This window comes from Triticum urartu, chromosome 3 (assembly GCF_003073215.2).
Source record: "Triticum urartu cultivar G1812 chromosome 3, Tu2.1, whole genome shotgun sequence".
Lineage (NCBI taxonomy): Eukaryota > Viridiplantae > Streptophyta > Magnoliopsida > Poales > Poaceae > Triticum > Triticum urartu.
In genome coordinates, this window is record NC_053024.1 from 142853895 (window position 1) to 142925983 (window position 72089).

The window sequence follows — 72089 nt, forward strand, 5'->3', positions numbered from 1 at the left end:
TAGTTGCACTTTCACGGCGGGCGACCTTTTCGGCCTCCACATCCGCAACCGCTTTGTTTGCAGCCGCTTTGCTTGTCCTCACCTCCTCCTAGGCTCCGGCAAGGGCATTCTTGAGGGCCTCGACCTCGGTCACGTTGCCTATAAACATATACATAGCAGCGCATGAGCTTGAACTCTGAGTTCGTATTATAATTTAGGCTTATAACGGGTCTTTTAAAAGCACACCTTGGGCCTCATTGAACCGCTTGTTAATATGGTCGATCTCATCATCAGCCAGCTTCAGTTTTCGCCGGAGTTCAGAAACTTCAGCATCCTTGGCTGAAGCCGCCAACAGTGAAGCCTATGTATCACAACAGATAAACACGTTATCCCCGGCGAATATTTGATCCTCTGTCCGGCTCCTCCTTCCAAAGAGCCGAACAGAGTCTCAGGGGCTGCTATCTATATATAGTCATATTCTTCCAATAAGAAAAATGGCTAATTATATTATATCACATACCTCAAAGCCTATTAACAGGCTAGTGAAAGCTTCATCCAGTCCGCTTTTGGCAGACTGAACCTTCTCAACTACCGTACCCATCAAGGTACGGTGCTCTTCCACAACAGAAGCACATTGAAGTGCTTCCCTCAATGTATCCGGCGCCTCCGGATTGTTAGAGGTCGCCGGTGGAGTCCGCACTACCCCTCTCTTAAAGGGGGCTGCTCGCTCGACTTCGGAGCCCCGAGGGTCTCTGGAGTTAGATTCGGCTGGGGGGCGGACAGATCTAGGCTCCCGTCATTAGTTTCCATGGGGGCTGCGCCCCCATGTTTTCAGCAACCGAGGCATTACCCTCTAGCGTCGTTTCAGCGGTCTCCCACACATCTCCCTGGCCTGGGGAGGTCCTTTGGGACAACACCTCGGTGTCATCTGCGGCATGTGGTGGAGAGGCCCGCGGAGGCGTTTCTCTCTCCATCATCTCCGGCGCCAACGAGTTCCCCGAAGACGACGATTGTTGGGGGAGATCACGGGCTGGACTGAAATACGTAAATGATATGTTATCCTACAATTTGTAAAAAGCCAGATATATGTAAAGTATCTTTGAATACTTATGATCCGGATGGGGGCTTCGGCCTGAGGCGCCGCTCGGGGATGACTTCGGTGTCCGAATCTGAATCGTCCGAAAGGGGGATCTTCCCCTTCTTGGACGCCTCCGCCTCTAGGTCCACTGGCGCCGCCCTTTTCTTCTCTCCTCCCTTAAGGGGAGAACTGCCCTCCTCCTCCTCCTCTTCATCTTCATCTCCCTCATGGGAGGAGAGAGCTTCGATATCTTCGGACGCCATGTCCGAAGTACCTTTACGGCGAAGGTCACTTCTGGCCTCCTCGCCCTTCTTCTTGGCCTTCTTCTGTGGCGCCTGGTATGGCACCGGAACCAGCATCTTCGTTAGTAGAGGAATAGCTAGGTCTTCGGGCAGCGGAGCCGGACACTGGATTCGCTCCGCCTTCTTCGTCCAGCCCTAAAGAATGAGGGGAAGGCTTAGCATACTCCTTGGATCTACAAGTTGGGGTTATGTTTGGAAATCTGAAAACTTACGGGAGTAGCTAGATGAGCGTAGTCGAGGCCGAGGTCTTCAGTCGTTCCCGATCATGACTTCTGGGCCTTGAAAAGCAGCTTCTAGATCTCTTCGTGCGTCGTGCCAAAGAATTGCTGCAGGGTCCGAGGGCGAGCCAGATTGAACTCCCACATATGGCCAGTCCGGCGCTGGCAGGGGAGAATCCGGCGAAAAAGCATCACCTAGATCACATCGGCAAGACTGGTGTCCTTATTTATCATACTCTTGACTCGCTTCTGCAGCGTCATCACCTCGTCAGACGTCACTCAGTCCAGGCCCTTTTTGATCCACGATGTGAGCCGCATTGGAGGCCCGAATTTGAACTTAGGGGTGGAGGTCTGAGGGAGTCCTGGATTAGGGGGTCTCCGGACAGCCGGACTATCTCCATTGGCCGGACTGTTAGACTATGAAGATACAAGATTGAAGACTTCGTCTCGTGTCCAGATGGGACTCTACTTGGCGTGGAAGGTAAGCTAGGCAATACGGATATGTGTATCTCCTCCTTTGTAACCGACCTTGTGTAACCCTAACCCTCTCCGGTGTCTATATAAACCGGAGGGTTTTAGTCCGTAGGACACAACAACTACAACATACAATCATACCATAGGCTAGCTTCTAGGGTTTAGCCTCTCTGATCTCGTGGTAGATCTACTCTTGTACTACCCATATCATCAATATTAATCAAGCAGGACGCAGGGTTTTACCTCCATCAAGAGGGCCCGAACCTGGGTAAAACATCGTGTTCCCTGCCTCCTGTTACCATCCGCCTTAGACGCACAGTTCAGGACCCCCTACCCGAGATCCGCCGGTTTTGACACCGACATTGGTGCTTTCATTGAGAGTTCCTGTGTGTCGTCACCGTCAGGCTTGATGGCTCCTACTATCATCGACAGCGATACAGTCCAGGGTGAGACTTTTCTCCCCGGACAGATCTTCGTGTTTGGCGGCTTTGCACTGCGGGCCAATTCGCTTGGCCATCTGGAGCAGATTGGGTTACGCCCCTGGCCACCAGGTCAGGTTTGGAAGCTTAAACTACACGACCGATATCCGTGGAGACTTGATCTTCGACGGATTCGAGCCTCTGCCTTGTGCGTCACGCGGTCACGATGAGTACGATTTAGCTCTACCTTCGGACAGTGTTCAGGAGATCGCACAGGCAGCCGCTCTGACCCTCAATTCGGAGCCAGTTGCGCCTTCCATGGACGGGTGGATGGACCCCGCCACGGAGGCCTTACCCTCAGCGGCGATCGAGCCAAACATCGACCTTACCTTGCACAAGAGCCATGTTGTTAAACTGTCAGGTCCTTCTCCGGCCACAGACTCCGAGCCGCCTGCGCCCGTTCCTATCGAATCCGATTGGGCGCCGATCATGGAGTTTACCTCCGCGGATATTTTTCAGCACTCCTCCTTCGGCGACATACTGAACTCATTAAGGCCTCTCTCCTTGTCAGAAGGATCCTGGCCGAACTATGTCCGGCAGGACTGGGATGCGGACGACGAAGAAATTCGCGGCCCACCCACCACCCACTTAGTAGCCACTATCGATGAATTAACCGACATGCTCGACTTCGACTCCGAAGACATCGATGGTATGGACGACGATGCGGGAGACGAAGAGGAACCACTACCCACGGGGCACTGGACAGCCACCTCATCATACGATATATACATGGTGGACACACCCAAAGAAGGCAAGGGCGACGAGATAGCGGAGGATGACCCCTCCAAGAAGCAACCCAAGCGCCGACGTCAGCGGCGCCGCTCTAAGTCCCGCCAATGCAAAAGTGGTGATACCGGCACAGGAGATAATAACACTCCGGATAGTGCCGAAGACAACAACAATCCCCTCCAGCAAGATTTAGAGCAGGAGGATGGAGGAGCCAGCCCTCCTGAGAGAGCGGCAGATGGAGAGGAGGAGGATAATAATTACATGCCCCCCTCCGAAGACGAGGCAAGCCTCAGTGATGACGAATTCGCCGTACCAGAGGATCCCGTCGAACAAGAGCGCTTCAAACGCCGGCTTATAGCCACGACAAATAGCCTTAAGAAAAAGCAGCAGCAGCTTCAAGCTCATCAAGATCTGCTAGCTGACAGATGAACTGAAGTCCTCGCGGCCGAGGAATATAAACTCGAGCGCCCCTCCAAGAGTTACCCAAAAAGCAGGTTGCTACCCCGGTGGGAGGAAGAAGCGTATGACGCGGCTGATCGGCCACCTCGTGGCCGCGATAGAGAGGCATTCCAGCCAAAAACTCAGCCTGCACCCCGACGCCATTCAAATAAAAAGGCATGGGGAGATGCGCCAGACCTGCGAGACATATTGGAGGACAAAGCAAAGCATGAAGATCGATCTACGGATCACGAGGGCGCGCCACTATGCGAGACGATAAATGTCACGCCGGATACAGTAAAAGTAAATCTGGCCGGGCCGAACACAGCGGTCAAGACCCATTCGAGTTGCGTCGCGATATAGCCCAATACAGAGGCGCCGCACATCCCTTATGCTTCACAGACGAAGTAATGGATCATCAAATCCCAGAAGGTTTCAAACCTGTAAATATTAAATCATACGACGGCACAACAGATCCCGTGGTATGGATCGAGGATTTCCTCCTCCATATCCACATGGCCCGCGGTGATGACTTACATGCCATCAAATACCTCCCACTAAAGCTCAAGGGACCAGCGCGGCATTGGCTTAATAGCTTGCCAGCAGAGTCCATCAGCTGTTGGGAAGATCTGGAAGCCGCATTCCTCGACAACTTTCAGGGCACTTATGTGCGGCCACCAGATGCCGATGACTTGAGCCACATAATTCAGCAGCCAGAAGAATCGGCCAGGCAATTCTGGACTCGGTTCCTAACAAAGAAAAATCAAATCGTCGACTGTTCGGATGCAGAGGCCCTAGCGGCTTTCAAACAAAACATCCATGACGAATGGCTAGCCCATCACCTTGGTCAGGAAAAGTCGAAATCTATGGCAGCCCTCACAACACTCATGACCCGCTTTTGTGCGGGAGAAGACAGCTGGTTGGCTCGCAGTAATAACATATCAAAGGACCACGGTACTTTGGATACCAAGGACGGCAATAGCAGGTCATGTCGCAACAAACATAAGCGCCGCATTAACAGCAATAATATCGAGGATACGACAGTCAATGCCGGATTCAAAGGCTCTAAACCCGGTCAGCGGAAAAAGTCATTCAAACAAAGTACGCCGGGCCCGTCCAGCTTGGACCGTATACTCGATCGCTCGTGTCAAATACACGACACCCCAGATAAGTCAGCCAATCACACCAACAGGGATTGTTGGGTGTTCAAGCAGGCCGACAAGTTAATTGCCGAAAACAAGGACAAGGGGCCACATAACGATGACGAGGAGGAGCCCCGGCAGCCACACACCGGAGGACAGAAGAGGTTTCCCCCACAAGTGCGGACGGTGAACATGATATACGCAACCCACATTCCCAAAAGGGAGCGGAAGCGTGCGCTCAGGGACGTATATGCGTTGGAGCCAGTCGCCCCAAAGTTCAACCCATGGTCCTCCTATCCGATCACTTTCGATCGCAGGGACCATCCCACTGGTATCCGTCATGGCGGATCCACCGCACTGGTTCTGGACCCAATCATTGACGGAGTTCACCTCACTCGAGTCCTTATGGATGGCGGCAGCAGCCTGAACCTGCTTTATCAGGACACAGTGCGCAAAATGGGTATAGATCCCTCAAGGATCAAACCCACAAAAACGACCTTTAAGGGCGTCATTCCAGGCGTAGAGGCCCATTGCACAGGCTCAATTACACTGGAAGTGGTCTTCGGATCCCCGAATAACTTCCGAAGCGAAGAGTTAATCTTCGATATAGTCCCGTTTTGTAGTGGTTATCATGCACTGCTCGGGCGAACTGCATTTGCGAGATTCAATGTGGTACCGCATTATGCATACCTCAAGCTCAAGATGCCAGGACCTCGCAGGGTTATTACAGTCAATGGAAACACAGAGCGCTCTCTCCAAACAGAGGAGCACACCGCGGCCCTCGCAGCAGAAGCGCAAAGCAGCCTCTTAAGGCAATCCACCAGTTCGGTGTTTCAAGACCCAGACACCTTCAAGCGCGCTCGAAGCAATCGGCAACTAGACCGCCTGGCACGATCTGAGCTCGCGTAGCAATGCGGCCCCCACCCCAGTCTCAGCCAAACGGCGAAACTCGTGCCACGCGTACATAATTACGCATTAAAAATGCCATGGGCACAGGTGGGGAGGGGGGCACAACTGCGGCACGCCCCAAGACGCGGCTTAAACCGCACTAGGGGCTTCCTGTTTGGTTATTCTTCTCTTTTTCAGGACCTTAATCTCTGGAAACCCTGTCCGGCAGCACTATTGTCGAACACATGATGCAGCAACCAAGGAGGCAGAAAGCTACGTCACACCACGGAATTCCCAGGTGGATTACATTAACGAGCGAAATATTTGATTTAATACTATTCCTCAGCTTGCCCTTGGAAGGGACATAGTCCTACTCTTTGCTTATCGCACCATCTGTATCATTCTGCTTTAAACGCACCTTTTTGAATAATCAATGCATAACATTACGATTATTATTGCAATTCTTGTTATATATATATATGTGTGTGTTCATCAATGACGCCTTGCAACCATACACTTTGGTACGGCCAATACACCAGGGGCTTATGTACCCCACAATATGGTGTGAAAAGTCCGAACACTTTCACAAGTGCGGCACCCCGAACTTATAGCATTATATGCATCATCTCTGAATCATGTCTTTGGTCAAATGTTGGGTTTGCCCGGCTCCTATGTTTTGGTACCTTACGTTCCGCTCTATCGGCTAAGGTAGCGCTAGGAGAACTACTGCGATTGTGCCCCGGTTCTGCTGGGCTGAGCACCTCAGTAGAGAAAGCTAAAACTGACTGTCATGATAAGGCGAGAGACTGGTCGCTGTTCGGCGAGGTTTTCGAGTCCCTAAAGACTTATGCCGCTTAGAGCGAGGGGTCGGCCCTGTCCGGCTTAAAGGCGTGTATCACACCCGAATTTGGCCTTCCGAATACCAGGGGCTTCGCCGAAATTTAAAATTATAGGATTCTATGGCTAAGTGAGAGTGATAAAGCATTATTAGTCCGGTTGCCTTGTTCGTTGTGCTGAGCACCTCCCTCAAAGGACCCAAACATGGGAACAAGAGTGCTCAGGTTTATCCCGAACACCCCAGCACTCGTGGCATGGGGGTAGAAGCCGAGGACTAGCCATCTCTCAGATTGGATAAGCGGCCAAACAGAAGGTAATATTTTAAATTCACACAAGCGTTGCATAGCGCATAAGAAACAAGTTTTCATCATACAGGATCACACGAGCAAGTTTAATCAAATATTACATCCTTTGAACATTCGTCCGCTACAAGACGGGCACCCTTCAGGACACCCTCATAATAAATTTCGGGGGTGCGATGCTCCTTGCCCTGCGGCGGCCCTTCCTTGATCGGCTTCACGGCGTCTAGCTTGGCCCACTGCACCTTCACACGGGCGAAAGCCCGGCGTGCACCTTCGATGCAGACGAACCGCTTGACGACCTCCAGCCATGGGTAGGCATCCATGAGCCGCCTCACCAGGCCGAAGTAGCTGTTCGGAAGGGTGTCGCCAGGCCACAGCCGGACTATAAAGCCCTTCATGGCCTGTTCAGCCGCCTTGTGCAGCTCGACCGACTGCTTTAGCTGGTCGCTCAGAGGCATCGGGTGTTCGGTCCCAGTATACTGAGACCAGAACAGCTTCCGTTGAGCTTCCCTCCTCGGCCTGGTAAAACTGTGCGGCATCCAACACGCTGCGGGCCAAATCTGCGAATGCTCCCAGAGAGCTCCGAATCCGGGTAAGTAATCGGTAATTTACTTTTACATGCTTGCTTTGCACATAGAATGCCTTACCCACCGCTATCTTCTTCATTGCGTCGATATCCTGGAGGTCCTTTTGGGCTTCGGCCTTGGCACTTTTTGCACTCTCGAGGGCCGCGGCAAGCTCAGACTCTCGCATCTTCGAGTCAAGCTCCAACGCCTCGTGCTTCGTCACGAGAGCCTGGAGCTCTTGCTTCACCTCGCCCACCCGAGCCTCTTGCTTTTCTCGCTCAGTGCGCTCCTTGGCCGCTTTATCTTCAGCCTCGGACAACGCTTGCTTTAGGGTCGCCACTTCGGTCATGGCCCCTGGCAAATTCACGATGATCCTGTCATTTTGCAATCGCACTCTTTTTATACATATCTGCAGACTAGGTACTACTTACCTTTGTTCTCCTCGAGCTGCCTCTTGACAAGGCCGAGCTCATCCTGGGACCCTTTAAGGTCCTGCTTCAGTACGGCGACCTCCGCAGTCAATGCGGCGGACGCCAGCAGCGAAGCCTGCATATGCATATTGACATACTCATATTAGACTCCTGCGATATTTTTTGATCCTCTGTTCGGCTTTTCTTTGTGAACACCGAACAGAGCATCAGGGGCTACTGTCTATGCGGTAATATTTTTACTATATTTTAAACACTTACCTCAAAGCCTGTTAGAAGGCTGGCATAGGCTTCAGTCAATCCGCTCTTGGCGGACTGAACCTTCTGGATCACCACACTCATGATAGTACGGTGCTCCTTGTCGATGGAAGCGCTGTGAAGCGCTTCCAGCAGATTGCCTGGCGCCTCTGGATGGACAGAGGTCACCGGCACAGGCGTCCTGCCCCTCTTAGAAGGAGGCCGCCTGCCCGAGTCTGGAACCACTGGAGGTTCCGGCGCGGGGTTTGGCTGAGTGCCGAACTCGGAGCTCTCGGGGGCCTTGTTCCCTCGGCTCCCGGAGTCCGGGAGGCCACCTTGAGGCGCCTCCGGGACTATCTCCCCTCGACCCGGTGCCTCGTGAGACAGCACCTCGGCGTCGTTCGCAGGATGAGGGGAGGAGGCGGTCGGGACTGGATCGCTATCCATATCTGACGAACCCAGGGAGCCGTCCGATGATACATCAATACGGGCTTGGGGCGGCCTGCATAATCATATTTCGGCGTTCGGTGAAGTAGTGCGACAAAGGAATACTATGAGTTACTCTGGTATCTGAATACTTACGACTTCCCCAGGGGCTTGGCCCTGGACAGCCACTCGTCTTCGCCGTCGGCGGCGGTGGTAGAGCTGTCCGGAAGGAGAGTCTTCCCCTTCTTGGACCCTTCGGCCTCCCCAGTTGGGGCGACCTTCCTTTTCTTGTCTCCCCCGTCGGGAACTCTTTCAGGTTCCCTTGGCCTTCTTGGTTTTCTCCGGCACCGTATAAGGAGCCGAAGTCAGCATCTTCGTCAAAAGAGCGTCTGCTGGGCCTTCGGGCAAAGGAGCCGGACAGTCGATTTGTCCGGCCGTCTCCTGCCAGTCCTGTCAAAGGTACGGGAGTTCAGATCCCGCATGGAGTCAATCTATGAAAAATAAGTATCATGTAAGAGGTACAGCAGCTTACCGCACTGGCTTGGCGCTTCGCGCTGAATCCGCGATCCTCGGTAATGGGTGGGGGGACCTCGGCGCCATTGAAAAGCACCTTCCAGGCATCCTCGTGTGTTGTATCGAAGAGCCTGTTCAGAGTTTGGTGCTGGGCCAGGTCAAACTCCCACAAGTTGAAGGCCCGTTGTTGACACGGGAGGATCCGGCGGATGAGCATGACCTGGACTACGTTGACGAGTTTGAGCTTCTTGTTCACCATATTTTGGATACGTGTTTGGAGTCTGGTCAGCTCTCCCGAACTACCCCAGGACAGGCCCTTCTCTTTCCAGGAGGTGAGCCGCGTGGGGATGCCAGATCGGAACTCGGGGGCCGCTGCCCATGCAGGGTCACGCGGCTCGGTGATGTAGAACCACCCCGATTGCCACCCCTTTATGGTTTCCACAAAGGAGCCCTCGAGCCATGTAACGTTGGGCATCTTGCCCACCATGGCGCCTCCGCACTCTGCCTGGCGGCCGCCCACTACCTTCGGCTTGACATTGAAGGTCTTCAGCCATAAGCCGAAGTGGGGCTTGATGCGGAGGAAGGCCTCGCACACGACGATAAACGTCGAGATGTTGAGGATGAAGTTCGGGGCCAGATCGTGGAAATCCAGGCCGTAGTAGAACATGAGCCCCCAAATGAATGGGTGGAGAGGGAATCCCAGTCCGTGGAGGAAATGGGTAAGGAACACTACCCTCTCATGGGGCCCAGGGGTGGGAATGAGCTGCCCCTCATCTGGGAGCCGGTGCGCGATGTCGTCGGGTAGGTATCTGGCTCTCCTCAGCTTCTTGATGTTTCCCTCCGTGACGGAGGAGACCATCCACCTGCCTACCCCTCCGGACATGGCTGGAGAAGGTTGAGGTGGGAAGTGCGGACTTGGGCGTTAGAGCTCGAGTGTGCAAAAACGGATGAGCAAAGGAGGAAGAAGGCGTGGATGAAAAGGTGAATCCTTATCCCTTTATATGGGCGGACAAAAGTATGCGTCCCCACTAGCCTGGTAAAACTCGCTTATCCCCCAAGGGCCGTAATCGATGGCGCGGTTGGGTTACCCACGCCCGTATTGATGAGAATCCCGTAATAAGGGGACACGACCTCTGCTTTGACAAGACGTGTCAAAAAACTGCCTTGCATTATGTGCGGGGCTAGTTAAAGGAAATGGTTCGAATAATCACCGGGTCATGACATAATGTCGTGCTACCAAAACAAGTCAGCAAATTAGATTTGTGAAAATATTATTCTTTGTACGATGGTATGTGGAACTTATGTTGCAGAGTCGGACACTATCCTTGTATTCAAATTCTTCTATGATGTATTCGGAGGAGGAACCCGCCTTGCAATGCCGAAGACAATACTGCGCGTCGGACTCATCGTCATTGAAGCCTGGTTCAGGGGCTACCGAGGGAGTCCTGGATTAGGGGGTCTCCGGACAGCCGGACTATCTCCATTGGCCGGACTGTTAGACTTCGTCTCGTGTCCGGATGGGACTCTACTTGGCGTGGAAGGCAAGCTAGGCAATACGGATATGTGTATCTCCTCCTTTGTAAACAACCTTGTGTAACCCTAACCCTCTCTGGTGTCTATATAAACCGGAGGGTTTTAGTCCGTAGGACACAACAACTACAACATACAATCATACCATAGGCTAGCTTCTAGGGTTTAGCCTCTCTGATCTCGTGGTAGATCTACTCTTGTACTACCCATATCATCAATATTAATCAAGCAGGACGTAGGGTTTTACCTCCATCAAGAGGGCCCGGACCTGGGTAAAACATCGTGTTCCCTGCCTCCTGTTACCATCCGCCTTAGACGCATAGTTCGGGACCCCCTACCCAAGATTTGTCGATTTTGACACCGACAAGGTCCATGTGGCGTCGCGAGGTTCCGTGATATAGAACCACTCCTGCTGCCATCCCTTCATGGTCTCCACAAAGGCCCCCTCGGGCCAGGTGACGTTGGGGAGCTTGCTCACCATGGCGCTGCCACACTCCACGTGTTGACCATCGACCACCTTCGGCTTCACATTGAAGACATTGAGCCACAGGCCGAAGTGGGGGGAATGCGGAGGAATGCCTCACACACGACGATGAACGCCGAGATGTGGAGGAAGGAATTCGGAGCGATCATAAAAATCTAGCCCGTAGTAGAACATGAGCCCGTGGACGAAAGGGTGAAGGGGAAACCCTAGTCCCAGAGAAAATGGGGGTTAAACGCTACCCACTCATTAGGCTCCGGAGTGGGGATGACCTACTTTTTGGCAGGAAGTCGGTGGAGGATTTCCGTGGCCTAGTACCCCGCCTCCCGGAGTTCCTTGATGTTCCCTTCCGTGATGGAGGAGGCCATCCACTTGCCCTGCACACTAGATCCGTACATGGTTGGAGTGTTTGGTGGGAACGGAAAAGATTGAATTTTGGGCACTGGAGCTCGAGGGCGGATGGGCTGAGGAAGAGGAAGGCGTGGGGTAGAAAGATGGATCCTTATCCTCTTATTAAGGCAGTGAATATCAAGCGCCCCCACGGGCCTTAAAACTCGCCTATTCCCAAGGGGACGTGCAAACGACACGGTTGGATTATGCAAACCCGTATTGATGAGAATCCCGCAATAAGAGGACACGATCCCTATTTTAACAAGACGTGTCAATAGAGGCCACGCCTCGAGGTGCGGAGCAGGAGGCTACAAAACGGTTTGAAATAATGATGAGGCCAGAACATAATGTCTCGCCGAAAAAGCCATCAGTGGGCATGGCTTGTTTTGTTTAAGTATTTCACCTTTGTGGTTCAGGGTTGTAATTGATTATACAGAGCCGGATATAGTTCTTTTGTTCAGCTACCTTGGAGTATAGGAGGAACCCGCCTTGCAATGCCGAAGACAATCTGCGCGCCGGACACATCGTCATTGAAACCTGGTTTAGGGGCTACTGAGGGAGTCCTGGATAAGGGGGTCCCCGGGCGTTCGAGCTATGAGACATGGGCCAGAATGATGCATGAAGATACAAGATAGAAGGCCTTCCCCCGTGTCCGGACGGGACTCTCCTTTGCATGGAGGGCAAGCTTGGCATTCGGATATGAAGAGCTTTATATGTAAACCGACTCTGTGCAACCCTAGGCCCCTCCGGTGTCTATATAAACCGGAGGGTTTAGTCCATAGAGGCAATCATAATTATATAGGATAGACATCTAGGGTTTTAGCCATTACGATCTCGAGGTAGATCAACTCTTGTAACCCCTATACTCATCAAAGTCAATCAAGTAGGAAGTAGGGTATTACCTCCATTAAGAGGGCCCGAACCTGGGTAAACATCGTGTCCCTTGTCTCCTGTTACCTTTGATCCTCAGACACACAGTTCGGGACCCCCTACCTGAGATCAGCCTGTTTTGACACCGACAGGGGGGCGCCTGGTCCCTTCTCGCCCCGTCGCGCAAGTTGCACCGTGATGCTGCATCCTCCTCAACCACGCCGGCGAACGACCCAGTGGCGGAATTCTTTAAGGGGGCCAAGAAGTAGCTGACTCCACCCAAGCGTCCCGATGCCGTGCCTTCGGTGCTGGATGAGGTCATCGCGGCCAAGTTGAACAAGCCTCTCAACTTTGGCGACGAAGATGGAGCAAGCGGGGAGTCTCTAGACATGGGGCCAGTGCTGTCCCTGACACACCACACCCCCACCACCACACGCGATCCAGCTGGGGGCCGTGACCAGGCAGGTGACCGAGCTGCAGCTTGGACGTGGCGGTGGAAGCGAGGTGCCTTGGCCACCAACCCTCCCTTTCTTCACTAGCGTGCCTACTCCGGTGGTCGGTAAGCCTCCAACAAGAGACAAGCCCCCCTCCAAGACCAGAGCAACCAGTGTTCTAGTCCGGGCCAGCGCTTGCCAAGCAAGCAACCCATCGCCAGTGCCCACGCGCAAAGAGCAACATTTCGCCTCGTGCATGGCCTCGAGATCCTGGGACCGAAGGAGAAGATGACGGCGGCGGCTGAGGCGCTCATCCGCCGTTTTGACGAGCCTCTGACAGACGATGACATCGTCATGATCACGCGGCTGACCCGCCTGGATGCCCAGGCCCTCAAGGCAGCTGCTGGCATGCTAGGCCCTGAAGGAGAGGCCTCCGGCGGCCCAGTCTCCCCATATTAGTTCACCACCATAGTCGACGACGACCAGCCATGGGCAGGATGAAGTTAGGTTGTAGTATGTCGGCCTTAGGGCTCGCGAGTTGTAACAGTAGTTGGGCATGGTTGCTAGTTGTTTGCCGGCAGGGTTTTGAGCCTATTGGTGGCTGCCGGCAACCCCTAGATGGTAGGATTGTGTACTCGTCTCTTTTTTCCATGTCGGGCTCGTCTCCATGGCCAACCTCTTGCGGATGATCTTGGTTCCAAATGAGTAGCAGAACCTGCCCGATCATGAGCTAGAATGTCTGGGGCCTAAACAACCCCGCCCGACGCTCCGTAGTGCAAGACACCGCAAACACGCACCGCCTCACCATTCTTTGCATTCAAGAGACCAAGCTTGAGGAGCGGACAGCCACGATCGCTAGGGAAGTAGGGGTAGAGACTTGATGACTGCATCGTCTTGCCAGCTAATGTCACAAGAGGAGGCGTTGCCATCTTCTGGGATTCGACCTCGGTCCGAATCTAGTCCCATGCGATCGGCGAGTTCTCCATCACGGCCAAAGTTTCAGTCCTCTCCTCAGGGTCTAGTTTTTGGCTGACAACGGTCTATGGTCCATCTGAGGGGGCACGAAAAGATAGTTTCCTGGCTGAACTAGTGAGAGGCTCCCCTCCCCAAGGCGAGCCCTGGCTCCTTAATGGAGATTTCAACATTATCTACGATTCCCGCGACAAAAATAATAGCAACATAAATAGGAGGATCAAGGGAAAATTTAGAGCGGCAATCGACGCCAATGGTCTATGAGAGATTAAATGCAAAAATAGGCATTTTACATGGAGTAGCGAACGCCAGGATCCAACTCTTACGAGCATAGATAAGTTTTTCTGCACGGTCGAATGGGAGGGCATGTTCCCCGATTTCATGCTGCACGCGGCTTCCACCTCGTGCTCGAATCACTGCCCGCTGCTCCTCGCGGCAGCTGCAGCCCCTCACCAGGCGCCGCGGTTTCGTTTTGAGTCTTTCTGGCCAAGGTTCCCTCGTTTTCACGAGACTGTAGAAAGAGCATGGCAGCGCCCAGCCCCAACAACTTGTGCTTTCGCTCACCTGAACATCAAGATGCATCGGGTAGCCAGAGACCTAAAAATTTGGAGTAAATCGTTGTTTAGTGATGAAAGTACAACTGGCCACGCTAGTTGTTCTATGCCTGGACACCGCACAAGAACGTCGGCCCCTCACAGAGGGAGAATTCCACCTACGAATACTAGGGCTAGCGGCGGTGGAGAGGGCTTGGAAACGCCAGGCATCTAGGATAACCCGGCTGCGAGCAGGCAATGCCCAAACGGCATTCTTCCATGCCAAGATCAATTCCAGGTGCAGAAAAAACTTCATTCACTCACTGCAAGGACCACTGGAGTTTCCACAACTCATGATGAAATGGAGGAACTAGTCCACAGCCATTTCGACAGGTCTTTAGGGACTAGACAGGGCCGAGCCAGCACAATTGATTGGAGCTACATCAACATGCCAAGGGTGCAAGGCGGTGGGCTATACAACCCTTTCACCGAGCAGGAAGTGTGGCAAGCAATCAAACAATCGCCGACGGAGAAATCACCTGGCCCGGATGGGTTCTCCGGCGTTTTCTTCAGAACTTGCTGGCAAACCATAAAGAAGGATATCATGGAGGCTTTTCATCAGTTCTTCCACCTCGCCGGAGGCAATTTCCAGCCGCTCAATACAACTGCTGTAATGCTCCTTCCAAAGAAAGACGACGCCGCCACAATCACCGACTACATGCCCATTAGTTTGATACATTCCATAGCAAAACTGATCTCGAAAGTGCTCTCCCTCCGCTTAGCAACGGTGATTCAAAACTTGATCTCCCCGGCGCAGACGGCATTCCTCCGAACCAAATGCATACATGACAGCTTCCTCTACGTGCAAAACTTCATCAAGTCCCTCCACGCCAAGAAGACGCCGGCCCTGCTACTCAAATTAGACATCTCAAAGGCCTTCGATAATGTTTCTTGGGATTATCTGCTTGAGTTGCTTCAACAGCTAGGTTTTAGCACGTGATGGCAAGATTGGATTGCTCTCCTCCTCTCCACCTCCTCGTCGACCTTCCTGCTCAATGGCATCGCAGGGCCAAGGATTAGACACTGCAAGGGGCTGTGGCAGGGTGACCTCTCTCTTGTCGCTCTTATGTATTCTAGCCATTGATCCGCTACATAGAGTGTTCAAAGCGGCGGTGGAGCAAGACCTAATCACACCATTGCCAGCCCACGAGATCAAGCTCAGAGTCAGCCTCTACGCGGACGACATGGTCATCTTCGCAAACCCGGACCAACATGAAATAGACACCATCATGGAGATCCTAAATGAGTTCGAAAAAGCCACTGGCATGCATGTGAACCCGGTGAAGTCAACAGCAACACCGATCAGATGCGAGAATTTTGATCTCTCTGAGATCCTCGGTAGTTTCGGCGGCTCCATTACATCCTTCCCTATAAAGTACTTAGGCCTCCCCGTGATGACCGCGCGGCTTAGATTAGTGCACCTACAGTTTCTCATCAATAGAATTAGAGCTAGGTTAGCAAGATGGAAAGGTCGGTCGCTCCCTTTTGCCAGCAGAAGAGTGCTGGTCCGAAGCGTCCTCAGGGCGATGCCCACCTTTGCCCTCTTAGTGCTGCGGGTGCCACCAAAGCTGCTCAAGGAGATTGACAAGTGCAGGAGGAGATTCCTTTGGAAGTAGGAGGAGGCGATAACAGGGGCAAGCTGCAAGGTAAACTGGCCAACGGTGTGTACTCCAACTGAGAGGGGTGGGCTCGGGATCCTGGACCTTCAAAGTTTCAGCCGAGCCCTCCAGCTACGTTGGCTATGGATTGCATGGAAAGACCCGGATAGATCATGGGTTGGCACACCACCGCCATGCGACGAGGATGACAGAGCATTATTTGCCGCAGCAACAACGGTGACTGTTGGTGATGGCAAAACAACGATCTTCTGGCAATCAACCTGGCTGGGACCAGGAACCCTTGCTTAGAGGTACCCAAACCCGTTCCACCACGCCCAGCGCAAAAACATGACTGTCTATGAAGCACTACACAACCACACTTGGATCAGAGCATGGTGATGTCAACCATCTACTGTCGGATTTCCTGCAGCTGGACCAGAGAATTCAAGAGGCAAACATCATACTCAATGGAGAAGAAAGGGACCAAATTCGATGGAACCCGGAGGCAAAAGAGGGATACACTGCAAGCTCTGCTTACAAAATGCAGTTCCAGGGCCGGCACTTTTCAGAGTTTGATAGCATCATATGGAAAACTTGGGCTCTAGGGAAGATCAAGATGTTTTTTTGGCTGCTACTGCATGACCGAGTCTGGTCCAACGACAGGCTCCAGCGTCGGGGCTGGCCGAACAGCTACTTCTGCCAACTCTGCCACAGAAATCTTGAAACAAGCAAGCACATATTCTAGGAATGCCCCAAGGCATGGAGCGTGTGTCAACAAGTGGCATCATGGCGCGGTTGCTCCACCTTCACACCGAAGGATGAGTGGCGCCAGAAGCAGCCGATGCTGATCATCAGAGAAATCATCAACAAGGCAGTGCCAAGGGAAAGGAAAGGAACAAAAACCATGCTGCTGGCAGCATGCTGGGAGATCTGGCAAGAACAGAATAGAAGCACCTTCCAAAACAAGGCAGCCTCCACCTCTGACATTGTGAGGGAATTGAGAAACTCGATGGAGTTTTGGAGACTCGGGGGAGCGAACTGTATTGAGAGCCCCTTCGGGGAACCACCGTGAGATTTTTGGCTTCTAGATGCCTTTTTTATGTTATTATCTTTTCATCCTTGGTCCCTGACCACCCCACATGTCTTTCTTATCACCATGTTTTCTCCCTGCCATGAATCAATGAAATAGCTAGCAATTGCTGGACATTTTCAGAAAATAAAATAAAAATAAACATTTACTCTCTCCGTTTGTTTTCATAAGATGTTTTAGACAGCTAGCTTTGAACTATTTCGGACATTGTCTGAACTTTCTAAAGCATTTTATAAATAAAAATGAATAGAGGGACAAGTAAATAAGTCTCATCAAATGCCATTTCTTAGGAAATACTCCCCTCGTCCCAAAATTCTTGTCTTAGATTAGTCTAGATACGGATGTATCTAATACTAAAATGTGACTTTATACGTCCGCATTTAGACAAATCTAAGACGAGAATTTTGGGACGGAGGGAGTATGTCAATATGGAGACAATCCTAAGATATCTAGTATCTCACTACCATACATAGAAAAATAATTATGCCAAAAGAAAATCCTATAGAAATCTTTTAAAATCCCTACAAAATGAATGAGCCCTAAATGATTGATATCACCATGTCGCTCCATCGGTCGGATCGATACACTCACGCCCTTGGCTCCACATTACTCATGGCATGTGCACACTTTCTGCTCTCTTCCTCTTCCCACGCCTCTCATATTGCTCTATGATTTTTTTTCAATCATGTGTCATTCTTTCAGTTATGTCGTTCCTTCACTACCTTTCTACTCTAGATCGATCTCACGGAGCTCATTGCCATGACCTGATGATGGAGCTCAAAACCAAAGTCCTCCCAAACGTTGAGTTCTTGGAAGGCTAGGAGATTACGGGGGATCAGTCCGCGATCCCCTCATCCAGTGCAAAGGGGTTGCAGGCCTCCAACAAGACAATTTCATGGTCATGTGAGCCGAATCAGTGAGGTTTGTGCCTCCATCATTGATGTTGAGAGGTTAGTGAAATCAATATTTTTTTAATATTCCAAAGGGTGTTACAGAAGAAAAAAATGAGATTAGAGGGAAAGAAGCTCACTATGTGATTCTGATAGGAGAATGAGTTCTTAAACTCGGGTCGATGACAGCTCCAGCCAAGTTGCCTACCACTAGACCACAGAAGAGTTCTCTTCAAAGGGTATTTCATGCAAACATGTGCTATTTGGTCCTGTACACGTGAAGTACATGCCACAACAACTATAAGCATTAGACACCCATAACAAGTGTTATGTTCATGTTGCCAAGCTATTTCGTGTTGTTGCAAATGTTGGCTTCTATGTTTGCATACATTGTAAACCATCATTCCCAAAGATGGCTTGTGGTCAATGGATATTTTATTTTACAAATAAATATATATTGTATCGATGTGTTTCAAATGTTGCGATGTCCTTTCACATATCATAATCTGGAAAAAGATGTTACGATGTTGCATATGTAGAAACCGTTATGTGTGGGCCTTTTGGTTGCGACAATCTGACGCATCAAAATTGTCATTTTAAGTGGGTCGAGTAGTGGGAGAGGCAGTCAATCTAGCGCACCCTTGGCCCGACCAGCGCCTAGCATTGTACATGAACAAACATATACAACATGGACTAACATCAAAGAGTATAAAAAATGCATGAGTCCTAGTATGTGAGAAGGTATTGCAGATGGGATCAAATGATTTGCAAGGCAGGTTAATGAACCATTGTTTCGTCATTTTAGGATCAATTTCCCGTCAAATAGCACCATGATAGTTTTATTAAAGCGCTGCCCCATTTCCTTCCGATTCGGTGTAAGCTACGTTGATCACACTAAGGTAAACGATAGAGCCATAAGATTTTATTTTATCTATGCTTTGCCTTCACTGTAGAGACGTCGTAGAAGAGACACAATCTAACATGGCGAAAACTTCCCCTCGATTCCTTCAAAAAAAGGAACACTTCACCTAAAGGAAATACACGAAACATGAAAAACACTTCAAATGCGGCACTCCTATGACTCGCTTGTTGCCAAACAATGGGGAGCTCTCGCGTCGGGGGAGCTCCAGATGGGTCGGCCCAGCCGCGTATGAGGCTAAGGCCTCGTTTCCTTGGTTTTCTTCATGTTTTTTATTTCTTTTTTTACTTCTGCTTATACTACCAAATATTCTAAATAAAAATATTACAAAACAAATTACGTAAAAAATATTCAGAAAAAAAATGCTAACTAAGCATTTGAAAAATGTTGAATGTGTATAGAGAAAATATTTCACACGTGTACGAAAAATGTATACAAAAAATACAAAGTGTGAAAAAAGTTGATCGTGTATTTAAAAAATGTTAGACAAGTATTTTAGAAATGTTAATAAAGCATTGAAAAATGTGAAACATGTATATGAACTTTTTTTGACCATGTATTAAAAAAATAAACTTGCAATCTATTATAAAAATGTTAAACTTGTATTTTTAAAATGTCAATCAAGCATTTCCAAAAGGTTAAATGTATATAGAGAAAATGGTGACCATGTACTAAAAAAAATTAATGTTACATTTGAAAAAATGTTAACCAAGCATTTGAAAAATGATAAATGTGTATAGAAAATATATTGACCATGTATCAGAAAATGTTAATATTGCATTTGAAAATATATTAATCAAGTATTTGAAAAATGCTAAATATGTATAGAAAAAATATTGACCATGTATTAAAAAATATTAATATTTTATATAAAAATGTTGATCAAACATTTAAAAATGTTTAAAAAATATTTACTGAGTATTTAAAAATGTTAATCTTGTAACTGAATTTTTTTAATCTTATATTTGACTTTTTTTTACTGAAGTGCTCTTCTGCATGCGTGCCACACAGCCCACAAGGTGACCACAACATTGATAAAATCATCACATCAATAAGTGTGAATAGCCACCTTTTGGTATCCAGTTCTCGGCTGCTCTCCATGGCCTCGACCTGGTTCAGATCTTCGAGGGCCCAAACACACCTCGCCATATGACAGTGGAGGAGGGAATGTTGCCAAGAATCTTCTGAACCGCAGATTCCACAGGTTGACGTAGTCGATATATTTCGGTGACGCAATAAATCAGCAGATGGGAGAGATTGCTGTGCTAACCTCCATAAAAATATCTTGATTTTAGATGGCACTTGGGTCTTCCACTGGCTAGTCCATGTCTTCTTTTTTGCATTTGAATTTGACGAATCAACACGTCCTCTAGCCATGCTTCACACCTTAGGTTTGTACACAAGCATTCTGTACGCCAACTGGACACTGAGTATACCATTCTTCTCGTGAATCCACGAACAAAAATTATCGCAATCACTTGGGCATCAGTGGGCAAGAAAGTTTCAGCTAGCTTGTCCGTGTGCCATGATGCATTTGGTGTGAGTAGCTCGGCCACTAGACTTGATGGATGTGGTACTTTGCTGACTATCGGTCGCATATTAAAGTCTTTTGGGATCCAGTTTTGCTTCCATGTGTGTGTTGACATACCGTCACCAACTCGCCTGATGAGCCCCTGTGTCATGATGTCGCGACCCTCAAGGAAAAATTTTTAGGGGTGCGACCCTCAAGAATTGAGTGATGGCACAACAGCTCCAAGCTCAGCATTCAGCATTCAGCATACACACACATTTTTTTGAGCGAAAAAGCTAGGTTTTATTGATTAGCTAAAATGTTTACAGCTATAGCAATAGGATCATGAGGAAATCCTAGCCAAATATGTCTCCCTTGTGGAAGAGAGACACCAAACCTTGCAAGTCTATGAGCTTTTACATTGGAAATTCGAGATTCATAATAGAAATTACATGCTGAAAAAAGTCTAATGCTTTCTACAATTTCTTTGATGATTCCTCCATCCCCTCCTCCGACTCCTTGATGGATATGGTTGACAATTTGCTGACAGTATGAAGCTATTTGAACGTTCTGCACTCCCAAGTCCTGAGCAAGAGCCAGCGCCTCCCTGCATGCAAGAGCTTCTAAAACTGCTGGATTGAGAAGACCTTGTACTGACAACAGAGATGATCCAAGATATGCTCCTTCCTGACTCCGGCATACTGCAGCTGCTACTCCCATATTGTGATGGAATGATACTCCCGCATCTACATTAATCTTGACGTGACCATCCTTTGGCGCAATCCATTTTCCCCTCGGCTGGCTCGGCAGACTCGTTCTTACTTGTGAAACTGAAGAAACGTTTAGCTGATCAAGCTCAGAGACAAATCTCTTGACAAACGAATATGTTTCGTATGGGCTCTGGCTAATGGATTCATGGATTAGCTTTCTCCGAGCGTATCAAATGGCCCATAGTGTGACTACCATCTGAGTTAATTCATCATGTTTTAAGGTCTCAAACATAGAGAATAGCCAACTTTCAGCTGATGCTTCCCTTGTTTCTATCATATGCTCCAACAGCTCAGGATCAACCAATGCCCAAACACACCGAGCCATGGTACATTCCAGCAGACTATGCCTCCAGGAGTCGCTAGCTCCACAAGCAAAACAATCATCCTTGGGCGACATATTCCTGTTCTTGCGGACGTCTTCTGTGGGTATAGAATTCTTTTATAACCTCCAAAGAAACACTTTAACTTTTACTGGTACCGCAATGTTCCAAAGGGAGGCCCAAGATTTTTCTATGTTGCTCATGTCAGACGCCCCCGGCCGTTCTTCCAGCCAATCTTCCCTCCTCTTTTTTTTGTTTCCATTATCGTCCTATATGTCGATCGAATTGAAAATATTCCATTCTTCTCAAAAGCCCATGACCAGAAATCCTCGATGTTCCGTGTGCATACTGGGATTTGTAAGATGGCGGTAGCATAGTATGGCAAGAACACCTGTTGTATCAACTCAGAATTCCATCTAGCGTTCCCTTGATCCAGCAATTCAGATACTAGTTGTGGGGGTTGATCTACTAGCGAGACAATGGGTCTCATGTTTTCTTTCCTCGGAATCCAGTTCATATTCCAAATGTCTATCGCCGCGCCTGTTGCCACCCTTCTGATAAGGCCCATCTTTAGAGTATCTCGCCCCTCTAAGACTGAGCGCCAAATCTGGGATGGATGGTTTCCAAGCTCAGCCGATAGCAAGTCACCTCCCGGAAAGTAAACTGTTTTGAGTATTCTAGCACTCAAAGATTCTGGGCCTTGAAGAATTCTCCATGCCTGTCTAGCCAATAGAGCAAGATTGAAAATTTCAAAATCTCTGAAGCCCAAACCTCCCATATACTTGGGCATACTCATGACTTCCCATGATACCCAATACGGCTTGTGTTGTCCCCTTTTGCTACCCCACCAAAATGCATTAATCATTGAAGTCAAACTCTTGCACGTTCCTCTTGGAAGCTTGAAACATGACATTGAATAGACCGAGATAGCTTGAGCTACTGATTTAATAAGAACCTCTTTTCCAGCTGCTGATAGAAGTTTTTCCATCCAACCTTGTATTTTACCTCACAAGCGATCCTTCAAATATTTAAATGCACCATTTTTTGAAACTCCCACATCAGATGGCATACCAAGATATTTCTCATTCAACTGTTCATTAGGGACATTCAGAATATTCTTTATAGCCGCTCTTACCTCCTCTGGACAACCCTTGCTGAAAATAGGGAAGACTTGTCTTTGTTAATTCTCTGTCCTGAGGCTTTAGCATAGGTTTCCAGCAGGTGAGACACTTCTTCAGCCCCCTTATTATTTGATTTAAAAAACAGCAGGCTATCATCTGCAACCAACAAATGGTTCACCGGTGGAGCCAATGAAGCCACTTGTATTCCTGCAAGACTGGATGACTGAACTCTGGATTTTAAAAGGCACGAAAGGCCCTCTACTGCCAGCAAAAAGAGGTACGGCGAAATTGGATCCCCCTAACGGATACCACGTATCTACTACCCCTATAAAAGCACGAAAGGGCGGAGAACCAATTAATCCCATGCATCAAATCCTGTGATCTGATGGTTTACATCACTCCATGATACTAAACACGTTTTATGCCTTAATTACCCACCATGACATTAGTCGCTAACCTCTCTTGCCTCTTTTCTTTACACAAGAAAAAGGAAAACTGCCTCCCGCCATCCTCTCCCGAACACGCCGCCTAGGCAGTTTGCCGCCCGTCACCGCCCCACGCCTCGCACGCCGCCTCTTCTCTCTTTCCCCTCGACGACTTGACGCGCCGGCGGACCGGGAGGCAAAGATTTTCCTTGTTTCTCTCTGCAACCGACCTGCAGCCATTGCCATCCCACGACGCCACGTCGGGCCATGCATCTCACCGTCGTCGATTAGCCCCCCTGCAGGCACTGCCACGCCGCGACGGCTCGCCATGCCCTGCATCTCGTCGCGACCCACATCTGGCCCACCGTCCGTGTCACGACGTCCCCCCATCTCGCTGCTTCCGCGATGCCCTACATCCGCCAGCTGCTCCGCGTCCACCTGAAGGTCCCCCGACCCCCGCCCCGGAAGGCCTCTGCATCCCCTCCCAACAACCGACACGCTGTGCATCTCAACTGGCCACCCCGCATCCCCTTCTGAGATTACTTCTCCCATTGAGAGTGGAACTGTTCTATGAAATTTGAGATGTATATACATTCAAATGAATGCAGTTTCATCCATTGTTGAAAGAAATGTGATATCCAATTTCAGGTTTTGTGAAGCCATGATCAGCTAGGGATTGGATAGCAGAAGCATAGCGTGTATAAGATCTGAACACTGAAGACTTGCAATGCAGCTCAATGGTATGCCTTCCTCAGATCCTTGTAATCTTTGAAGCCTAAATTCTGAACTGTTTTTTATGCAAGCCTAAATGTTCTTATGTGTTACTGCTTTTGTACAAGATAGCATGAGTACAACGTCTACAAAAGTATTTTTGGTCTGTTTTGTGTGCATCGGGCAACGCGTACTTTAAACTGTTGACATTGCCCTTCACCCCCCACTTCATTGCCGCAACCGGTCAGGCCCTCGCGACCAAGCCGGCAAACTTTCATCAGGGTTTTCTTTACCTTAACTTTCAGAGGTTGGCTGGGTGTAGGAAGCTAGCTCACAGGACCAACAAGCAAATGAATCGCACATACTCTGTAGCAAACAAATGAATCTGAGTTTACAAAGCATGAACCGTCAATTGGATGGACTGATGAAGCACGAGGGAGAAACATGTGGTTGTGTCCAGACTCCAAAGAGGGCAAAATAGTTCAATAAGTTCTGAAATTGATGGTATTGCTTGAGATATGATGCTTGCACACAAGAGAAGTTCATGCTTGTGATTGCAAAATCAGTGTATATGTAAATATCTTGTCCTGCCTTCATGAATTGGCAGGGATTTTTGGAAAGTCTCACTTCGGCAGGAGAACTATGGTCTTGATTATATGTATTTTGACATTCCCACTTTTCTTTTGAGCAGGCTACTTCAATTTTAGGTGAGCTGGCAGGGATCACAAGCATAGGTGTTGCATTCCCGAATCTCACATACACAGGTACGTAATATTCTCCCTCACATAAAGTCTTGTTAGTGCATGTATGGAGTTTTGCTCACTTTCTTTCTAGCTAGCTGCTGGATTCATTTCTTTCCATGGCACCGTATAGTTTATACCTCAGAGAGGTCATTTTAGTGCATGATGTTCTGGTGTAGCTACCATTAGCTCAACTGGAGCAGAGCAACATTTAATAGGAATTCCACCATAAATATTTACCCAGATACAACATTCTTCTTTGGAATTTGAGTTTTTTCAGAAGGTTTAGGATCTAAGGATGAACTATCTGTGTTACTGATTATACAACGAGTTTGTACAAAATATTCGCTGGTGTTGGGTGTTTTGATCTGATTAGGTGTGGAAGGCGATCATGCCCTGTCCGTTGCGCTGGGTTTAGGTGTCGTTGACATATAAGTAAGCAGTCCTCTGGACCAGTTTGTTTTGATGGCTTTAAGTGTTCGAGGAATCGCCTCTCAAGGAGGCGGTTATTTGTGTTGAAGGGATGAGATGGGGAAACATAGAAGGGAAGGTGATTCCTGCCGGAGGAGCAAGAGGCGATCCGGCTAACAGGTTGTATATTTGGGGTAGTGTAGGGGATCTCCAGGATAAGATTAGTTTCAAATGTGGCTATTCTTGGCACCGCTATCTGTTGATGTTTGCAGCCAAACCAAGACCTAAGGTTCGCCACTGATCTAAGGTAACACGTAGGTTCGCCACTGATCTAAGTTCCTTTTATTCACATTTTCAGATTTTCTTTTTATATATGCAAAAACAATACTTGTTTCACTGAATCCAGGCAAGACTTGAGACTTTACTTGATTTACTTGAGACTTGCTGATGGCGGCCCTGCTCCGTGTCTGGGTCACTGACATTATCCAGTCACTTTGAAGTTTTAACAATCTCAATGTGTGGCTCGCTCATATTAACAAGTCACTTTTAGCAATCACGCTGTTTTCTGTTCTGCTCTACTCTGATTGTATTGCCCTTGTTACAACTCTCGTACAACCATGTTTTTTCAATGGTGGATGGCTGGAATTGGAACAATTTTCTGTAGACAAAATGGTGATGCCATGGCGCATGGAATTAGAAGAATTTTGTGCTTATTTTCTATTCAGAACGGAAGCAACTTTTTTTCCTTGACCGTAGAGAGAAAGGATGCAATTTCGTTTTGGGTGATACAAAGTTCATACTCTAGAGTATTTCCATGGTCATTTTGTACTAATACATATAGAGATTGCCTTCAGCAAGTGAAAGATCTAATATTTTTAGATGACCTCATTTTTTAATTCTGATATATCTATAATCCTTTTTAATTATCAGTATTGTATCGGAATATAAATTGCATGTTGTGAGCCAGATACATGGAAATTAAATTTTTATCTATCGATGGTGACGCTCCTTCATCTGAGAAATGCTTCTTACTCCGAATTCTGAAGTCTCAATGTACATATTGTTCCAATGTCTGATCATTGCACATGCTTATTCATCTCTTTTCATCCGTTGCAAGTTCTTTAACACTTGTGCTTTCACAACCAGATGAGGAAGAATAATCCAGATGAAGTTCCAACAACGTCTATGGATCGTTCCCCATTTATACGGGTTATTTCGCCGCACGAAGGAAGGAATTTTTGACCATCCATGTATCCTGGCCCACTGTTTGCATTTTACTTACACCACATACCCTAGAGATTATGTACACTATGCAGCACATGATTATAGTGCTGAACTGCTGATGATATTAGTGGGGTCCAAACATTCTTTTATAGAAGCAAATAAGTAATGAAATGTATGAATACGACTATAATAAGCCTATGTACCACTGATAATTACAGAAAACAGATTTAAGGTGTTTAGGACAAATGTGTTTAGTTCCAAAGGCACTGGTATAACAAAAAAGCTTGAAGTTTCACCTTAATGCAATTAAACATTAGTCTATACTTATGAAAACAATAGCAGGCATTGATGATTATTATTGCCTCTACAGATGGTCAGGTTTTGAAGGCTCTGTGCTTCAAATCTCATGGGATTTTCTTGTTCTTGGATCCAGGTGCCAGATGTCCTAGCACTGGAGTGAAACAAATGTGTCTACCTGTAGAATGCATGCAGCAAGGGGAGCACTTTTAGTTATTGCTAGATTTATTTTTTGAAAGCTGAAGAGAGATAGTACTAAGCAGGTTAATCAGTGTACATGCCAACATTCTCGGCCGTTTGGACAATATTGATTTTTCTGAGAGGTCGTCACAACATGGCACTCACCTAGGTGGATTGGGACGCAGACTTGAAGTTGCATCCAATTACCATTTGGAATGACTAAGAGTTCATGATTCTTATGTTTACATGACACCTCAATCCTTATTTTTATAGAAAACGTTAATTCAGCCACCAAATTACACATTGAGTTGTGAGAAATTTAGGCATTAGGCATTATCATTTGGAAAATTGGAAAATTGGAAGTGGCTCATCATTAGGCATTTTCGAGGTACTTCCATGAATTAACATATGATATTTTTTCTCTTGGTTGTTTTTTGTTTAAGAGAAATTCATTACCATAAGCATGACAAATGTATGATGAATACATAGTGTTTTAAGGGCTACCTGAATTTTTGTTCTTGTGCTTTCAAGCTTTTTTTATGAGTTCAAATTGAGTATATCCATCGTTGAAGTATAACAAACAATCATGCACACAACATCTTCTAAAGCCTTCATATATTTTTATAGCTTTGCCGGATCAGTTCAGTCACACCATGATACACAATTGATTGTTGATCTTTGGGGGTTTCAAATATTTGACCAGTACTATTTTTATTGCCGGTGAAGATTAAAATGTTTATTTTTTCAAGGAAAAGATTAGCATGTTTCTTACTCGTCCTATGTGATGTAAGTTCTTTTTTTCAAACTTAGAATTACTTCGACAGGCTTACGGGGAAATGAGCTTGACAAGATATCTCGATTCATTGGGTTTATTATGAACGTCCTTTTCACTAAAATTATTTCAGCCCCCCTTTTTAGCTAAATTTTGCCCCCCCCAAAAAAAGGAAGTGTCAAAATAAATGCTTTTCTAAATCAGCACTAATACACCAGCCACTCCAGGAAATTTCAGACATTTTTGCGGAAAATAAATAAACATACCAAAAAAAATCATTTTCAGACCATTTTTGGTTTTGAACAAAAAATGTAAGTGCCCAATTGTTTATTAAAAAATCATCACTAATATACTTGTATTATTATTTCAATCAATTTTTTTTGTATAACTCTTTCATATGTTTGTAATATTAGTCAAGACGTGCATTTGCACGTGCAAGCTTACTAGTAGGATTAAAAGCATCAAGTTTCTGCCCATTAAAAAGAACTGAAAAGGAAACCGAGCCTCGAACCAAACTGCGTTCGTGTGGGCTTTATGTCGACGTTGGCCCATAATCTCCTTGCCATAGCGGTCCACGATCTTCTCCAGCAGCAACAACTCCGCTCCGCGCCGTTGTCGTCTCCTCTCCCCGGCCGGAGATCCACGCCACACCGCCGCTCCCCTCCGCCCGGCTCTCGGCCGCTGCTTCCGCGATGCAGTTCTTCGGCGGGTCGTCGCTGACGTCCGTCGCGCCGGAGTCCAGCCCGGCACCGGCGGCGCCTCCGGGGACGGGAACGGGCTCCAACGCCCAGGTGATCTACGTCTTCAACCGCAACGGCGTGTGCCTGCTGTACCGCGAGTGGCACCGCCCGCTCCGCACGCTCGCCCGCAACCAGGACCAGAAGCTCATGTTCGGCCTCCTCTTCTCCCTGCGCTCCTTCACCGCCAAGATCGACCCCACCTCGTATGCTTCTTCCTACCTCTCTCCTCACACACATCTCGGTCATAGGTTACTGAGTTCGCTAATCTTGACTAATTTGTCGGTGAGTGATAATGGACTGGAAGCTTCTTGAAATGGAGATCCAATGAGTTTATTGGCAGTAGATGTTAGTCCACGACTTTGTTTCGGTAGGAGCAACCCCCACTATGACCAATTTGAGTAGTTGACAGAAATTCCATGATTTTGCTGCACGAATTAACAGGAGATAGTGGGGCAGGGGATGGGAGGGGGGGGCCAAGGGTAAGAGAGGCAGACAGTGAAGAACCTCTGTTCGTGACTGAACAAAAATGGTGAAAGGGAGACATTTGATCTTCCTTTCAAGATTTTTCCGTACATACTTCTGTGAGCCAGAAAATGTAAACACCAGGGTTATTCGAAATGCGGCATACTACTTGCCAACAAAAGTCAGTGTACGCATCTGAGGTAGCTTAACGGCGAAATCTGAAGAGATGATACGGACAAACCTTTCAAAACTCTAGCCGTAGAATGACTAGCACTGCCATACTGCTCCCCTGCTTCTGAAATTGTGTATTTTCATCTCCGGACAGGCGGACACTGTTTCTCTATTATCTCTTTCCAAAATTTTGGCCCTAAGAAATATATCTATAACCGTATAACCTAGATAACTGGAATTGTTGATGGATACCATGTTTAGCACTTCACATCCTAGAGTCATACTTGGCTCATGCACCTTTTACATATGCAGAACAGAACACGCGAATCTTGGGGCGCCACTACTGCCAGGTCAGGGATGTTCATTTCATAGTTTCAAGACAAACACATATAAATTGAACTACATGGAGAGCCCGTCTGGTATAAAGGTTTGTCGATATGTTATTATTATCTTCCCTGGCTTTCTTCCATTCTTAGAATCATCATGCTCTTATTTTGGCTGGTTAGATCCTGTGAAAATTGAAGGTCTTTTCTGGATAACCACACTTTAAGTGTTTGTATTGGATGAAGAAGACTAAGGTTGTTTTTCAGTGACTTTAAACTAATGTGAATCCAGCCATTGTATCACTTCAATGGAAGCCACAATTAACTAGTGTGACCTTAAATGTAGAAGCAGCAGTGCAACATTTTTTCATGCAGACCTGTTCCACAGCCCACACTACGCATATTTTGAACTATGATTGTCAGCTTCCACCTTTACCATGGTACTTAAAGCGCAGATATGTATGTGATAATCCTTTGTTCAAAAGGATATACATTCACTGAATTTTCCAATTTATACAGCTTATTCTCCTTACCCATCCAAGGACTGGTGATCAAAGAGATGCGCTGAAGCATATTTACAGCCTATATGTGGAGTATGTTGTAAAGAATCCTCTGTATGCTCCTGGCAGCCCAATCAAGTAAGTCATGCCTATCAATTGAAAATTACTATGCTACATGATTAGCTAGAAGCAGTTGTTAATACCAGGATGGTTGAAAGTTGAATGGAGATGGCATCATTTTTGTCACTTTATTTATACAAGGATACCTTTTTATTTCATGATTGAGCAATTGTCCCGCTAAAGCAGTGGGTTAAACTGGACAGCTAAATTCATGAGTTGTTTAGGGAAGCATATAGATGTTGCAAATAAGATGTACCTAAATAAGGAATTGTGTGAAACATACATATTAACAATTCATTTTAGATCTTCTCATGCCTAGTCCTCTCGACCTACCTAACATGCCAACATCCTACCTGTGAAGAATTCATTTCATGGAGGATAATAAATTATAGAAATCGAATTTGCATTCAGTCATAAGGGCGTACTGTTCTATTACCTCCGTCCCAAATTACCTGTCTTTGATTTGTCTAGATACGGATGTATCTAACACTAAAACGTGTCTGGATACATCCTTATCTAGAAAAATCCAAGACAAGTAATTCGGGACGGAGGGAGTATTAGTTTATTTGCTTGCTCTTCATCAAGAACAATGGTCTTTTGTAGGATCATCTGAACTAAAACATTATTCTGTTGACAATACACAAGTTACACAACCATGTTCAAGCTTAGTGGCTACATTGACTTTTGTTTTGCTCAATTCTCTAGTGTTTTCTGAACATATTTTTATTTGCAGGTGTGACCTTTTCAATAAACATCTCGATCTGTATGTGAAAACATTGATTTGATCCCATTCAGGTAATGTTCACTTGTTAGTGTTTTGCAGAGTCCTGTATAACCAATCACTAGTGTTCTGTACAAAGGTTTATGTTGTCATTTGTATGGATCCTTAGCAATCTTCTGTGTGAGTACTAGGGAACTATGATCAGGGCCGTCTCCAGAAATTTAGGGGCCCGGGACGAGAATCAAAGTAGGGCCCTATTTTAAAAAAAATCATATACCTAAAGAACTAATGTAAGTAAAGCATACTCTCATTTAATTATATAACTTCAAATACATGTTATTTGATACAATATTTAGAAAATATACCGAATACTAATTATAAAATAGTAAAGATGGTACTGAAATAATCTGACCTCATTTCTACTAAAAAAAGGTACCCATGTAGTATTTCTTGAAATGAAATCTTCGATCATACCTTCATAATTAATCTTCTCCTTTTTGCGATCAGATTCTTTCAGGACATTTATCAAAAGCACCCTTTTGGGATCAAGCATCCGCTTACAGTTTGGTTTTCTTCCTATGCTTTTCAGCACCTGAATCATAGTTCCTTCTATGCATGACTCTTTCTGTTTTATAAAACAGACAAAAACAATATGAATCATTTCGAATTCTATGTAATATCTCACCTTGCATAAAACATATTTCATCTTGATGTAACATTCTGAAAAATTGTTTAACATAAACGATCCTACACTCGCAAAATAAAATAGGGCTTCTTATAAAAGGATTTACGCCGGCAAGGACGATGCCCATAGCGGCTGTAATACCTAATACGGCGCCGTGGAGCGTAGCCGGCCGGCGGCCACGTACGCACGTCTCCTACTCCTGCCGCCCTCGCCTGCGGGCTTCCGTCGCCCAGCCGGCAGCCGCCCCTTGCGCTTCTAGAGACCTCTCCTCGATCTAGCGATCGCTAAACCAGGGATAAACTGGAAAGTGCGTGCGATGCGATCGGGAGTTAGGGCAAGCCAACAGGCAGGCTGCGAGGCTGCGTGCGTGCATGTATTTGGCTGCTAGAATGGGCTGCCTGAGTGTTGGTTTACTGGGCCCTTTTTCTCATATATATATACACATAATATTTCCTGGACTGGGGGCCCCAAAAATTTGGGGGCCCTGTGCGGTCGGCCAATTTGGCCTCCCTTGTCAACGGGCCTGACTATGATGTCATGTGGGGCCAGACTTATAGGCGCAAGGGTCCTGCGCCACCCTAGTTCTGTCCCAGTTTAATTATAGAGTCCTTCTAGATTTAGGTTAAAGAGTCTGGGTCTTAGTTGGAAAGGTTTAGTCCCGAAGAAGGTTATCCTGCCAACACCCAATTAGAGTTGGAATCTGTCATGTCATTGTAATAGGCTACTTATAGCCACCCCTATGCGATCAATGAGTACAACCAGAAAATAATCTATCTTCTCACCTGGTGCACCTGCGCCTCGGCGCCCCCTCCTCACCTCTTTCTCCAACCATAGGCCGACGAGAGTTTCGCCCTCGTCCTCCGACCTCCCACGACTACAACCTCCGGTCCAATCCAACCCCAGCCCGTGACATATGCTTGAATTTATCCTGGTTAAACAATGTCCTTGAATTGGCAAGAAATTCCTGGCAGACAACATTTATATGGATTTCCTGTGTATCATTTTGTTGATCCAAAGGATGACCCATTCCTCATAGCTCTACATGTCCCGTGGGATCTATCAATAACTGAATATGAGTACTAGTTCTCAATAAAAATGATCTTTCATCAGTCGGCTATAGCAGATCCTATTTTTCTTATATGTCATAACTCTTTAAGATGAATAAGTGTCTTCACTATCTATCAGTCAAGCAGACACCGCCCTTTGTTCTGTCTGTCTGCTTGTGAACTTTCAATCCTGTGTTGTGTTTCAGTTTTCAATCGATGCTTTTGAACTTTTGTCGACATCTGACACGACAGATAAAGGCCTAGTTGTCTGTTTTTCTCCGCATACATCCTCATCAGCACTGCAATGTCCCATTGCAGGTTTGGGAGGAGGTGTATGCTCACCAGCGGAGAACAGTAAGCACTTCGTGTTTTCGGAAATTCTGAGCCGTGGAACAGTTTGGTGTGTGGTGGCATCTCTGTGTTATTTGGTTTGATAATCACTGTTTGTTGAGAAATTGTTGCTTCAAGGATGATACAGACTTGTCTTGTGCCAAAGTGGTCCTGTTGAATCTCACTGTATTTATTGTACACTTGCACCCTGCATTGATGGTCTTCATGTGTACCCACTGCAATTTGATATCTGTACACTCTGATCACAGTCCCTGTAATTTGCACCCTTCATCATGATGGACCCCCTCAAAAAATGGAATGCTCTCTCATGTCCTTTGTTGGATGATATCCATGAGTTTTCTGGTTACAGATCAAATATTTTCTTCAGTGGCTTATTTATCGAATAGTATCTTTCCTATAAAAGATGTTCCTACGTATGATTCAGCTATGTCGAAGGGAATAAGAAACACATCGCCACAGAAGAGTAGCATGGTCTATGTGTACGCTGTGCTGTCCTACTCTTGCTACCTGAACTTCAGTGCCACATGATGCTTCATTGTTGTTCGTGTGATGCTGACATATTTTTCTTCTTTCGATATCAATGCCATGTTTTGTTGCTTTGTGGACCTGCGGAGTTGCTTCGGATGTACACTACTGACTAACCATAACTTAATGCTAGTGTAAAAAAAAAAACTACAACTCAATGTTAGAATATTGAACTGCTGGGCCGTAAGAACAAAACGTGGACGCTGTAATTCCCTCGGCTTTTGCACCGCGGACGCCGTTGTTGGAGCGCTGTGTTATCTAGCGTAGATTGCAAGAGCAGTTGGTTTGTTCCAAGAGAAACAGATCTTGTGAATCTTTCCGCCAACAGGTACAATGCCAGTACCCAAATCTTCTGAATCTATCCGCTAACAGGTACTCCCTACGGTGCATGTACATGTACATGCCCTGCTCCATCACCAGTGTCTAGTGCTATCTTGCCTAGTGTACTGCAAGGCCGTAACTTCTCACGCATTCCTTTTTGCCTGTTCAGTTTTACAACTTACTGCAAAAAAATCGTGGGCTACAGGATATATTATTCTGTAAATCTTGGCAGGAATCCAAAGGGACCTACTACCTTTTGGGTTTTCGGCTCCGTCCGAGCGAGCGAGATCCATGGCGTTCTGCGCAGCGGACAGAACATGTTTCTTACAGAGATGAGGGTTGCAGTGCCGCAGTGCTGCAGATGGCAGCAGGCAGCCTACGACAAGTGCACGAAATGGGTAGTTCGCACATGACCAAGGGATGGGTCGTTGCTGCGCCATCCACAGGGCGGACTGTGTACGTACGTGCGCTGCGCTTTCCGCCGTGTTGGGTCGAGTTGGCTGGTAACCAGGCAACAAATCTCTCCCAACAGCATGTTTGTACGCTGCATGTTCCCAGCAAACAGAAAGGAAAAAATACTGAGCTGAAAAGTAGTGAAAAATTACACTGGCTCCCGCTTGCAAGCTTTCACTTGTTCACTGTGTAAGCTTTCACTTCACTCGTGTGTAGTGTAGTGGAGTGCATGCAGCTGAGCTGACCAAAGATTCGCGTCCATCAGGTCGATCCGTGTGCGGTCACTGCTGAGGCTTCGTACGTTACTGTTGCTTCCGTCCGTGTGGCGCCAACATGCGTACTACGCTCCTTCCCACGGTACACAGGCTACCCACTTGAAGGCTGTTATCACTCAGAGACACACGGGTTTAAATAAGCTTGATGGACTTATCTTTCGGCCTACGTTTGAGTTAAACCTCCTCTAGTCTAGTGACTGGTTTGTTTGAGTAAACATCTGCGGTTTGCTGCCGGGTAAAGCTTGGATTAAATTAAATGCATCGCCAAGGAGTGTGCGGGTGGTGCAGATTCGCCTGACTAATTGTTACGCGTGACGTATGTGTCCTCTTTAATCTACTGCCTACTCGTTATCTGATGCTCTTTTAGTTTAGTTGCTCACTTTTTTTTTCAATAAAGGACGCTTTTATTAACTTAAAATGTAGCATCAAACCGATACAAAGCATGATGAGTAATACCCGGCCTTTGCATAACAAAAATGTACACAACCAAACACCAAGAGTCTGACAAAAAAAATGAAAATAAATGAGAAACCGACATATCGGCAACAGTAGAGTCATATAGGACCAACACTCTGCCTATGTCAAAGAAGGTGGTGGGCCAATCCCAAGATTATGTTGTCACCCATGTTGGGTAAAAACCTCCTCAGCCACTCGCTCCAACCGCGTATACACCGCCTTGAACAGCGTTGGTACTCCGTTTGTTGTAGCGTAGACCACATACGAAGCGTGTGCGTACAACGGAAAATAACCTGCAAAGTAGAAGAGTTTATGTTATTAAAAACCAAATTATTTCTACCTAGCCAAAGCGACCACAATAAGGCATACGCTCCCACCCTCAATAACGTTTTGACCCTATTTGAAATACCGCCCAACCAATGACCAAAACTATTGACAACACTTGAAGGCGGATATAAATTAGACCCTATTTGGATGATTGACCATATAGAACGCGCAAGCTTAAACTGGAAAAGGAGATGTTTGATTGTCTCATCGTGAGTACAAAAGCTACACTTCTTACTTCCTTGCCAATTGAGATGGGCAAGGTCCTCTTTGGTTAGCACAACTCCCCTCCGAAGATACCACATGAAGATTTTAACTTTTAGTGGAATCTTTAACTTCCAAATTTTCTTGTTATTATTCACTGGGATCTCCGAATGCGTGAGCGCATGGTACATAGAGTCGACCGTGAATGGCCTAGATGTAGTGAGGTTCCAGCGGAACACATCCCGTCCTTGTGTCAGGTAAATCGAATCCAATCTGGACAATAGATTTTTCCATGACATAAGACGGGGGCCGATCAAATCCCGCCTGAAAGAAATATTCAGTGGGGATGTGCTGAGGACCTGTGCGAGAGTATCATTCTTACTACGAACAATGTTATACAAAGCAGGATATTGTTCTTGGAGGCTGGCATTGCCTAGCCAGTTATCCTCCCAGAAACGAATCTCCGACCCGTCATTTATCACAAACAGAACAATGGCGTTGCTCGGCTAAGAGCATCTACAGCAAACCTATCAATTCTCTCTATACGTCCCCACAAACCAAACCAGTCATATACGTCCAAACTGTTCGACGCCTCTCAAACCCAGCTCATATCTGAGACGAAAATGAGGAGACCTGGACGAGCCCACTGGAAAACACGAGACATGGCTACCCGATGCTACCCCCCCTTGTCGCCTACACGACCAAGAAACGCCAAAACAAGCTGACATCACCTACCAGGAAGGCAAGAGGACTTCCCACTCGACCTCCCACAACATAAGAGCGAAGGATGGCCATACCTAACACACTGGACGCCCGACAAAGAGGCACCAAGTCAACGCACGAGGGGGATCCAATCCCCGACAGGGGGCATTGCCATGCCCCTGTGTCGGTGACTGCTTACATGCACCATCGAAAGGGCATCGACCAACACCCTGAAAGAAATATGCCCTAGAGGCAATAATAAAGTTGTTATTTATATTTCCTTATATCATGATACATGTTTATTATTCATGCTAGAATTGTATTAACCGGAAACTTGATACATGTGTGGATACATAGACAAAACACAGTGTCCCTAGTAAGCCTCTACTAGACTAGCTCGTTAATCAAAGACGGTTAAGTTTCCTAACCATAGACATGTGTTGTCATTTGATGAATGAGATCACATCATTAGGAGAATGATGTGATGGACAAGACCCATCCGTTATCTTATCATAATGATTGTTAAGTTATATTGCTATTGCTTTCTTCATGACTTATACATATTCCTCTGACTATGAGATTATGCAACTCCCGAATACCGGAGGAACACCTTGTGTGCTATCAAATGTCAGAACGTAACTGGGTGATTATAAAGATGCTCTACAGGTGTCTGTTGGGGAACGTAGTAATTTCAAAAAATTTCCTACGCACACGCAAGATCATGGTGATGCATAGCAACGAGAGAGGAGAGTGTAATCTACGTACCCTCGTAGACCGACAGCGGAAGCGTTATGACAACGCAGTTGATGTAGTCGTATGTCTTCACGGCGACCGATCAAGCACCGAAACTACGGCACCTCCGAGTTCTAGCACACGTTCAACTCGATGACGATCCTCGGACTCCGATCCGGCAAAGTGTCGGGGAAGAGTTCCGTCAGCACGATGGCGTGGTGACGATCTTGATGTTCTACTATCGCAGGGCTTCGCCTAAGCACTACTACAATATTATCGAGGACTATAGTGGAGGGGGGCACCGCACACGGCTAAGAGAACGATCTTGAAGATCAACTTGTGTGTCTAGAGGTGCCCCCTGCCCCCGTATATAAAGGAGCAAGGGGGGTGCGGCCGACCCTAGGAGGAGGCGCGCCGGAGGAGTCCTACTCCTACCGGGAGTAGGACTCCCCCCTTTCCCTAGTTGGATTAGGACTTGGGGGGAAGGAGGAGAGGGAAGAAAGGAAAGGGGGGGGGGGGGGCCGCCCCCCTCCTTGTCCAATTCGGACTTGGGGGGGGGGGGAGGGAGCGCGGCAGCCCCTAGGCCTCCTCTCCTCTTCCTCCACTAGGCCCATTAAGGCCCATTAGGTTACCGGGGGGGGGGGTTGGTAACCTCCCGGTACTCCAGTAAAATGTCGATTTCACCTGGAACACTTCCGATGTCCAAACATAGGCTTCCAATATATCAATCTTTATGTCTCGACCATTTCGAGACTCCTCGTCATGTCCGTGATCATATCCGGGACTCCGAACAAACTTCGGTACATCAAAATATATAAACTAAACTCATAATGAAAAAGTCATCGTAACGTTAAGCGTGCGGACCCTACGGGTTCGAGAACAATGTAGACATGACCGAGACACGTCTCCGGTCAATAACCAATAGCGAAACCTGGATGCTCATATTGGCTCCTACATATTGTACGAAGATCTTTATCGGTCAGACCGCATAACAACATACGTTTGTTCCCTTTGTCATCGGTATGTTACTTGCCCGAGATTCGATCGTCGGTATCTCAATACCTAGTTCAATCTCGTTACCGGCAAGTCTCTTTACTCGTTTCGTAATACATCATCTCGCAACTAACTCATTATTTGCAATGCTTGCAAGGCTTATGTGATGTGCATTACCGAGAGGGCCCAGAGATACCTCTCCGACAATCGGAGTGACAAATCCTAATCTCGAAATACGCCAACCCAACATGTACCTTTGGAGACACCTGTAGAGCTCCTTTATAATCACCCAGTTACGTTGTGAATTTTGGTAGCACACAAAGTGTTCCTCCGGCAAACGGGAGTTGCATAATCTCATAGTCATAGGAACATGTATAAGTCATGAAGAAAGCTATAGCAACATACTAAACGATCGGGTGCTAAGCTAATGGAATGGGTCATGTCAATCACATCATTCTCCTAATGACGTGATCCCGTTAATCAAATGACAACACATGTCTATGGTTAGGAAACATAACCATCTTCGATTAACGAGCTAGTCAAGTAGAGGCACACTAGTGACGTTTAGTTTGTCTATGTATTCACACAAGTATTATGTTTCCGGATAATACAACTCTAGCATGAATAATAAACATTTATCATGATATAAGGAAATAAATAATAACTTTATTATTGCCTCTAGGGCATATTTCCTTCAGTCTCCCACTTGCACTAGAGTCAATAATCTAGATTACAAAGTAATGATTCTAACACCCATGGAGCTTTGGTGCTGATCATGTTTTGCTCGTGGAAGAGGCTTAGTTAACGGGTCTGCTACATTCAGATCTGTATGTATCTTGCAAATCTCTATGTCTCCCACCTGGACCAGATCCCGGATGGAATTGAAGCGTCTCTTGATGTGCTTGGTTCTCTTGTGAAATCTGGATTCCTTTGCCAAGGCAATTGCACCAGTATTGTCACAAAAGATTTTCATTGGACCCGATGCACTAGGTATGACACCAAGATCGGATATGAACTCCTTCATCCAGACTCCTTCGTTTGCTGCTTCCGAAGCAGCTATGTACTCCGCTTCACATGTAGATCCCGCCACAACGCTTTGTTTAGAACTGCATCAACTGACAGCTCCACCATTTAATGTAAACACGTATCCGGTTTGCGATTTAGAATCGTCCGGATCAGTGTCAAAGCTTGCATCAACGTAACCATTTACGATGAGCTCTTTGTCACCTCCATATACGAGAAACATATCCTTAGTCCTTTTAAGGTATTTTAGGATGTTCTTGACCGCTGTCCAGTGATCCACTCCTGGATTACTTTGGTACCTCCCTGCTAGACTTATAGCAAGACATACATCAGGTCTGGTACACAGCATTGCATACATGATAGAGCCTATGGCTGAAGCATAGGGAACATCTTTCATTTTCTCTCTATCTTCTGCAGTGGTCGGGCATTGAGTCTTACTCAATTTCACACCTTGTAACACAAGCAAGAATCCTTTCTTTGCTTGATCCATTTTGAACTTCTTCAAAATTTTGTCAAGGTATGTGCTTTGTGAAAGTCCAATTAAGCGTCTAGATCTATCTCTATAGATCTTAATGCCTAATATGTAAGAAGCTTCACCGAGGTCTTTCATTGAAAAACTCTTATTCAAGTATCCCTTTATGCTATCCAGAAATTATATATCATTTCCAATTAGTAATATGTCATCCACATATAATATCAGAAATGCTACAGAGCTCCCACTCACTTTCTTGTAAATACAGGCTTCTCCAAAAGTCTGTACAAAACCAAATGCTTTGATCACACTATCAAAGCGTTTATTCCAACTCCGAGAGGCTTGCAGCAGTCCATAAATGGATCGCTCGAGCTTGCACACTTTGTTAGCTCCCTTTGGATCGACAAAACCTTCCGGCTGCATCATATACAACTCTTCTTCCAGAAATCCATTCAGGAATGCAGTTTTGACATCCATCTGCCAAATTTCATAATCATAAAATGCGGCAATTGCTAACATGATTCAGACAGACTTAAGCATCGCTACGGGTGAGAAGGTCTCATCATAGTCAATCCCTTGAACTTGTCGAAAACCTTTTGCGACAAGTCGAGCTTTGTAGACAGTAACATTACCATCAGCGTCAGTCTTCTTCTTGAAGATCCATTTATTCTCAATTGCTTGCCGATCTTTGAGCAAGTCAACCAAAGTCCACACTTTGTTCTCATACATGGATCCCATCTCAGATTTCATGGCTTCAAGCCATTTTGTGGAATCTGGGCTCACCATCGCTTATCCATAGTTCGTAGGTTCATCATGATCTAGTAGCATGACTTCCAGAACAGGATTACCGTACCACTCTGGTGCGGATCTCACTCTGGTTGATCTACGAGGTTCAGTAGTATCTTGTTCTGAAGTTTCATGATCATCATCATTAGCTTCCTCACTAATTGGTGTAGGTGTCACAGAAACCGGTTTCTGTGATGTAATACTCTCCAATAAGGGAGCAGGTACAGTTACCTCATCAAGTTCTACTTTCCTCCCACTCACTTCTTTCGAGAGAAACTCCTTCTCTAGAAAGTTTCCGAATTTAGCAACAAAAGTCTTGCCTTCGGATCTGTGATAGAAGGTGTATCCAATAGTTTCCTTTGGATATCCTATGAAGACAAATTTCTCCGATTTGGGTTCGAGCTTATCAGGCTGAAGCTTTTTCACATAAGCATCGCAGCCCCAAACTTTCAGAAACGACAACTTTGGTTTCTTGCCAAACCACAGTTCATAAGGCGTCGTCTCAACGGATTTTGATGGTGCCCTATTTAACGTGAATGCGGCCGTTTCTAAAGCATAACCCCAAAACGATAGCGGTAAATCAGTAAGAGACATCATAGATCGCACCATATCTAGTAAAGTACGATTACGACGTTCGGACACACCATTACGTTGTGGTGTTCCGGGTGGCGTGAGTTGCGAAACTATTCCGCATTGTTTCAAATGTACACCAAACTCGTAACTCAAATATTCTCCTCCATGATCAGATCGTATGAATTTTATTTTCTTGTTACGATGATTTTCAACTTCACTCTGAAATTCTTTAAACTTTTCAAATGTTTCAGACTTATGTTTCATTAAGTAGATATACCCATATCTGCTTAAGTCATCCGTGAAGGTGAGAAAATAACGATATCCGCCACGAGCCTCAACATTCATCGGACCACATACATCTGTATGTATGATTTCCAACAAATCTGTTGCTCTCTCCATAGTACCGGAGAATGGTGTTTTGGTCATCTTGCCCATAAGGCACGGTTCGCAAGTACCAAGTGATTCATAATCAAGTGGTTCCAAAAGTCCATCAGTATGGAGTTTCTTCATGCGCTTTACACCGATATGACCTAAACGGCAGTGCCACAAATAAGTTGCACTATCATTATCAACTCTGCATCTTTTGGCTTCAACATTATGAATATGTGTGTCACTACTATCGAGATTTAATAAGAATAAACCACTCTTCAAGGGTGCATGACCATAAAATATATTACTCATATAAATAGAACAACCATTATTCTCTGATTTAAATGAATAACCGTCTCGCATCAAACAAGATCCAGATATAATGTTCATGCTCAACGCTGGCACCAAATAACAATTATTTAGGTCTAATACTAATCCCGAAGGTAGATGTAGAGGTAGCGTGCCGACCGCGATCACATCGACTTTGGAACCATTTCCCACACGCATCGTCACCTCGTCCTTAGCCAATCTTCGCTTAATCCGCAGTCCCTGTTTCGAGTTGCAAATATTAGCAACAGAACCAATATCAAATACCCAGGTGCTACTGCGAGCATTAGTAAGGTACACATCAATAACATGTATATCACATATACCTTTGTTCACCTTGCCATCCTTCTTATCCGCCAAATACTTGGGGCAGTTCCACTTCTAGTGACCAGTCTGCTTGCAGTAGAAGCACTCAGTTTCAGGCTTAGGTCCAGTTTTGGGTTTCTTCTCCTGAGCAGCAACTTGCTTGCTGTTCTTTTTGAAGTTCCCCTTCTTCTTCCCTTTGCCCTTTTTCTTAAAACTAGTGGTCTTGTTGACCATCAAAACTTGATGCTCCTTCTTGATTTCTACCTCCGCAGCTTTCAGCATTGCGAAGAGCTCGGAAATTGTCTTATTCATCCCTTGCATATTATAGTTCATCACGAAGCTCTTGTAGCTAGGTGGAAGTGATTGGAGAATTCTGTCAATGATGCAATCATCTGGAAGATTAACTCCCAATTGAATCAAGTGATTATTATACCCAGACATTTTGAGTATATGCTCACTGACAGAACTGTTCTCCTCCATCTTGCAGCTATAGAATTTATTGGAGACTTCATATCTCTCAATCCGGGCATTTGCTTGAAATATTAACTTCAACTCCTGGAATATCTCATATGCTCCATGACATTCAAAACGTCGTTGAAGTCCCGATTCTAAGCCGTAAAGCATGGCACACTGAACTATCGAGTAGTCATCAGCTTTGCTCTGCCAGACGTTCATAACATCTGGTGTTGCTCCAGCAGCAGGCCTGGCACCCAGCGGTGCTTCCAGAATGTAATTCTTCTGTGCAGCAATGAGGATAATCCTCAAGTTACAGACCCAGTCTGTGTAATTGCTACCATCATCTTTCAACTTTGCTTTCTCAAGGAACGCATTAAAATTCAACGGAACAACAGCACGGGCCATCTATCTACAATCAAACATAAAAAAGCAAGATACTATTAGGTACTAAGTTCATGATAAACTTAAGTTCAATTAATCATATTACTAAAGAACTCCCACTTAGATAGACATCCCTCTAATCCTCTAAGTGATCACGTGATCCAAATCAACTAAACCATGTCCGATCATCACGTGAGATGGAGTAGTTTCATTGGTGAACATCACTATGTTGATCATATCTACTATATGATTCACGCTCGACCTTTCGGGCTCCGTGTTCCGAGGCCATATCTGTATATGCTTGGCTCGTCAAGTATAACCTGAGTATTCCGCGTGTGCAACTGTTTTGCACCCGTTGTATTTGAACGTAGAGCCTATCACACCCGATCATCACGTGGTGTCTCAGCACGAAGAACTTTAGCAACGGTGCATACTCAGGGAGAACACTTCTTGATAATTAGTGAGAGATCATCTTAAAATGCTACCGTCAATCAAAGCAAGATAAGATGCATAAAAGATAAACATCACATGCAATCAATATAAGTGATATGATATGGCCATCATCATCTTGTGCTTGTGATCTCCATCTTCGAAGCACCGTCATGATCACCATCGTCACCGGCGCGACACCTTGATCACCATCGTAGCATCGTTGTCGCCCCGCCAATCTTATGCTTCCACGACTATCGCTACCGCTTAGTGATAAAGTAAAGCATTACAGCGCAATTGCATTGCATACAATAAAGCGACAACCATATGGATCCTGCCAGTTGCCGATAACTCGGTTACAAAACATGATTATCTCATACAATAAAATTTAGCATCATGTCTTGACCATATCACATCACAACATGCGCTGCAAAAACAAGTTAGACGTCCTCTACTTTGTTGTTGCAAGTTTTACGTGGCTGCTACGGGCTTAAGCAAGAACCAATCTTACCTACGCATCAAAACCACAACGATAGTTCGTCAAGTTGGTGCTGTTTTAACCTTCGCAAGGACCGGGCGTAGCCACACTTGGTTCAACTAAAGTTGGAGAAACTGACACCCGCCAGCCACCTGTGTGCAAAGCACGTCGGTAGAACCAGTCTCGCATAAGCGTACGCGTAATGTCGGTCCGGGCCGCTTCATCCAACAATACCGCCGAACCAAAGTATGACATGCTGGTAAGCAGTATGACTTATATCGCCCACAACTCACTTGTGTTCTACTCGTGCATATAACATCAACACATAAAACCTAGGCTCGGATGCCACTGTTGGGGAACGTAGTAATTTCAAAAATATTCCTACGCACACGCAAGATCATGGTGATGCATAGCAATGAGAGAGGAGAGTGTAATCTATGTACCCTCGTAGACCGACAGCGGAAGCGTTATGACAACGCGGTTGATGTAGTCGTACGTCTTCACGACCCGACCGATCAAGCACCGAAACTACGACACCTCCGAGTTATAGCACACGTTCAGCTCGATGACGATCCCCGGACTCCGATCCAGCAAAGTGTCGAGGAAGAGTTCCGCCAGCACGACGGCGTGGTGATGATCTTGATGTTCTGCTGTCGCAGGGCTTCGCCTAAGCACTACTACAATATTATCGAGGACTATGGTGGAGGGGGCACCGCACACGGCTAAGAGAACGATCTTGAAGATCAACTTGTGTGTCTAGAGGTGCCCCCTGCCCCCGTATATAAAGGAGGAAGGGGGGTGCGGCCGGCCCTAGGAGGAGGCGTGCCGGAGGAGTCCTACTCCTACCGGGAGTAGGACTCCCCCCTTTCCCTAGTTGGATTAGGACTTGGGGGGAAGGAGGAGAGGGAAGAAAGGAAGGGGGGGGGGGCGCCCCCCCTCCTTGTCCAATTCGGACTTGGGGGGGGGGGGGGGCGCGCGGCAGCCCCTAGGCCTCCTCTCCTCTTCCTCCACTAGGCCCATTAAGGCCCATTAGGTTACCGGGGGGTTCCGGTAACCTCCCGGTACTCCGGTAAAATGCCGATTTTACCCGGAACACTTCCAATGTCCAAACATAGGCTTCCAATATATCAATATTTATGTCTCGACCATTTCCAGACTCCTCGTCATGTCCGTGATCATATCCAGGACTCCGAACAAACTTCGGTACATCAAAATATATAAACTCATAATGAAAAAGTCATCGTAACGTTAAGCGTGCGGACCCTACGGGTTCGAGAACAATGTAGACATGACCGAGACACGTCTCCGGTCAATAACCAATAGCGGAACCTGGATGCTCATATTGGCTCCTACATATTCTACGAAGATCTTTATCGGTCAGACCGCATAACAACATACGTTTGTTCCCTTTGTCATCGGTATGTTACTTGCCCGAGATTCGATCGTCGGTATCTCAATACCTAGTTCAATCTCGTTACCGGCAAGTCTCTTTACTCGTTTCGTAATACATCATCTCGCAACTAACTCATTATTTGCAATGCTTGCAAGGCTTATGTGATGTGCATTACCGAGAGGGCCCAGAGATACCTCTCTGACAATCGGAGTGACAAATCCTAATCTCAAAATACGCCAACCCAACATGTACCTTTGGAGACACCTGTAGAGCTCCTTTATAATCACCCAGTTACGTTGTGACGTTTGGTAGCACACAAAGTGTTCCTCCGGCAAACGGGAGTTGCATAATCTCATAGTCATAGGAACATGTATAAGTCATGAAGAAAGCTATAGCAACATACTGAACGATCGGGTGCTAATCTAATGGAATGGGTCATGTAAATCACATCATTCTCCTAATGATGTGATCCCGTTAATCAAATGACAACACATGTCTATGGTTAGGAAACATAACCATCTTCGGTTAACGAGCTAGTGAAGTAGAGGCACACTAGTGACGTTTAGTTTGTCTATGTATTCACACAAGTATTATGTTTCCGGATAATACAATTCTAGCATGAATAATAAACATTTATCATGATATAAGGAAATAAATAATAACTTTATTATTGCCTCTAGGGCATATTTCCTTCAGTGTCTCCGAAGGTGTTTGTTGGGTTGGCATAGATCAAGATTATGATTTGTCACTCCAAGTATCGGAGAGGTATCTCTGGGCCCTCTCGGTAATGCACATCACTATAAGCCTTGCAAGCAATGTGACTAATGAGTTAGTTGCGGGATGATGTATTACGAAGCGAGTAAAGAGACTTGCCAGTAACGAGATTGAACTAGGTATGATGATACCGACGATCGAATCTCGAGCAAGTAATATACTGATGACAAAGGGAATGACGTATGTTGTTATGCAGTTTGACCGATAAAGACCTTCGTAGAATGTGTAGGAGCCAATATGAGCATCCAGGTTCCGCTATTGGTTATTGACCGAAGATGTGTCTCGGTCATGTCTACATAGTTCTCGAACCCATAGGGTCCGCACGCTTAACGTTTGATGATGATTTGTATTGTGAGTTATGTGTTTTTGATGACTGAAGTTTTTTCGGAGTCCCGGATGAGATCACGGACATGACGAGGAGTCTTGAAATGGTCGAGAGGTAAATATTGATATATTGGAAGGTTACATACAGACACCGAAATGGTTCCGAAAAGATCGGGGATTTTGCGAAGTACCGGGAGGTTACCGGAACCCCCCGGGAAAGTTATTGGGCCTAATGGGCCATAGTGGAGGAGAGGAGGCAGGCCACAGGAGGTGGGGCGCACCCCCCTTGCCCCAATCCGAATTGGACAAGGGGAGGGGGCGCGACGCCCCTCTTTCCTTCTCCCTCTCCCTCCTTTCCCCTTTCCCCCTCTCCGTTGGAAGGAAAGGGGGGATCCTACTAGGTTTGGAGTCCTAGTAGGACTCCCCCCTTGGCGCGCCTCCCCTTTGTCCGGCCTCCACCTCCCCCCTCCTTTATATACGTGGGTATAGGGCACCCCAAAGGCACAACATCAATTATCTTAGCCATGTGCGGTGCCCCCCTCCACAGTTTACCACCTCGGTTATATTGTCGTAGTGCTTAGGCGAAGCCCTGCGCGGATCACATCATCAACACCGTCACCACACCGTCGTGCTGACGAAACTCTCCCTCGACCCTCTACTGGATCAAGAGCTCGAGAGACGTTGTCGGTGTCAAAACCGGCGGATCTCGGGTAGGGGGTCCCGAACTGTGCGTCTAGGCTGGATGGTAACAGGAGGCAAGGGACACGAAGTTTTACCCAGGTTCTGGCCCTCTTGATGGAGGTAAAACCCTACGTCCTGCTTGATTAATATTGATGATATGGGTAGTACAAGAGTAGATCTACCACGAGATCAGAGAGGCTAAACCCTAGAAGCTAGCCTATGGTATGATTGTTGATGTGTATGTTGTCCTACGGACTAAAACCCTCCGGTTTATATAGACACCGGAGAGGGTTAGGGTTACATAGAGTCTGTTACAATCGTAGGAGATCTGAATATTCGTATCGCCAAGCTTGCCTTCCACGCCAAGGAAAGTCCCTTCCGGACACGGGACAAAGTCTTCAATCTTGTATCTTCATAGTCCAGGAGTCCGGCTGAAGGTATAGTCCGGCTATCCGAACACCCCCTAATCCAGGACTCCCTCAGTAGCCCCTGAACCAGGCTTCAATAACGACGAGTCCGGCGCTCAAATTGTCTTCGGCATTGCAAGGCGGGTTCCTCCTCCAAGCACTTCATAGAAGATTTTAAACACAAAGATAGTGTCCGGCTCTGCAAAATAAGTTTTCCACATATTGCCATAGAGAGAATAATATTTACACAAATCTAATCTGCTGACGTATTCCGTAGTGTGACACACCACGACCAAGCCTTTATCCGAGTCGTTTCATTATCCCACCTCAGGGCGTCATGCGAGGCGGTTTCCTTGGCACGTCTTGTCAAAGCAGCGACCGTGTCCCCTTATTCCGGGATTCTCATCAATACAGGCGTGGGTAACCCAACCGCGCCTTTGATTATGGCGCTTGGAGATAAGCGAGTTTTACGAGGCTGGTGGGGACATGTAGTTGCGTCCACCCAAATAAGGGGATAAGGATCCACCTTTTCACCCACGCCTTCTTCCTCCTTTGCCTATCCATTCTTGCGCACTCGAGCTCCAGCGCCCAAGTCCGCACTACCACCTCAACCTTCTCCAGTCATGTCCGGAGCGGGAGGCAAGTGGATGGTCTCCTCCGTCACGGAGGGACACATCAAAAAGCTGAGGAAGGCCGGATATCTGTCTAGCGACATCGCGCACCGGCTTCCCGAAAAGGGGCAGCTCATCCCCACCCCTAGGCCCCATGAGAGGGTGGTATTCCTCCCCCATTTCCTCCATGGACCGGGCTTCCCTCTGCATCCATTTGTCTGAGGGCTCATGTTCTACTACGGCCTGGATTTCCACGATCTGGCCCCGAAATTCATCCTCAACATCTCGGCGTTTATCGTCGTGTGCGAGGCTTTCCTCCGCATCCGCCCCCATTTCGGCCTATGGCTCAAGACTTTCAACGTCAAGCCGAAGGTGGTGCGCAGCAGCCAGGCAGAGTGCGGTGGTGCCATGGTGGGCAAGATGGCCAATGTCCTGTGGCTTGAGGGCTCCTTCGTGGAGACCCTGAGGGGGTGGCAATCGTGGTGGTTTTACATCACCAAGCCGCGTAACGCCAAATGGGTCACACCCCCTGAGTTTCGATCCAGTCCCCCTACGCGGCTCACTTCCTGGAAGGAGACGGGCCTTTCTTGGGGTAAAAAAGGAGAGCTGACCAGACTCCAAACATGCATCCAAACCCTGGTGGACAAGAAGCTCAAGCTTGTCAACGTAGTCCAGGTTATGCTCATCCGCCTGATCCTCCCGTGTCAACAACGGGCCTTCAACCTGTGGGAGTTCGACCTGGCGCAGCACCAAACTCTAAACAGGCTCTTCGACACGACGTACAAAGATGCCTGGAGGATGCTTTTCAAGGGCGCCGAGGCTCCCGCGTCCGCTACCGAGGATTGCGGATTCAGTATGCAGCATCACGCTCATGCGGTAAGCTATTTTTGTCCTTTTACAGGGTATCAGTTTTTCATAGTTTGACTCCATGCGGGATCTAAACTCCCTTACCTTTGACAGGATTGGCAGGTGACGTCCGGACAGATCAACTGTCTGGCTCCTTTGCCCGAAGGCCCAGCAGACCCTCGCCTGGCAAAGCTGCTGGTTCCGGCGCCCTATGTGGTGCCAGAGAAGAAGGCCACGAGAAGGGCCACGGGGACTCGAAAGAGTGCCCGGCGCCAGGAGGTGTCGGATTCATCATCCGACGGTCCCGAAGCGCCTTCCTCTCGTGAAGACGAGGAGGAGGAAGAAGAAACCTCCCCCCTCTAGCGGGAGGAGAGAAGAAAAGGAAGGCCGCCCTCTCTGAGGAGGCTGGAGGGTCCAAGAAGGGGAAAACCCTTCCTCCGGACTACTCCACCGACGCCGACGACGGCGGAGAGGAGTGGCAGCCCAGGGCCAAGCCCCTGGCAAAATCGTAAGTATCCGGATACCGGAGTAATTCATAGTATTCGTTCATTGCACAGCTTTCCCTGATGTCGAATATGTTTATGCAGCCCACCCAAAGACCGTCTCGACGCGTCGTCGAGCGGCTCACTGGACTCGTCGGATGTGAACTCGCTTCCGACGGCTTCCTCCCCCCGCCCTACGGACGACACCGAGGTGTTGTCCCAACAAGTTCCAAGCAGGGAGGAGGTGGTCCTGGAGGCGCCGCAAGGCGACCTCCCAGACTCCAGGAGTAAAGGGGATGATACCCCCCAGGGCTCCAAGTCCGGCTCTAGGCCGGACACCGTTCCGGAACCTTCAAAGGTTCCGGAGTCCAGCGGGGGACCTCCTTCCAAGAGGAGCAAGTCCACCGTGCCGGTGGCCCCCGTCCAACAGGAGGCGCCGGACAATATGTTGGAGGCGCTCCAAGGCGCCTCCATCGACGAGGAGCACCGCACTATTATGAGTGTGGTGGTCTAGAAGGTTCAGTCCGCCAAAAGCGGACTGGCTGAAGCTTGTACTAGCCTTTTGACAGGCTTTGAGGTAAGTAAATAATGTGTAAATAATATTACCGCATAGACAGTAGCCCCTGATGCTCTGTTGGGCGTTCAGGAAGAAAAGCCGAATAGAGGATCAAAGAATTCGCAGGAGTCTAACAAAAGGAGTCAATATGCGTATGCAGGCTTCTCTTCTAGCGTCCGCCGCACTGACTGCGGAAGTGGACACGCTGAAGCAGAGCGTCGAGAAGTCTGAGCAAGAGCTCGGGCGTGCCAAGAAGCAGCTCGATGAGAAGGAAGGTAAGAAATACCTTGTTTGAATATATATAAAAAAGGTGCAATTGCAAGAAATGACAGGATTAACATGGCTATTGTAGGGGCCACGTCTGAGGTGGCGACCCTTAAGCAAGCGCTGCTCGAGGCCGAGAAGAGTGCGGCCGCGGAGCGCACCGAGCGGGAGAAGTATGAGGCCGAGGTTGGCAAGGTGCGGCAAGAGCTCCAGGTTCTCATGAAGAAACATGAGAGTTTGGAGCTTGACTCGAAGATGCGAGCGTCCGAGCTCGCGGTGGCTATTGAAAATGCCAAGTCTGCCAAGACCGAATCCCAGAAGACCCTCCAGGAGTTGGATGAGGTGAAGAAGATAGCGGTGGGTAAGGCATTCTTTATGCAAAGCAAACATATAGACGTGAGTTACTTGTTACTTACCCGAATCCGGAGCTCTCCAGGAGCGTTCGCAGATCTTCCCCGGAGTGTGTCCGATGCCGCCGCATTCTATCAAGCCGAGGAGGGCAGCTCGACAGAGAAGGTGTTCTGGTCTCAGTATGCTGAGGCCGGACACCCCGTGCCCCTGAGCGACCAGCTGAAGCAACTAGTCGAGCTCCACAAGGCGGCCGAACAGGCCATGAAGGGCCTCCTAGTTCGGCTATGGCTTGGAGAGGCTCTGCCTGGGAGCTATTTCGGGCTGGTGCGGCGGCTGGTGGAGGCCTGTCCAAGGCTCGAAGTCATCAGGTGCTCCGTCTGTATTGAAGGTGCCCGTAGGGCCTTTGCCCATGCTAAGGTGCACTGGGGCAGGCTGGATGCTGAGAAGCTTGTGAAGGACGGGCCAGCGGCGGGGAAAGAGCATCGCAAGCCCAAAAATTACTATAAGGATGTTCTGAAGGGTGCCTGCCTTGTGGCGGATGAATGTACTAGGGATGTAATTTTTGAGTAAAACTCGCTCATTTTTGTCCTGTGCGCTAAAAACTTGTTCATATGCGCTGAGCAATGCTGCTTGAATTTAAAATATTACCTTCTGTGCGGCTGTTTATCAATACTGAGAGATGGCGAGTCGTCGGCTTCTGCCCCTGTGCCGCTAGTGCCGGGGTGTTCGGGGATAAACCTGGGTGCTCTTTTTCCCATATTTGGGTCCTTCGAGGGAGGCGCTCAGCCCAACGAACGAGGCAATCGGACTATAATGCGTGAACACTCTCACTTAGCCATAGAATTCTATAATTTTAAATTTTGGCGAAGCCCCTAGTATTCGGAAGACCGAGTTCGGGGCACTATCCACACCTTGGCCGGACAGAGCCGACTCCTCGCCCTAAGCGGCATAAGTCTTTAGGGACTCGAAAAAACCTCTCGAACAGCGACCAACTCTCGCTTCATCATGACAGTCAGTTTTAGCTTTCTCCACTGAGGTGCTCGGCTCAGCTCAACTGAGGCACAATCGCAGTGGTTCTCCTAGTGCTACCTTAGCCGATATAGCGGAACGTAAGGCACCAAAACATAGGAGCCGGGCAAACCCAACTATTGACCCAAGACATGATTCGGAGCCGATGCATATAATGCTATAAGTTCGGGGTGCCGCACTTGTGAAAGTGTTCGGACTTCTCACACCATATTGAGGGGTGCTAAAAGCCCCTGGCGTATTTTGGCCGTACCAAGTTGTACGGGTGCAACATGTCGTTAAGGAACATTTATTTAGAAAAAGGTAATGCAAAAATAGACAAAAGCTATGCATTGTTTATTAAAAATAGCTGCGATCAACGCAGAATGATACAAGTAATGTGATAAACAAAAAGTTGGACTATTTAACATGTCTGCTTCAGGGGCAAGCTGCGGAATAGTATGCGAAATAGGTATACTGCTCGTGATAGAGACCACCTGGGAGTTCCGTAATGCGGCATGGCTTGTCTGCTTCCCTGGTTCTTGCATCGTTTGTGCGGCAATTGAACTGCCGAACAGGCCTTCCGAAGAGTAGAGTCCTGGAAGTAAGAGAAAAGTAAAAAATCGGTAGCCCCTGGTGCATTTTAAGCCATGTTTTGGGCGTGCCGTGATGGTGCCCCTCCCCCTATGCCCATGGTATTTCTAGAGCGTAGTTATGTACGCGAAGTACTGGCGTTGCCTTTTTGCGAGGGCTGGGGTTGGGCCTGCATTGCTACGCCTGCTCGGAACGTGCCAGGCGGTCTTGTTGTGGGTTACTCCGGGCGTGCTTGACGGTGTCCGGACGTTTAATGGCCGGACTGGAGAACTGCCTGGAGAGGCTGCTTTGTATTTCCGCTGCAAGGGCCACCGTGTGCTCCTCCATTCGGAGGGAGCGTTCGGTGTTTCCATTGACTGTAATTACTCCTCGAGGGCCTGGCATCTTGAGCTTAAGGTATGCGTAGTGTGGTACCGCATTGAACTTGGCGAATGCGGTTCGTCCGAGAAGTGCGTGATAGCCACTGCGGAATGGGACTATGTCGAAGATCAACTCCTCGCTTCGGAAATTATCCGGAGATCCGAAGACCACTTCAAGTGTGACTGAGCCTGTACATTGGCCTCTACACCTGGTATTATGCCTTTAAAGGTCGTTTTGGTGGGCTTAATCCTCGAGGGATCTATGCCCATTTTCCGCATTGTATCCTGGTAAAGCAGGTTCAGGCTGCTGCCGCCGTCCATAAGGACTCTAGTGAGATGAAATCCGTCAATAATTGGGTCTAGAACCAATGCGGCAAATCCTCCGTGACGGATGCTAGTGGGATGGTCTCTTCGATCAAAGGTGATCGGGCAGGAGGACCATGGGTTGAACTTTGGGGCGACTGGCTCTACCGCGTATACGTCCCTTAACGCGCGCTTCCGCTCCCTTTTGGGGACGTGAGTTGCGTATATCATGTTCACCGTCCGCACTTGTGGGGGAAAACCCTTCTGTCCATTGTTGTTCGGCGGCTGGGGCTCCTCGTCGTCATCGCTATGCAGCCCCTTGTCTTCATTGTCGGTGTTTAACTTGCCTGCCTGCTTGAACACCCAACAATCCCTGTTGGTGTGATTGGCCGGCTTTTCGGGGGTGCCATGTATTTGGCACAAGTGGTCGAGTATTCGGTCCAAGCTGGACGGGCCCCTAGGATTCCTTTTGAATGGCTTTTTCCGCTGACCGGATTTAGAGCCTCTGAATCCGGCATTAACTGCCGTATCCTCATCATTGTTGCCGTTAATGCGATGCTTCTGCTTGTTGCGACGCGACCTGCCACTAATGTCCCTGGTTTCCGAATTACCAGGGTTCTTGGTCATGTTGTTGCTATGAGCAAGCCAGTTGTCTTCTCCCGCGCAAAAGCGGGTCATGAGTGTCGTGAGTGCTGCCATAGATTTCGGCTTTTCCTGTCTGAGGTGCCGGGCCAGCCACTCGTCATGGATATTGTGCTTGAAGGCTGCTAGGGCCTCAGCGTCCGGACAGTCGACTATTTGATTTTTCTTTGTTAGGAACCGTGTCCAGAATTGCCTGGCCGATTCCTCTGGCTGCTGAATTATGTGACTTAGGTCATCGGCGTCTGGGGGTCGCACATAAGTTCCCTGGAAATTGTCGAGGAATGCGGCTTCCAGGTCCTCCCAACAACTGATTGATCCTATTGGCAAGCTGTTAAGCCAATGCTGAGCTGGTCCTTTAAGCTTGAGTGGGAGGTATTTGATGGCGTGAAAATCGTCACCGCGGGCCATGTGGATATGAAGGAGATAATCCTTGATCCATACCGCAGGATCTGTTGTGCTATCATATGATTCGATGTTTACGGGTTTGAAACCCTCGGGGATTTGATGATCCATTATTTCGTCTGTAAAGCATAGTGGGTGTGCGGTGCCTCTGTACTGGGCGATATCATGACGTAGCTCCAATGAGCTTTGTCTACTGTGTTCAGCCCTGCCGAATTTGTGGCCGGCGTGACGGTTACCGTCTCGAGCCGTGAGGTGCCCACGCGATCTGTAGATCGATCGTGTTTGCCTTGCCTTGTCCTCCAACATGTCTCGTAAGTCCGGCGCGTATTCCCGTGCCTTAGTACGGGGTGCAGCTTGAGTGGAGGGCCGGGAGGCCTCTCTGTCGCGGCCATGAGGTGGCCATTCGGCCACATCAAGTGCTTCCTCCTCTAATCGGGGTAGAAACCTGTGCTTTGGGTAGCTCTTGGAGGGGCTTTCGAGTTTATGCTCTTCGGCCGCAAGGACTTCAGTCCATCTGTCAACCAGCAAATCTTGATCAGCTCTGAGCTGTTGCTGTTTTTTCTTGAGGCTTCTTGCCATGGCCATAAGCCTGCGTTGGAAACGCTTTTGCTCAACAGGATCCTCTGGAACGATGAATTCGTCGTCGTCGAGGCTTGCCTCGTCTTCAGAGGGAGGCATATAATTACCGTCCTCGACCTCTCTGTCTACCGCTCTCTCATGAGGGCTGGTTTCTCCATCCTCCTGTGCTAAATCTTGCTGGAGGGGGTTTTCTTCGGCACTCTTCAGAGTATTATTATCTCCCATGCTGGAATCACCGTTTTTGTGTTGGCAGGATTTTGAGCGGCGCCGCTGACGCCGGCGCTTAGGCTGTTTCTTGGAGGGGTCATCCTCCGCTGTTCCATCGCCATCTCCCTCTTTTGGGGTGTCCACCATGTATATGTCATATGACGAGGTGGCTTTCCAGGGTCTAGTAGGCGCTGGTTCTTCATCATCTCCTTCATCGGCGTCCATACCGTCGATGTCTTCGGAGTCAAAGTCGAGCATGTCGGTTAAGTCGTCGACAGTGGCTACAAAGTGGGTGGTGGGTGGGCTTTGAATTTCTTCATCGTCCGTGCCCCAACCTTGCTGACCGCAGTCCGGCCAGGGCTCTCCTGATAAAGAGAGAGACTTCAGTGTCTCCAGGATATCGCCGAAAGGCGAGTGCTGAAAGATGTCTGCGGCAGTGAACTCCATGATCGGCGCCCAATCGGATTTGATTGACAGGGGCGCGGAGGGTTCGGAATCCGGAGAGGAGTCCGGCTCCTTGGAGTCACGAGTCTCGCAGAGTATGCGGCTGGTGTTCGGCTCAATCGCCGTTGGGATCGCAGCCCCCGAGGTGGCGTCCAACCGCCCATCCTCGATCGGCGCAGTTGGCTCTGAACTAAGGGTCAGAGCCGATGCGGGTGCGGCCTCCAGGGCACTATTCGGCAGCAGAGTTAGATCATACTCGTCGTGACAGTGCGACGCGCTTGGCAGTGGCTCAAATCCGTCGAAGATCAAGTCCCCGCGGATGTCAGCCATGTATTTTAAACTTCCAAATCTGACCTGACGGCCAGGGGCGTAGCTTCCGATCTGCTCCAGATGGCCAAGTGAATTGGCCCGCAGTGCGAAGCCGCCGAAGACGAAGATCTGTCCGGGGAGGAAGGTCTCACCCTGGACTGCATCGCTATTGATGATCATAGGAGCCATCGGGCCTGACGGCGACGACACAGAGGAGCTCTCAATGAAAGCACCAATGTCGGTGTCAAAACCGGCGGATCTCAGGTAGGGGGTCCCGAACTGTGCGTCTAGGCCGGATGGTAACAGGAGGCAAGGGACACGAAGTTTTACCCAGGTTCGGGCCCTCTCGATGGAGGTAAAACCCTACGTCCTGCTTGATTAATATTGATGATATGGGTAGTACAAGAGTAGATCTACCACGAGATCAGAGAGGCTAAACCCTAGAAGCTAGCCTATGGTATGATTGTTGATGTGTATGTTGTCCTACGGACTAAAACCCTCCGATTTATATAGACACCGGAGAGGGTTAGGGTTACATAGAGTCAGTTACAATGGTAGGAGATCTGAATATCCGTATCGCCAAGCTTGCCTTCCACGTCAAGGAAAGTCCCTTCCGGACACGGGACGAAGTCTTTAATCTTGTATCTTCATAGTCCAGGAGTCCGGCTGAAGGTATAGTTTGGCTATCCGAACACCCCCTAATCCAGGACTCCCTCAGACGTCATCGTGCTGAACGTGTGCTGAACACGAGGTGCCGTACGTTCGGTACTTGGATCAGTTTGATCATGAAGACGTTCGACTACATCAACCGCGTTACTAAACGCTTCCGTTTTCGGTCTACGATGGTACGTGGACACACTCTCCCGTCTTGTTGCTATGCATCTCCTAGATAGATCTTGCGTGATCGTAGGAATTTTTTTGAATTACTATGTTCCCCAACAGTGGCATCCGAGCCAACTCTATGCCTAGATGATATATGCACGAGTAGAACACAAAGAGTTGTGGGCGATAATAGTCATACTGCTTACCACCAATGTCTTACTTTGATTCAGCGGTATTGTTGGATGAAGCGGCCCGGATCGACATCACATGACCGCGTTCATGAGACTGGTTCTACCGACGTGCTTCGCACACAGGTGGCTGGCGGGTGTCTGTTTCTCCAACTTTAGTTGAATCGATTTTGACTACGGCCGGTCCTTGTTGAAGGTTAAAACAACACACTTGACGAAAAATTGTTGTGGTTTTGATGCGTAGGTAAGAACGGTTCTTGCTAGAAGCCCGTAGAAGCCACGTAAAACTTGCAACAACAAAGTAGAGGACGTCTAATTTGTTTTTGCGGCGCATGTTGTGATGTGATATGGTCAAGACGTGATGAGATATAAATTGTTGTATGAGATGATCATGTTTTGTAACAGTTATCAGCAACTGGCAGGAGCCTTATGGTTGTTGCTTTATTGTATGAAATGCAATCGCCATGTAATTGCTTTACTTTATCACTGAGCGGTAGCGATAGTCGTAGAAGCAATAGTTGGTGAGACGACAACGATGCTACGATGGAGATCAAGGTGTCAAGCCGGTGACGATGGAGAGCATGACGGTGCTTTGGAGATGGAGATCAAAGGCACAAGATGATGATGGCCATATCATGTCACATATTTTGATTGCATGTGATGTTTATCTTTTATGCATCTTATTTTGCTTAGTACGGCGGTAGCATTATAGGACGATCTCTCACTAAATATCAAGGTATAAGTGTTCTCCCTGAGTATGCACCGTTGCTACAGTTCGTCGTGCCGAGACACCACGTGATGATCGGGTGTGATAAGCTCTACATTCACATATAACGGGTGCAAGCCAGTTTTGTACGTGTAGAATACTCGGGTTAAACTTGATGAGCCTAGCATATGTAGATATGGCATTGGAACACTGAGACCGAAAGGTCGAACGTGAATCATATAGTAGATATGATCAACATAGTGATGTTCACCATCGAAAACTACTTCATCTCACGTGATGATCTGTAACACTCATGATGCGGCTATATCTCCCACTTGTCGGAGCACGACTTAGAGGCATAACCGCATAGTAGGCATGTCACAAGAGGGTAATCTTTACACATCCCATGTACTGAATATGAAAGGGATAGAGAGTTGGCTTACAATCGCCACTTCACACAATACATAAATATAGCATTACATCATCCAGAATACAATCAAGGTCCGACTATGGAACCAAAGTAAAAGAAGACAACCCCAAATGCTAGATCCCCGATCGACCCAACTAGGCTCCACTACTGATCAACAGGAAACGAAACAACACAACAAACAAGATCTTCATCGAGCTCCCACTTGAGCTGGGTTGCGTCACCTGCACTAGTATCATCGGCACCTGCAACTGTTTGGAAGTATCTGTGAGTCGCGAGGACTCAACAATCTCACACCCACGAGATGAAGACTATATAAGCTTAAAGGTAGTAAAGGGGTAGTGAGGTGGAGCTGCAGCAAGCACTAGCATATATGGTGGCTAACATACGCAAATAAGAGCGAGAAGAGAAGCGAAGCAGCGGTCGTGAACTAGAAGTGATCAAGAAGTGACCCTGAAAGCTACTTACGTTCAAGCATAACACAAGACCGTGTTCTCTTCCCGGACTCCGCCGAAAAGAGACCATCACGGCTACACACGCGGTTGATTCATTTTAATTAAGTTTAGTTTCAAGTTCTCTACAACCGGACATTAACAAATTCCCATCTGCATATAACCGCGGGCACTGCTTTCGAAAGTTCATAACCCTGCAGGGGTGTCCCAACTTAGCCCATCACAAGCTCTCATGGTCAACGAAGGATATTCCTTCTCCCGGGAAGACCCGATTAGTCTCGGAATCCCGGTTACAAGACATTTCGACAATGGTAAAACAAGACCAGCAAAGCCGCCCGATGTGCCGACATACTAATAGGAGCTGCACATATCTCGTTCTCAGGGCAACGCCGGATTGTCCAAGATTCCCGTAGGCCAGCCCAGAGTTGCCCCTGGTGGCCACCGACTGCTGACAGGTTCGGACCAACACTTAGACAAGCACTGGCCCGGGGGGGGGGGTTAAAATAAAGATGACCCTTGAGTCTGTAGAACCCAAGGGAAAAAGGCTTAGGTGGCAAATGGTAAAACCAAGGTTGGGCCTTGCTGGAGGAGTTTTATTCAAAGCGAACTGTCAAGGGGTTCCCATAACACCCAACCGCGTAAGGGACGCAAAATGAAGGAACATAACACCGGTATGACGGAAACTAGTGCGGCAAGAGTGGAACAAAACACCAGGCATAAGGCCGAGCCTTCCACCCTTTACCAAGTATATATATGCATTAAAGTAAATAAGAGATAATAATGATATCCCAATAATATCCATGTTCCAACATGGAACAAACTTCATCTCCACCTGCAACTAGCAACGCTATAAGAGGGGCTGAGCAAAGCGGTAACATAGCCAAACAACTATTTGCTAGGAAAGGTGGGTTAGAGGCTTGACATGGCAATATGGGAGGCAGGATATAGCAAGTGGTAGGTATCGCGGCATAGCAATAGAGCGAGCAACTAGCAAGCAAAGATAGAAGTGATTTCGAGGGTATGGTCATCTTGCCTGCAAAGTTCTCCGAGTTGACGAAACCTTGATCCTCGTAAGCGTACTCAACAGGTTCCTCGATCACGTACTCGTCTCCCGGCTCTAACCAAAGCAAGAACATAAACAAAAGGACCAACAATCAACCACAGTGCAATGCACACTCAACATGATGCAAAACATGGCATGACATGCGAGATGTGATATGCAATGCATATGCATGCGTCGGAAGGGAAAGATTGAACCAGGCCTCAACTTGGCAAACCGAGCATGCTGCTGGAAAGATGAGTTGATTTAAGTCGAAATGGATATAAAGATCACCGGAATCGGATGCACGGTTTGCAAATGGCAAGGAAAACGATAATGGCACCATTCTGCGATTAACAACACGATGCCATCTAGAATGTAACAAGAAACTAAGCTACTCCACTCCAACATAACAACAAAGAACATGGCAGTGATTTAATCATGATGCTTGACAAAATGTGAACAATGAGCTACGGCTAAATCACACAAGAGCAGGTTCAAAAAAGCATGACAAAAGTGCAAAAGATATCAACATCAAAGACTTAGTGAAAATAACAACATGTCAGGAATTAACATCAGGAAGCAATGTTTAGAGCAAGATAACAACATGCTACAGGAACAGAACATAGCAATACAAGGCACGGCATGAATCTACTCAAAGCACATAACAAAAGTCCCTTACTGACCATAAGCCAAAAAGTATCAGAAGATATGATGGCACCCATGTAAACATAGCAAGTTTCATTAACATATTCAGACTTAGCAGAAAACTGGACATGGTAAAAACAGAATTATGAAGGCCTCTTTGCAAGATCGATTCACTCACCATAAGGCATTGCATGACAAGCTGAGCATACTACCAGCAAGAAGACATGTTCATGAAGCTAACCATGGCAAGAATAATCTCATAGCATGCATGGATCAACGACAACAACCTTGGCAAAATTGATTAACACGTAAACAATCTACGAGGAACATTTTATAGCAAAAGTAGAGCAAGATTTAGTAATTCTAGGGCACTCCATAAATGCAACCAGGGACATGAATGGATAGAGAACAACCATATGTCCAAATCATCCTTACTGAATGTACTCAAAAGAAGCATGGATCTCACTGTAGCAACATGAATACATGGCATAAAAATAACAGCAGAGCAAAGACTTGGCAAAATTCTAAGCCCCTGAAATCAGCAATATCACGAGAGCTACTTTGCATGCTTGTGCTAGTCACCACGAAGATCACAAAAATACATGGCATACACCCCTGTAAAGATGGCATGGCATAGCCCAAACACATGTAGAGCTCCAGATCTTATGAAGCACACAATAAATGTAGCAAAAATGACAAATGCTCATACTCTGCTAAGAAACAGGAACTAACATTTTATAGAACTCTGGCGGCAACAATTTGGGCATCAAGATGGACTCAAACAAGCAGGTCACAATGGAACAAAATGAATAACACATCCTGATGAACATTTTGATATAACATGCGCATGAAATAGAGCAGTATGCAAGAAGTTATGGCATGACGAAGAGGGCCTGAAAACATGAGGAGGAAAAGGACTTGGTGGATTTTTCACCTCACGAAAAGTCAACGCGGGACGAGGGCGAGCGGGACGGCGGGATCCAGGAAAGCAGGGATGACGTTTGGAAGGAGGGGCCGGTGGATCTGGTCCCTCTTCTCCGGATCTGGCGACGGGGTGGACTCCGGCGAGCGGCGGCGGATACGAGGCGCTGTGGCGATGGCCGGCCCGGGAGCAGGGCGGTGGCGTGGTGCCGTGGCGGCGGAGAAGCGGCGCGTGGGGCGGCTAGGAGCGGCGCGGCGAGGCGCGTGACGACGGCGCAGGGAGGGGAGGCCGCAGAGCGTGGGTGGCGGTGAGGCGCGCGGCCGGACGGCGAGGCGGCGGGGTTGGTCCGGCCGGCGTGGCGGAGCAGTTCGGCGACGGGCGGCGGCACGCAGATCCGGGCCCGGGCGGGCCCGCGATGGGCTTCCCCGGGCCGTGCGGTGGGAGGACGGCGGCGGGACAGGTGGCGGCGGACCTGTCCGGCCGCCGGGCGTACATGTCCGGCGGCGCGGGGAAGATGGATCTAGGGTTAGACTGCGATTTTGGACGGGGGAGGCCTTTTTATGCTAGGAGGAGGTAGGAGTGTCCAAATGGAGAGCGGTTTTTGGCCACGCGATCGTGATCGAACGACCGAGAGGATGGAGGGGGTTTGTATGGGTTTGGGCCACTTTAGAGGGGTGTTGGGATGCAATACACACGAGGCCTTTACGGTTCCCCGGTTAACCGTTGGAGTATCAAACGGACTCCAAATGGCATGAAACTTGACAGGCGGTCTACCGGTGGTGTACCAAGGCCGCTTGGAAAATCCCGGTCCATTCCGAGAAAGTTTAACACCCGCACACGAAAAGAGACAAAAGGGGGACGCCGGAGGACATAACAGTGACGGATTGCAAAACGGACAACGGGGAAAATTCTCGGATGCATGAGACGAACACGTTTGCAAAAGAGATGCACATGATGACATGATATGAAATGCATGACATGAACAAAATGCAAAACGAGGGCAAAACCCAACCACGAAGGGAATAACATATCGCATCTCCGAAAAAGGCAAGAGTCGGAGTTACAAATATGGAAAGTTGTATCCGGGGCGTTACAACACTCCACCACTACGAGAGGATCTCGTCCCGAGATCTAGGATGGCACCGGAGGGAAATGGAAGAGGAAGAGGAGAGGTAAAACAAAGTTGCTTCTTGACAAACGAGTGAAACCAAAGAACCTTTATAGGCTAAACCATCTTCAAGAAAAGAATACAACAAAGTTGACAATCTCCGTCAAAGAAGAGGAACAAGGAAGAACAAATTCGGGCAGCACTCCGTTTGAAAAGAGATGCAAGACTTGATAAGATGAAAAGAACTTGAGAAGAGGGCACAACACTCCGGTTAAATGGATAAGCAAAGGAAAGAACATGATCTTGACAAAACAAGAAGATGGGTTGAAGAGAGCAACATCATTATGCCTCCGGGAGAAATGAAAGGAAGGAATGGATTGAGCGGAGGGAAACAAGATCTTGAGATAGCACGCTTACAACTAATGCTAGAACGTAGTTGTTGGATTATCAACAACGAAAGGATAAGCTTTAAGTGGGCTTATGGAAAACATCTTGAAAACTTGAGATGAAATTCTGCCACTATCAAAAAAACAATGTATTGGATTGATATGAACAAGCAGACGAGAAACTTATTTCACCAGGAGGATACATGAATTACTTGGGCCATTTATTAGCACCATAAATAGCAACAATCCTTAGGGAAAGCTTTAGGTGAAATATAACCCACGATAACTCCAACAAAGAGATTGATGGATTTAAAATACCTCATTCTTGATAACTTGTGAATCATGAAACACGAAGGGAAATTGTCAAGAATGACATAACACCACCTGAAAAGATAAGATAGAAAGAATAGCACTTCGGAATGCAAGATGAAGAACACTTTGAGCTGCTTTGAAAAGAACCTCGATGAACACTCGAGAAGGATTAAATCTTTGATGAGCCATCATGTTGAGCCTCCATGAAGAACTCCGGTAACAAAATAATGATCAAACGAAAGGAAAGAGAAGTTGAAAACACAAGGTGAAGCCTTGTAATGATATATATGGATCTTTGTGGTGATGAGAGCTTGGAACTCCAGGAAAAGAAAGATGAACAAAAGAAATCAAGAATTTTGATGAACCTCCGGAATAAGGAATTAATCACTTGGGTGAAACAAGAATAAGAATTACATTATGCTTAACCTTCATCAATTTAGATTGATGACAAGCATGGATTTGGCATACTACTTATTCTCGTAGAAAGGATTCAGGAGAGATATAGCGTAATCTTGAGAAGGTGTTCAACGAACCACCGGTAGGATTGAATACAACGAATAAATTGATATGATAACCAAGAAAGAGAAAATAGAACTCTTGAATGAACCAGCGTAAGAATTGAAAAACGAACGAAGATACTTGGGGAAATTTAAATACAAGAGAATGAAGAGATCACGAGTTGATTAGATAATACTTGAATGATGCATCAGTAAGATTTAGAGAACGAGAGCTGAAAGCCGAGAATGAATAAACCCGAAATGATGGCCTTCAGAGAATGAAACTGAAAAGACTCTGGAATTGCTCCGGATGGGTGAAAAGAATATCTCAATCGAAAACAATTATGAGAGGATGGCATCAAGCTAGAACCACGAATCTTTGAGAGAACGGATGAAGATTTAGAGGAAACACTCTTCTTCGGTCTTCAAATGTTGAGGATGACGATGCGAAACACCACCATGAATTGTTGAGACACTCCGGAATAATGAAGAATATAAAGGTTGAATCAAAAATGAAAAGAGTTATAAGATCTTGGAGAAACCAACTGACTGATGATAATTCATTCTTACGTTAAACTTTGAATGATTTGGGAATAGCTCCGGTAAAATTAGAAGAGTCAGGTAAGATCCTGGAAAAAGACCTGTGGGTTAGGGCCCACTCAAAAGATACACCGTTGAATGATTGCTTGAAAAGAGAGATAACACCGGTTGAATTAAATGGCTTGAATGAGATAACATCCTCGAAAGAGCTTGAACAAAAGCAGAGTGGAAACATGAATCTTCGAGATATCTTGAGCACTCCGGAACAAATGAATAGCGAGAGGTGAATGATTAAGAAGTGCACCGGCATGAGAAAACATTTGAAACGAGAAAAAGGATATTATCAAGAAAGCTTGAATTTAATCCACCGGAGAAGAAAAGAGAACGAAGAATAATAAACTTGAAGCTTCGTTAGTATCTTCCTGAGAATCATCGGATAAGAACATTGAAAGAAAAGAAAGAAGAAACTTCACATCAATAAAAGGATACTTGATTAAGAAATCTGAGTCCTTAAAAAAAAAGGGGGGGAGGGGGGGAAAACAAAGGCAACTTGGGCAGATGGAAAGGAGACCGTTGAGAAAAACTTAGAGTTGATCTTGCGGATGTTGAAAATGATCGGATCAAGTTGAAGAGAAACACGCCGGTTGAAAAGGATTGACATGACATTCTCGATGATCAAGAAGGATTAGTATTCACATAGAAATATGAGAACACCGCTTAGGAAAGGTATGGAATCAACACTTGACATTGAAGCAACTTGAATACCACAACTCAAAACAAAACAAAGGATTGGCTTGCAAAATAAGCCGGAAACAAACATATGATAGATCCCATATCGTATCATGTGTCTGTTGGAAAGATATCCTACGATATAGTTGAATTCCCACTTATAAACAACAGAAACTTTCTGGTTATGCAATCAGGTGTTGGGGATACGATACGTATCCAATGTATCTATAATTTTTGATTGCTCCATGCTATATTATCTACTGTTTTGGACTATATTGGGCTTTATTTTCCACTTTTATATTATTTTTGGGACTAACCTATTAACCGGAGGCCCAGCCCAGAATTGCTGTTTTTTGCCTATTTCAGTGTTTTGAAGAAACGGAATATCAAACGGAGTCCAAATGGAATAAAACCTTTGGGAACGTGATTTTCTCACCGAACATGATCCAGGAGACTTGGACCCTACGCCAAGGAACAAAAGAGGCGGTCACGAGGGTGGGGGGCGCCCCCCTAGGGCGCGCCCCCTGCCTTGTGGGCCCATCGGAGCTCGACCGACGTACTTCTTCCTCCTATATATACATACGTACCCCCAAACGACCAGAACAGGAGCCAAAAACCTAATTCCACCGCCACAACTTTCTGTATCCATGAGATCCCATCTTGGGGCCTGTTCTGGAGCTCCGCCGGAAGAGGGCCGTCATTACGGAGGGCTTCTACATCATCATAGCCTCTCCAATGAAGTGTGAGTAGTTTACCTCAGACCTTCGGGTCCATAGTTAGTAGCTAGATGGCTTCTTCTCTCTCTTTGAATCTCAATACAAAGTTCTCCCCCTCTCTTGTGGAGATCTATTCGATGTAATCTTCTTTTTGCGGTGTGTTTGTTGAGACCGATGAATTGTGGGTTTATGATCAAGTCTATCTATGAATAATATTTGAATCTTCTCTGAATTCTTTTATGTATGATTGGTTATCTTTGCAAGTCTCTTCGAATTATCCATTTGGTTTGGCCAACTAGATTGGTAGTTCTTGCCATGGGAGAAGTGCTTAGCTTTGGGTTCGATCTTGCGGTGTCCTTTCCCAGGACAGAAGGGGCAGCAAGGCATGTATTGCATCATTGCCATCAAGGATAACAAGATGGGGTTTATTTCATATTGCATGAATTTATCTCTCTACATCATGTCATCTTGCTTAAAGTGTTACTCTGTTTTTAACTTAATACTCTAGATGCATGCAGGATAGCGGTCGATGAGTGGAGTAATAGTAGTAGATGCAGAATCGTTTCGGTCTACTTGTCATGGACGTGATGCGTATATACATGATCATGCCTATATATTCTCATAACTATGCTTGTCGGTGTCAAAACCGGCGGATCTCGGGTAGGGGGTCCCGAACTGTGCATCTAGGCCGGATGGTAACAGGAGGCAGGGGACATGATGTTTTACCCAGGTTCGGGCCCTCTTGATGGAGGTAAAACCCTACGTCCTGCTTGATTAATATTGATGATATGGGTAGTACAAGAGTATATCTACCACGAGATCAGAGAGGCTAAACCCTAGAAGCTAGCCTATGGTATGATTATTGTTCGTCCTACAGACTAAAACTCTCCGGTTTATATAGACATCGGAGAGGGCTAGGGTTACACAAAGTCGTTTACAATGGTAGGAGATCTACATATCCGTATCGCCAAGCTTGCCTTCCACGCCAAGGAAAGTCCCTTCCGGACACGGGACGAAGTCTTCAATCTTGTATCTTCATAGTCCAGGAGTCCGACCGAAGGTATAGTCCGTCCATACGGACACCCCCTAATCCAGGACTCCCTCAGTAGCCCCTGAACCAGGCTTCAATGACGACGCGTCTGGCGTGCAGATTGTCTTCGGCATTGCAAGGCGGGTTCCTCCTCCAAGTGCTTCATAGAAGATTTTGAACACAAAGGTAGTGTCCGGCTCTGCAAAATAAGTTTCCACATATTGCCATAGAGAGAATAATATTTACACAAATCTAATCTGCTGACGTATTCCGTAGCGTGACATCACACCACAGCCAAGTCTTTATTCGAATCGTTTTACTGTCCCACCTCAGCGCGTTTAGCGAGGCGGTTTCCTTGGCACGTCTTGTTAAAGAAGAGATCGTGTCCCCTTATTCCGGGATTCTCATCAATACGAGTGTGGGTAACCCAACCGCGCCATTGACTACGGCGCTTGGGAGATAAGCGAGTTTTACCAGGCTGGTGGGGGCGCATAGTTGCGTTCGCCCATATAAGGGGATAAGGATCCGCCTTTTCATCCACGCCTTCTTCCTCCTTTGCCTATCCATTTCCGCGCACTCGAGCTCCAGCGCCCAAGTCCGCACACCCCACCTCAACCTTCTCCAGCCATGTCTGGAGCGGGAGGCAAGTGGATTGTCTCCTCCGTCATGGAGGGACACATCAAAAGACTGAGGAAGGTCGGATACTTGTCTAACGACATTGTGCACTGGCTTCCCGAAGAGGGGCAGCTCATCCCCACCGCTAGGCCCCATGAGAGGGTGGTGTTCCTCCCCCATTTCCTCCGCGAACTGGGCTTCCCTCTCCACCCATTTGTCCGGGGGCTCATGTTCTACTATGGCCTGGATTTCCACGATCTGGCCCCGAACTTTGTCCTCAACATCTCGGCGTTTATCGTCATGTGCAAGGCTTTCTTCCGTATCTGCCCCCATTTCGGCCTAAGGCTCAAGACTTTCAATGTCAAGCCGAAGGTGGTGCGCGGCACCCAAGCGGAGTGCGGAGGCGCCATGGTGGGCAAGATGCCCAACGTCCTATGGTTCGAGGGCTCCTTCGTGGAGTCCCTAAAGGGGTGGCAGTCGGGGTGGTTTTACATCACCGAGCCGCGCGACCCTGAATGGGTCGCAGCCCCTGAGTTCTGATCCATACCCCCTATGCGGCTCGCCTCCTGGAAAGAGACGGGCCTGTCGTGGGGTAAAAAAGGAGAGCTGACCGGACAACAAACATGCGTCCAAACCCTGGTGGACAGGAAGCTCAAACTTGTCAACGTAGTCCAGGTTATGCTCATCCGCCGAATCCTCCCGTGTCAACAACGGGCTTTCAACCTGTGGGAGTTTGACCCGGCGCGGCACCGAACTCTGAGTAGGCTCTTCGACACGACGTACGAAGATGCCTGGAAGGTGCTTTTCAAGGGCGCCGAGGCCCTCGCATCCGCTACCGAGGATCGCGGATTCAGCACGCAGCGTCACGCTCATGCAGTAAGCTGTTTTTACCTTTTACAGGGTATTAGTTTTTTATAGTTTGACTCCATGCAGGATCTAAGATCCCTTACCTTTGACAGGATTGGCAGGAGACGTCCGGATAGATCAACTGTTCGGCTCCTTTGCCCGAAGGCCTAGCGGACGCTCGCTTGGCGAAGCTGCTGGTTCCGGCACCCTACGTGGTGCCGAAGAAGAAGGCCAAGAAGAAGGCCACGGGGACTCGAAAGAGTGCCCGGCGCCAGGAGGTGTCAGATTCATCATCCGACGACTCCAAGGCGCACTCCTCCCGTGAAGACGAGGAGGAGGAAGAAGAGGCCTCTCCCCCTCCAGCGGGGGGAGGGAAGAAAAGGAAGGCCGCCCCAACCGGGGAGGCCGAAGGGTCCAAGAGGGGGAAGACCCCTCCTCCGGAGTACTCCACCAACGCCGACAACGGCGAAGTGGAGTGGCCGCACAGGGTCAAGCCCCTAGCGAGATCGTAAGTATCCGGATACTAGAGTGATTCATAGTATTTCCCCATTGCACAGTTTTTCCTTACGTCGAACATGATTGTGCAGTCCGCCCAAGGCCGGGCTCGACAAGTTGTCGAGCGGCTCTTTGGATTCGTCAGATGTGAATTCACTTCCGACGGCTTCCTCCCCCCACCCTACGGACGGCACCGAGGTGGCGTCCCAACAGGTTCCAAGCCAGGAGGAGGTGGTCCTAGAGGCGCCGCAAGGCAACCTCCCGGACTCCAGGCGTAAAGGGGATAGAACCCCCAAGGGCTCCATGTCCGGCCTTGAGCAGACACCGCGCCGGAACCTTCAATGGTTCCGGACTCCGGTAGGCAGCCTCCTTCCAAGAGGAGCAAGCCTACCGAGCCGGTGACCTCCGTCCAACCGGAGGCACCGGACAGTTTGCTGGAGATGCTTAACGACGCCTCCATCGACGAGGAGCAGCGCACTATTATGAGTGCGGTGATCCAGAAGGTTCAGTCCGCCAAGAGCGGACTGACTGAAGCCTGTGCCAGCCTTCTAACAGGCTTTGAGGTAAGTAAAGAATATGTAAAAATATTACCGCATAGACAGTAGCCCCTGATGCTCTGTTCTGCGTTCGGAAAGAAAAGCCGAATAGAGGATCTAATAACATTCGCAGGAGTCTAACATGATCAAGTCAATATGCGTATGCAGGCTTCGCTGCTGGCCTCCGCCGCACTGACTGCGGAGGTGGATACGCTGAAGCAGAACCTCGAGCGGTCTGAGCAAGAGCTCGGCCTAGCCAAGCAGAAGCTCAAGGAGAAGGAAGGTAAGGAATACCTTATTGAAATATGTGAAAGGTGCAATTGCAAAAAGTGATAGGATTAACGCGGCTATTATAGGGGCCACAACTGAGGTGGCGACCCTTAAGCAAGCGCTGTCCGAGGCCGAAAAGAGGGCGGCCGCGGAGCGCACCGAGCGGGAGAAGCATGAGACGCAGGTTGGCGAGGTGCGGCAAGAGCTCCAGGCTCTCATGAAAAAACATGAGAGCTTGGAGCTTGACTCGAAGACGCGAGAGTCTGAGCTCGCGGCGGCCATTGAAGATGCCAAGTCTGCCAAGGCCGAAGCCCAGAAGGCCCTCCAGGAGGTTGAGGCAATAAAAAAGATAGCGGCGGGTAAGGCATTCTTTATGCGAAGCAAGCACGTAAAAGTGAATTACTTGTCACTTACCCGAATCCGGAGCTCTCCAGGAGCATTCGCAGACTTGCCCCATAGCGTGTCGGATGCCGCCGCCTTCTACCGAGCCAAGGAGGGAAGCTCGACGGAGAAGGTGTTCTGGTCTCAGTATGCTGAGGCCGAACACCCGGTGCCCTTAAGCGACCAGCTGAAACAGCTGGTCGAGCTCCATAAGGTGGCCGAACAGGCCATGAAGGGCCTCATAGTCCGGCTATGGCCTGGAGAGGCCATGCCTGGGAGCTACTTCAGGCTGGTGAGGCGGCTGGTGGAGGCCTGTCTAAGGCTCGAAGTCACCAAGCGCTCCGTATGCATCGAGGGTGCCCGTAGGGCGCTTGCCCGTGCGAAGGTGCACTGGGGCAAGCTGGATGCTGAGATGCTTGCGAAGGACGGGCCACCGTCGGGCAAGGAGCATCGCAAGCCCGAGATGTATTATGAGGGCGTTCTGAAGGGTGCCCGCCTTGTGGCGGATGAATGTTCCATGAATGTAATTTTTCAGTGAACTCGCTCGTTTTGTCCTGTGTGCTGAAAACTTGTTCATGTGCGCTAAGCAATGCTTTTTGAATTTAAAATATTACCTTCTGTGCGGCCGTTTATCAAATTTGAGAGATGGCGAGTCGTCGGCTTCTGCCCCCATGGCACAAGTGCTGGGGTGTTCGGGATAAACATGAGCGCTCTTTTTCCCATTCTTGGGTCCTTCGAGGGAGGCGCTCAACACAATGAACAAGGCAATCGGACTATAATGCTTGAACACTCTCACTTAGCCATAGAATTCTATAATTTTAAATTTCGGCGAAGCCCCTACTGTTCGGAAGACCGAGTTCGGGGTGCTATCCACGCCTAGGCCGGACAAAGCCGACTCCTCGCTCTAAGTGGCATAAGTCTTTAGGGACTCGAAAACCTCTCGAACAGCGACCAGCTCTCGCCTCATCATGACGGTCAGTTTTAGCTTTCTCTACTGAGGTGCTTAGCCCAGCTCAACTGGGGCACAATCGCAGTAGTTCTCCTAGTGCTACCTTAGCCGATATAACAGAACGTAAGGTACCAAAACATAGGAGCCGGGCAAACCCAACTATTGACCCAAGACATGATTCGGAGCCGATGCATATAATGCTATAAGTTCGGGGTGCCGCACTTGTGAAAGTGTTCGGACTTCTCACACCATGTTGTGGGGTACTTAAGCCCCTGGCGTATTGGCCGTACCAAAGTGTACGGGTGCAACATGTCATTAATGAACATATATTCGTAAAAAAGAGGTAATGCAAAAATAGACGGAAGCTATGCATTGTTTATTTAAAAAAGCTGCGATCAAAGCAGAACGATACAAATAGTGCGATAAGCAAAAGATGGGACTATCAAATATGTCCTTTCCAGGGGCGAGCTGCGGAATGTTATGCGAAACAGGTATACTGCTCGTTATAGAGACCACCTTAGAGTTCCGTAGTGCGGCGTAGCTTTCTGCTTCCCTGGTTGTATCGTTTGTGCGGCAATTGTACTGCCGGACAAGCCTTCCGAAGAATGGAGTCCTGAAAATAAGAGAAAATTAAGAAATTGGCAGCCCCTAGTGCGGTTTAAGCTGCGTTTCGGGCGTGCCGTGATGGTGCCCCTCCCCCTATGCCCATGGTATTTCTAGAGCGTAGTTATGTATGCGCAACACTGGTTTCGCAAGTTTGCGAGGGCTGGGGTTGGGGCCGCATTGCTACGCTTGCTCGGAACGTGCCAGGCGGTCTTGTTGTAGGTTACTCCGGGCGTGCTTGACGGTGTCCGGACATTTAATGGCCGGACTAGAGAATTTCCTTGAGAGGCTGCTTTGTACTTCCGCTACGATAGCTGCCGTATGCTCCTCCGTTCGGAGAGAGCGTTCGGTGTTTCCATTGACTGTGATGACTCCTCGAGGGCCTGGCATCTTGAGCTTGAGGTATGCGTAGTGCGGCACTGCATTGAACTTGGAAAATGCGGTTCGCCCGAGCAGTGCGTGATAGCCACTGTGGAACGGGACTATGTTGAAGATTAACTCCTCACTTTGGAAATTATCCGGAGATCCGAAGACCACTTCAAGTGTAACTGAGCCTGTACAGTTGGCTTCTACACCTGGTATGACGCCTTTAAAGGTCGTTCTGGTGGGTTTAATCCTCAAGGGATCGATGCCCATTTTCCGCACTGTATCCTGATAAAGCAGGTTCAGGCTGCTGCCGCCGTCCATAAGGACTCTAGTGAGGTGAAATCCGTCAATAATTGGGTCTAGAACCAATGCGGCGAATCCGCCATGACGGATGCTAGTGGGGTGGTCCCTTCGATCAAAAGTGATCGGGCAGGAAGACCATGGGTTGAACTTTGGGGCGACTGGCTCCATCGCGTATACGTCCCTTAGCGCACGCTTTCGCTCCCTCTTGGGGACGTGGGTTGCGTATATCATGTTCACCGTCCGCACTTGTGGGGGAAAACCTTTTTGTCGACTATTGTTCAGCGGCCGAGGCTCCTCCTCATCATCGCTATGCAGCCCCTTGTCTCTGCTTTCGGTATTTAACTTGCCTGCCTGCTTGAACACCCAACAATCCCTGTTGGTGTGATTGGCTGGCTTTTCGGGGGTGCCATGTATCTGGCATGAGCGGTCGAGTATTCGGTCCAAACTGGACGGGCCCGGAGTATTTCTTTTGAATGCCTTTTTCCGCTGACCGGGTTTAGAGCCTCTGAATCCGGCATTAACTGCCGTATCCTCAGCATTGTCACCGTTAATGCGGCGCTTTTGCTTGTTGCGACGCGACCTGCCACTGCTTTCCTTGGAATCTGAATTACCAGGGCTCTTGGTCATGTTATTGCTGCGAGCTAGCCAGCTGTCTTCTGCCGCACAAAAGTGGGTCATAAGTGTCGTGAGGGCTGCCATAGATTTCGGCTTTTCCTATCCTAGGTGCCGTGCAAGCCACTCATCGCGGATGTTATGCTTGAAGGCTGCTAGGGCCTCTGCGTCTGGACAGTCGACGATTTGATTTTTCTTGGTTAGGAACCGTGTCCAGAATTGTCTGGCCGATTCCTCTGGCTGCTGAATTATGTGGCTTAGGTCATCGGCGTCTGGTGGTCGCACATAAGTGCCCTGGAAATTGTCGAGGAATGCGGCTTCCAGGTCCTCCCAACAACCAATTGATTCTGCTGGCAATCTGTTAAGCCAATGCCGGGCTGGTCCTTTAAGCTTGAGTGGGAGGTATTTGATGGCATGTAGGTCATCACCGCGGGCCATGTGGATATGAAGGAGATAGTCCTCGATCCATACCACAGGATCTGTTGTGCCATCGTATGATTCGATGTTGACAGGTTTGAAACCCTCGAGGATTTGATGATCCATTACTTCATCTGTGAAGCATAGTGGGTGTGCGGCGCCTCTGTATTGGGCTACATCACGACGCAGCTCAAACGAGCTTTGTCTACTGTGTTCGGCCTGGCCGGATTTACTATATCCGGCGTGACGAGTACCGTCTTGTGCCGTGGGGCACCCACGTGATCCGTAGATCAATCTTGTTTGCCTTGCCTTGTCCTCCAATATATCTCGCAGGTCTGGCGCATTTTCCCATGCCTTGGTGGTTTTTGAGCGGCGCCGGGGTGCGGCTTGAGTGGAGGGCCGAGAGGCCTCTTTGTCGTGGCCACGGGGTGGCCGGTCGGCCGCATCATGCATTGGTGATGTAGGTTTAAGTGCTTCCTCCTCTAATTGGGGTAGAAACCTGCGCTTTGGGTAGCTCTTGGAGGGGCGTTCGAGTTCATACTCTTCGGCCGCAAGGACTTCAGTCCATCTGTCGGCTAGCAAATCTTGACCAGCTCTAAGCTGTTGCTGTTTTTTCTTGAGGCTGCTCGCCGTGGCCATAAGCCTGCGTTTGA

The 72089-nt window shown here is 47.8% G+C and overlaps 1 protein-coding gene across 1 annotated transcript; it reads left to right on the forward strand.

Annotated features, from left to right (window-relative positions):
* Window positions 1–27838: 27838 nt before the first annotated feature.
* LOC125543327 (trafficking protein particle complex subunit 1) lies at window positions 27839–32730 on the forward strand. Its single transcript, XM_048706638.1, has 5 exons — window positions 27839–28227; window positions 28970–29084; window positions 29500–29618; window positions 30334–30395; window positions 32371–32730. The coding sequence occupies exons 1-4, from the start codon at window positions 27977–27979 to the stop codon at window positions 30383–30385; spliced, it is 537 nt and encodes a 178-aa protein (XP_048562595.1). The 5' UTR covers window positions 27839–27976; the 3' UTR covers window positions 30386–30395; window positions 32371–32730.
* Window positions 32731–72089: the final 39359 nt, after the last annotated feature.

Bases quoted from the DNA above. Each gene is read 5' to 3' on its own strand.
- LOC125543327 (XM_048706638.1), top strand. From the start codon at position 27,977: ATGCAGTTCTTCGGCGGGTCGTCGCTGACGTCCGTCGCGCCGGAGTCC. The intron at 29,085-29,499 runs GTTTGTCGATAT...CAATTTATACAG, and splicing joins AGAGCCCGTCTGGTATAAAG to CTTATTCTCCTTACCCATCC. The intron at 29,619-30,333 runs GTAAGTCATGCC...TTTTATTTGCAG, and splicing joins GCTCCTGGCAGCCCAATCAA to GTGTGACCTTTTCAATAAAC.